The sequence below is a fragment of the Pipistrellus kuhlii genome, unplaced genomic scaffold, assembly GCF_014108245.1.
Source record: "Pipistrellus kuhlii isolate mPipKuh1 unplaced genomic scaffold, mPipKuh1.p scaffold_m20_p_28, whole genome shotgun sequence".
NCBI lineage: Eukaryota > Metazoa > Chordata > Mammalia > Chiroptera > Vespertilionidae > Pipistrellus > Pipistrellus kuhlii.
In genome coordinates, this window is record NW_023425527.1 from 567,356 (window position 1) to 636,674 (window position 69,319).

Consider the following 69,319-nt stretch of genomic DNA (forward strand, 5'->3'; position numbering starts at 1 on the left):
CTTGGTTGGGTTAATTTGAATACTCGCTTCTGATTGGCTGGTGGGTGTGACTGGTGGATGTAGCAGTTGTATAGTCAATTTGCATATTACTCTTTTATTAGATAGGATAATATAATTAATATTGATGGGTGAGCCATATATTGTACTACAATTACATTTCAAGTTTTGTATTTTCTGGAGTTCATAATTGCCTCTTTTTTTGTTTACGTAGGTTTCTGTATATGAATTAATTCTGAAAATATCCACCAAAATTGAAAATTTTGTATAAGGTGTGAAATTTAAGGCAAAGTTCATTTTTCTGTATCTGGATGTCCAATGTTGCAACAGCATTTGTTGAAACAAATATTCTTTTTCCCCTTTGAATTGTCTTTGCATTTGTCAAGACTAAATTTTGTTGTTGAAGTTATCCTGTTTTTTGGTTGTTCTCAAGTTACTTTAATCCTGCCATTCCATGTGACCACTCAGAGGTCTTGTTTGTGCTTAAAATATAAAACAGTGAAACATCGTGCAAACTGCAAGGTGTATTTGGTTGGTAAATTCAAATTTTAGTTTATACAAGATGTTTGACTTAATTTGAATAATTCAAAATGTATTCTTTCTTTCTAATTATTATGTTTTTAAACCAAAGAATGAATCCAGAAAATCAAATGTGGCATTAGAGGAGTTAGTAGTCATTTCCTGAATGTACCTTTCATTTTTACAAAAACTTCACACTGAAACAAAAGAAAAACACTTGATGGCTTATTGTAGAATTACTTATCTAAAATATTTTATCAGACTTTAACAAAGGATAAACATTTATTAAGTACCCATAAAACTTGTTAGATAAATTGTTGTACTTTTTTGTCCCGTGTGAACTTGGAAGAATTTATCAACATTTGTGATATGGTTGTGAAACCAGCCACTGATTCAGCCCATAATTATTTTGAATTTCATAAAGAAACTTGAAGTGCAATACCCACATTAACATGAATCAATATTAACCCAGTAGAATTCAGTAAGGAAAATGTACAAAAGCAATATTTGGATCTATTATAAAACATATAATACTTTCAACATTACATAAAGGTAATGAAAAAAATCTTAAGAAATTCAAGTTGAGACACCCAAAGCACTATGCTTGAGACAATAAAATTGGGTGATTACTTTTTCCTTTTTTGGACTGTAATTTGAATTATTTTTGACTGGCATTATCTATAGAAAGTAAATAAAAGAACATTTTTACTCTGTATTTCTTCTCTGGCTGTTGTGATTATTTGTTTTATTTCATGATTATTACTGATGTAAAAAAAAAAAAAATGGTCACATGCTGCCATGCCCAAATGTCCTGGATATTGATTCAGGGGAAAGTGGTGATCACTATTTTTGGAGGATGAGACCAGGTTGAGTGTGTGCGTGTGCATTAGGGAAAGGGCCCAGAGCCTCCACTGCCACAGCGGGGAAGCCACTGCTTCGGGGTGTGGATGTGATGGCAAAGAGATGGCGGTAGATGGGGACTGCACCCCAGAGCAGTGAGGAATGGATGGTAAGGACATGGAGCAAAGACACGCTATCTTTCATTGAGAGTCAAATGGTAAAGCTTGACTTTTAAATCAAGTTTTTTATATTTTTTTATATATTGTTTTAAAAGGAAATAATTACAAAAGCAAAAGAACTTAAGAATGGAGATGCCAGCCCTAACTGGTTTGGCTCAGTGGATAGAGCATCAGTCTGCAAACTGAAAGGTCCCAGGTTCGATTCCAGTAAAGGGCATGAACTTTGGTTGTGGGCACATCCCCAGCGGGGTGTGTGCAGGAGGCAGCTGATTGATGTTTCTCTCTCATGGATGTTCTAACTCTCTATTCCTCTCTCTTCCTCCCTGTTAAAAAAAAATCAATAAAATATATATTTTTTAAAAGAATGAAAATGCCAGTATTAGCTGAAACCAGTTTGGCTCAATGGATAGAGTGTCGGCTTGGGGACTGAAGGGTCCCGGGTTCAATTCCGGTCAAGGGCATGTACCTTGGTTGCGGGCATATCCCCAGTGGGGGGTGTGCGAGAGGCGGCTGATCGATGACTCTCTCATCAATGTTTCTAACTATCTCTCTCCCTTCCTCTCTGTACAAAATCAATAAAATATTTTTTTAAATGCCAGTATTAAAAGACTGGGCAGTCAGCAACAGACATATTTAACTATATAATATGGAAATTATTATATAGGACAGAAAAAAAAATATATATATCCCTATGAAAGGAAAATCAACAGAAGTAACAAATTGGACAATCGATAACAGGAGGACATGTAACTGTGCTAACCACCTCACCTTTTGAAGCAGGGAATCAATCGATACTGTCTAAAATTGAACCATGAAACTTGAGAAATCAATGACTCTCACCTCTTTATGGTTTTTCATAATCATTTTTCCTTAACCCGGGGGGGCAGGATCTTTTAGTAATCAATATACCATATGATGGGAAAATATTTAAACTACATTTTCTGCTGTTGAATTTGATGATAATCTTGCATGTTGATAAAGTGTAGAATAGGGATCAATTTTTACCAAATTATTTCTGTCTAACCTTATCTAAAACTTTCTCTCACTTATCCATTCATTATTCTTTCGTATGTAAGCACAGAGAGATACTGGAAATAATGTTTAGCAGAGTTTTTGTTTTCATCCATTCTAAAGTGCAGATTCATTTTGAAATCTAGTGAGCTCATATAATGGCTGTGGGTTAGATGCCAAGAGTGAAGTAGTTGTCCCTGCTGGTAAGACAAAGTGCCAGCATCAAATTTACATCTGGGTATCAGTACTTTGGAAGAAAAGTCCAGAGCACTCTTGGGGGCAGTATTGTTAGGGTGCTGTTCTCAGAATGTCCGCAAGAGGGCATCATTGTAACTAATCCCTTTAGGGTGCTGTTCTCAGAATGTCCACAAGATAGCACCATTGTAACTAATCCCTTAAGGGTGCTGTTCTCAGAACAGAGCACTCTCACACTGCATTCCCCATACTCTTGAAGCATAAAAGATTATGTTGTACACACACACACACACACACACACACACACACACACCACTACTTGGGTTCAAAAAGTGACTAAGAAGAGTTGAACTGTAAATGTAAAGATGGTTTAGGAATATCAAGCAGGGGGGGATGTCCCTCAGCCACCTGCACCCTCTTGCAATCCATGACCCCTTGCGGGGATGTCTGACTGCTGGTTTAGAGCCTTCCTTCCCCGGCTGCCAGCAGGGACCTTCCTTCATTCCACAGCACCACCTGGTGGTCAGCACACGTCATAGTGACTGGTCATTCCATCGTTTGGACAATTTGCATATTAGCCTTTTATTATATAGGATGATAATATAAAATATATATTAACTAAGTCTAAGAGTTATTTCAATAAGAATTTTACTATCGATAGCAAGTGATAAAAAGTACTATGTTATGGTTTAAATGGCAGCATTTTGGGGGGATACAAGAAATGATTTGTCTTAGAGTCAAAATCTAGATTTTATGAAATATGCCATTTCCAAGTGACAAACCTGGATGGTTCAATGCTTTCTTCTTTAAAGTTTTCCATATGGCTTAATTTTACTAGTAGAGTGAATCTGTAGTAATAATTATTATAGACATTACATATAACATTATGTATTATAAGTAGACATTATGCATAAGTTATTATTCTATATAATAAAAGGATAATATGCAAATTATCCCCTCAGGAGTTCATCCAACCAGGAGTTCAACTGCTCACTATTGTTCAGGGGGCAGCACTGAACGAAGGAAAGCCCCTATCAACCTTGATCAGCAGCCAGGTTTGGGGACCCTACCTGTGCATGAATTTTGTGCACCGAGCTTCTACTATATTATAATTAGATATAATGTATAACATATTTTATAGTATAATATATTATGCAGATGTTATACAGATTTATTACACATAAAAAATGATAATATCATGTGTTACATTATAAATATACACTGAATGGCCAGATTATTATTATCTCTGAACACATAATAATCTGGCCACTCAGTGTGTGTGTGTTAGCCTTTTATTATAAAGGATATACATTGGTCACTCAGTGTATATATTATGTAACTAATACGTAAATTTTCATATGCTATAATTTTATTAAAAATATGTAATAAGAAATAATACTATGGGCTCTTTAGTATGACTGACATTTCACTTGAACTATCCTGATATTGCTTTCCCAATTTTATCTATACCCCCCACATTTACTTAGAATTCAGATTTCTACATATCCTTCAGTTTTTCAGTACTTGGGCCATAGTCTAGGTCTAGGGTAGTTTCTTTCATGGTAAAAACAAATATTTTAAAACCAAAGGGCTCTTTGGCCTTTCTAACAGCATCTCTTCTCTCTCTCTCTCTCTCTCTCTCTCTCTCTCTCTCTCTCTCTCTCTCCCCCCTATTTTTTCTCCTCACTCACCTTCTATTTTTCTTCACCTCTTCATTCCTTACCTCTTTCAGGATCTCTGAACGGCACTCCACAGGAGTCATTAATGTCCCTTTGGTTAGAAGAAACAATCCTATTTTAATGAGCAACAAGACCGTTCAGGACCAAGGACAGTAACCCTGAAAGCTGAACAAGCTCCCAGCCCTCACCTTGCAGGTTCCTCCAGGATCTGAGCCGAGAAGCATACCCTCTACTCCCCAAACAGTATCTTGTCCCCTTGGCTGTCTCTACTCCCTGAGGTTTCCACCATTATAGACCATTCTTAGGCTCCAGGCTTCCAAGAGTCCAAAACTGGCGAATACTGTTATCTGGGAAGGCTAAGACACCACACCTCATTCCTATCCTAACCAAGAGCCTCTTGATTCCCATTAACAGGAACTCGTCCAAGCGACCTTGGGCAGAAGAGGGAAAGTAGCTGTGAGGACACAGGTGCATCTCGCAGAACTCGACAGCAGGGCCTCCCGAGGAGAGGAAGGTGCCCTCAGCCTGTCCTTCTCTAGGGCACCTCACTGCATGCCAGTTGGGTGCCAGGCTCTGTGACTGGCCAAACACAAAGGATGTAAGGTTTGCTTCCTCGAGAAGTTACAGCCTGAATGGAATGATTAGACAATAATCCACAAACTGGAGCAAAGGTGGGAGGAGCTATGAGGGAGCAGGAGATTAAAAAAAAAGGGGGGGGGGAGTAATTTGGGGCCGGAGCCCAGAGCGGGCAAAGCCACAGTGTCCTTGGCTAAACTATGGAGACAGCGATCATGGGCATGGAGAAACAGAATGGGAAAGTAGGTTAGGATGATATCATGGAGGGCTTGGGTGCCAGGAAAATAAATTTAACTTGCATCTAGCAAAAAACAAAAATCAGAAGCCCTGAAGGACTGAGGCAGTAGATGCTGTGATCCAGCGTGGGCCAATCAGGGGCCCATCTGTCTTTGACCTCGAGGGAGAAATGGAGACAGGGAAGACTGGAGGCAGGGAGGAAGGGGCTGTTGGACCAAATGATAAATAAGCAGACAGAGGTCGTCAGCACCTGTGAACTCCTCTGTACACAGACCCTGACATACACAGGTCTCCAGCTAAGCATGTATCAGCCCCACAGGGCCTGAGAGGAGGGGCCTCAGGCCAGGGCCTCTGGGGGAGGGATGGTGGCAGAGTGTCAGAAAGGACCCAGAGAATGAACAATTCTAGGCGGGGTAGGGGTGGGGGCAGCAGGGGACAGGGTAGGGCAGTGGTCAGCAAACCGCAGCTCACGAGCCACATGCGGCTCTTTGGCCCCTTGAGTGTGGCTCTTCCACAAAATACCACGTGCGGGCGCACACGTGCAGTGTGATTGAAACTTCGTGGCCCATGCGCAGAAGTAGGTTTTCAGCGTGGGCAATTCTATTTTAAAGAAGTGGCATTAGAATCCTCAAGGGGCCAGAGAGCCGCATGTGGCTCTCGAGTCGCAGTTTGCTGACCACTGGGGTAGGGGATGAATAGTTGATGGTGTCGAATGCAGATGTACCTGATCAGAATCACACCAACATGTGTGCACATACAGGCCAACCCCACCATGCAATGACTACAGCAAGAGCTAGAGCAGGCAGACCCTGGGTCAAGTCCCGGCTCTGCCCTTTTCTAGCTGTGAGATCTTACGTAACCCTCTCAGCCTCAGCTTTTTTCATCTGGAAAAGGTTGATGGTAAGATCCACCACCTGGTTTGTTGTGGGGATTGAAGTGAAATAATAGCGACAATAGACCGGTCCTTTAAAATGACTACAATTCTTGCCCCCCTACATTCAGTGTGACCTTGTGCTTCCTCTCATCAACCCCCTGAATCTGAGTTCAGGACTTGCTTTGGCCAAAGGGACGATAGCAAAGTGATGCTAGAGGAGACTTGAATATTGTTCAACGTGGGGCCTATTCTCTCGTGTTCTTAGAACCCAGCCACCGCGGGCACAAGGCCAGGCTAGCCTGCTGGATGAGGAGAGACACGACCCAGCTGCACCCCTCACTCCAGTCAACAGCCAGCAAATGCCCAGGAAGCAGAGTCACGTGCCGACTGCAGGAATTAGCCCAGCCAAGATCAGCAGACCTACCTGGCCCAAAGTGCCAATCTGCCCAATTGTGAGGGGGAAAAAAAAAAAAATGGTTAGGCCACTACATTTGGGGTGCAGCTTTGTTATGCAGCAAAATCTAATTGATAGACATGTGCTCCTGTCAAATGATAAAGTAACAGGGATCAAATTTATTTTTCTGCCTGAAGCAACCAAAGTAACCAAAAGCAAGACTCTGGACACTGGGTGGGTAATGAAGGATAATGACCCCCAAGAAGCAGGAAAAGAAACGATGTGAGCCCTGAGGTCACCCCGCTTACTGCCAAGAAAAGGTTTCCAGGCTGCAGTGCACAGGGGGAGTCCCAGGTGGATCCCAGGCAACCCCTGAATTGAGACATAACTGAGTCTGGGCAAACCGAGGTGGGGAGACTTCTCAGGACAGAGTGCTGGAGAGGAGAGAGAAACCCAGAGAAGTGCAGAGGGTCCCCCACGAGTATTTAGCGAAGTACTGATCAGGGAGCATGTGTGAGGAAACTCTGAGGCCAGGGAGAGAGCAGAGCCAGAAATAGTGCCAGCTGCCACCAGCCAGACTGTGAAAATGTGTGACTCCCGGGCAGTGAGTCACATACTCAGGAAGGTCAGGTCTCGGTAGTAGGGAATACTTAGTCCTAGACGGAACACACCTCCAGACCTGCCTATTAAAAGCAAGCTAAGGCCGAAACTGGTTTGGCTCAGTGGTAGAGCGTCGGTCTGCGGACTGAAAGGTCCCAGGTTTGATTCTGGTCAAGGGCATGTGCATTGGTTGCGGGCACATCCCCGGTAGGGGGTGTGCAAGAGGCAGCTGGTCAATGTTTCTCTCTCATCAACGTTTCTAGCTCTCTATCCCTCTATTCTCCTCTCTGAAAAAATAAAATATATTAAAAAAAAAAAAAAAAAAACAAGCAAAGTAACTCACTGCGTCCCAGAAAATCTGACACAAAACCTAAAACTCATGGAGTGCTTACTAACTGTATCCCAGCAACTTCACAAATATGTCAGCATTTACACATATGACTACAGTAACATTACTTTATGTATAACTAATGTCCCGGTGCACAGATTTGTGCACATTAAAAGGAAATTAATTAGAAGAAATGTTTTTAATATCCCTATTCTCCCTTTCTCTGTAATAGGAGTGTCAACCGAATTCACAATCAACAATGACAGATTGGAACACACGTGTGGGAATGGCGCCAGTGAGAGCTTTACATGTATCTCGCATATGTGAGTCAACTTAGCCTTTTATGTATATATTGTAGAATAAACTTGCTTAATTAGACCTGCTTTCTGATTTAGCTAAGCTTTTCCCAGCCCAGTGAAGCACCCCAACTTCTCTTTCAGGTAATTGTTAGCAACACAGCAGTAAATATCAACACAAAGCAGATTATCATTGTAAATCGTGCAGGAAGAACAAAGGGTAAAATATTTAACTGCAGCCGTGTTTGACTATTCTGTGCAGTGAGAAAACCTGAAATCATTTTCAAGTCCCGCTATTCTCTTTTCAATCGGGTCAAGTTTCTAAACTTTCTAAATCTCCATTTTCCAGCTAATGAAAAGAAAACAGGATTCAACTGAGTCGCCTATCTGCCTACTCCAGGACTTCTGTGAGAATCAAATGAGATGAGGTATGGGGAAAAGCTTCACAGACATTTGGTTAAAGTGTGAAATGTTTGCACCTGGCTACAAAGCAAGTCATGTTCCTGGGCTGAAGAAACTCCAAGGAGGCTAGTCGCTAGGGGGAGGAAGCCAGGCATTGCTGCATGATGTCATTACATTGTGCCTACAGCAACCATTTCAGAGCAGGGCTGGGTTGGGCTGGGCTGTGGGCCACATTTTGCGCCATGTTGACAGCATTGGCTGCGATTTGGTGGGGTGTCACTCCAGGGTGGTGGTGGGGCCTGTGTCTCATTTTGGGGAGGCTGAGTGTTGGTTTGCCTGCTCCAAGTTCATAGTGGTATTTATTTTTAAATGGCCAGTGGGCGTCCTGGCAGCTCCTGGGTTGAGCATCTACCCTCTGATGGTCAGTGCATGTCATAGCTACCTGTGGGACAGACAGACACGTAGTCTTTTATATATAGAGATAATCATTTGAAATAGCTGCAGTTATTATCTTCATTGTATAGATGATAAAGTCTAAGATAATACATATCAAGTGCCCAGCACATAACGGTTCAATAAATGGATTTTCCCTTAACTCCCCACCCTAGCTCCCTGCATGTAACCATCAACAACCAGATGACTTTTCCCAAATTGTTCATTCATTTCAAAGAGATGACAGCTTTCAAAAGCCACAAACATCAGTCTTCAGAAGGAAAGTGTTCTCTGGCTGGAATCTTGGGGAGAGTCCTGAATGAGGAGTCAAGCATGCTAATTCCAGTCCTGGCACTGCCACTACCTTGCAAGGTGACCTTGAGCAAGTCTTCACCTCTCTGAGCCTGATTTATCCCTCTGCGCTGTGGGGAGGCAAAGGGGTGATTCCTATCAGATTTCCTCAAAGCAACCCTCTCCTTCCAGAGGCCAGAATGCCTCTACCGTCTGCAGGCTAAAATTCTGAGGGTGGAGGATGGCAAAGTTGGAAAAGCAAAGTGGTATCTACCACAGTATTTTCTCTCTCTCTCTCTCTCTCTCTCTCTCTCTCTCTCTCTCTCTCTCTCTCTCTCTCTCTCTGTCTCTGTCTCTCTCTCTGTCTCTCTCTCTCTCTCTGTCTCTCTCTCTCTCTCTCTCTCTCTCTCTCTCTCTCTCTCTCTCTCTCTCTCTCTCTCAGATCTCTGAGTCTCTTGTTGAGCTTTGGCCACAGGTTTCTTGCATTTCTATCCCGCTCCAGTGCAGCATTACCCACTTTGGCCAGAAGGTGGTGCTACTTCCCCGTGTGCTTGCAACTACATTTATTCTGTGCACAAATCGTTTGTACAAAATGAATTCAAAAGGGAATACAGTATAGCCCTTCCTTTGCAGGACCTCACAGTTGAGTCACAAGCAACCAAAGATAATAATTACAGTTCTCAACGGAGGAATGGAATTCCATTGAATTGAAAGTTAAGACTGCCACTTGGTCATTTTGGGCTCCTCACACCTCTGAATCAATCAGGCGTCTTCAAACTGCGGCCCGCAGAGGAGCGTGATCCGGCCCGCCAGGTTTTTTGGCAGTGAGCGCAGCCGAGGTGTTACAGTAGGAATTAGTAGTTCATATAGTCCGGCCCTCCAGCTCTCTGAGGGACCGTGATCTGGCCCCCACTTTAAAAAGTTTGAGGACCCCTGCTTGAATAGACAAAGAAGGGAGTTGTACTGGCTGGGGTGATTGATTCTGACTACAAAGGGGAGATTGGAATGCTACTATGGAGGTAAAAAGTATGCCTGAAATATAGATGATTCCTTAGGGCCCTGTGATTCAAGCCAATGGAAAACTCTAACACAATTCAGCAAAACTTCTAATGGCACAGACCCTTCAAGAATGAAGGTTTGGGAGCAGCCCATCAGGAAAAAGAACCACAACCAGTGCCAAGATGCTTCCTAAGGCAAAGGAAATAATGGAATGCATAGTGGCCATTCCACCTAATTGCAGAGATTAGGACTGTAATTATGATCATGAGTATTCATTTTATTTAATGGATAAATATTGTTTGTGTGTGTATATTTTTCTCCCCTATCTCCTTGTCATCTAATATACAATAAAATGTATTAATAATCACTAACTTCACAATATTGAAGTTACAGGACTGTCGGGAGAAGAGTGACCATCACCCAGACTTCACATCCTCTTCTGGGGAAAGGGTAAGCACATTTTCACTTGTAACACAGGATAATTGTATCGTGTTAAGTGGAAGTATGACTGTTATTGGTTTTATTTGGAGACTGAGTATGTTTAAGAAGGTGCACGTGGGTGCCAGGTTGACTAAACGTGAGCTGTGATCAGTTTGATGTTAATTTGACTAGCCTTGATTACCTACATATTCAATTAAACACTAATGTAGACGTTGCCACAAAGCTATTTTGTAGATATTATTAACATCTACAATCAGTTAACTTTATTTTCCTGGATAACGTGGGTGGACCTGATCCAACCAGCTGAAAGGCTAGAGGCTTCCCTGAGGAAGAAATTCCACCTGTGGACTGCAGTGTTGGCTCCCAGCCTTGCTTCCTCACCCTCTCCCCTCCACCCCCCAAGCCTCAATCACATAATCCAATTTCTCACCATAAATCTTGATAGATGAATGGATAGGTAGATGATAGATAAGAAAAATACCCTACTGGTTGTTTGTTTCCCTGGAACTCTGATAGTATAAAAACCACCTGAGGAAATCTTGCAGCCCTTGAGACTCAGAGCCTGTTTTTGATCCAAAAGCGATCAATGAATATATTCATCAGACATAGTCCCCAAAATTCCTGGAAATGTCCCATGAGTTCAAGATTATTCTAACAGTCGGAACCGGTTTGGCTCAGTGGGTAGAGCGTCAGTCTGCGGACTGGAAGGTCCCAGGTTCGATACCAGTCAAGGGCATGTACCTTGGTTTTGGGCACATCCCCAGTGGAGGCTGTGCAGGAGGCAGCTGGTCGATGTTTCTCTCTCATCGATGTTTCTAGCTCTCTATCCTTCTCCTTTCCTCTCTGTAAAAAATCAATGAAATATATATATTTTAAAATTATTCTGAGGAGTCAGCTGGGTAAATCAGGGCACACTCCTAGAATAGTGTTGTCTTTCAGGGCATGCCTGCAGCTATGTTAGTCCTTTCATGTTTATTAAACTACTAGAGGCCTGACACACAATTCATGCACTCAGGGGGTCCCTCAGCCCGGCCTGTACCCTCTCGCAATCGGGGGCCCCTTGGAGGATGTTGGAGAGCAGGTTTCTGCCCAAACCCTGCAAGCCAGGCCAAGGTGACCGCCCCCTCATCCTTTCCTCTAAGATTTATCAGTCTGTTCCATTTTGCCATGCCTGTGGTTTCTGCTGCATTGAGTGTCTGCCCCTGGTGGTCAGTGCACTTCATAGCTACCAGTCAGCTGGCTCCAGAATAAGCAAATTCATAGAGACAGAGAGATTAGTGACTTCCAGGAACTAGGGGGAAGGAGTAATGGAGAATGACTGCAAAAAAGAACAAGGTTTCTTTTGGGAGTGAAATGTTCTGCAATTAGTGGTGATGGCTGCATAACTTTGAATATACTAAAAATCACCAAACTATATACCACCACCAAGTATAGGGCATTCCACAGTCCAGTAGGGGATCAGTACCTAGTCATAAATTAGTCCTCTCCACTACATCAAACCAGGATCAGACCTGGCCCGAGAGTCTGGAGACCAAGTACTACATTCCAATTGTCCCAAACATCCATGAGACATTAAGTATGTTTCTTTTCCTGTCTGGTCCTTAATTTCTACATAAAATGGGGTAATTTAAGGAGCCTAACTCCCAGAATTCTTTATTCTTGCAGTGTCTTCATCATTGTTTTCCAATTTCAAAGCACTTTCATTTACATGTCATTTGATCCTAGTAACTACTCTAAGGTAGACCAGTATTATCCCCATTTTACAAATGAGTCTCAGAGAGGTTAAATGACTTGTCTAAATTCATACAGTAAGTGTTGGAGCTGAGTCTCAACCCCAGGACTTTGGGTTCTAGATCTTGTGTTCACACACACTACCACTCTTTTTGCATGATTGGCCTCTCTAGAAAGATCAAGACAGCAATTCCAGCAGCTTGCCACTTTTTTTGAGCCCTGACCAGTCGCTCAATGGTTAGTGTTGGCCTATGGACCAAAGGGTTGCTAGTTCGATTCCAGTTCAAGTGTACATAATTTGGTTGCATATTCAATCCAGTTGGGATGCATGTGGGAGGCAACTAGTCTTGTGTCTCATTGATGTTTCTCTCCCTTCTACCTCTAAAAACAAATGGGGAAAATATCCTAGGGTAAGGACAAAAATACTTTAAAAACAAAGTACAATGTATGTCTGCTCTAACCCATTAGAACATGCATGCCATGGAAGCACAGAATTTACCTATCGTGTTGTGTGTGAAGAGCATCCGAGGCTCAAGTACACAAGAACTCAGTAAAATGTTTTAGAGTAACAACAGAAATGAATACAGAGCACCTCTGCTCTCTAACACCTCCGCAAAGATGTAGCCATAAGCCCAGACTCCCAAAAAGTTTAGGGTCAGAGATGAGCAGACACTCTTAGAAGTGTCTCAGTACTACTGACTTGTCCGGGTATATTGGGTCAGGAGCCCCCAAGTGGGACAACCAGGTTAACCCAAGTCAAGATCCTCTCAGGTTCCATCAAGTGTTTCCATCTTTCTGAAGACCCCCAGCTTTCCATTTCTGAGTGGCTAGAGCAGGACTTAGCTAATAGACAATCCTGGTCTCAGGGACACCTAGAATGAGGCATACAGCAGCTGTGAGCTTTGGCCAAAGGTTCTAAGCTAAGCACAGCAGCTACAAACTGCCATCCTGGATCTGGAAACTGAACCTGAAGCTGGAAATGGAGAAGGCAACATGTATTATACTGAAGATCCAAAATGCAGCTCACCTGGCCATCTCTACCAAGGGAGCCAAGAAACCTGTGGGTGAGTGCTGCTGGTTAGTCTTCTGCCACTTAAAGGGCCAACACTGGGCCCTACAACTAAAACTTGATTCGGGCCAATATCTCTCTGCCTGGTCTTCTCTCTTGAGCCCCCATCCTACTCCATCCTAAGCACCCTCCACCCCACCCATGTATGGCACCACTACCATCTGACCAACTCCTTTAAGCCCAAAGAAACCCAAACAGCTCAGAAGTGCATCAATCAACCTTTAATGTCCAAAAGAGGCATGGATGCAGAGCATAGGAGATGTGGCAGGGTCTCAGCCCCAACTCCAGAAATGAGGGAGATGAACACAAACTAGACATTTCCAACTGGCCACACAAGTCTGGGAGGACAGGGGAAAACACAGAGTTGAACATTCATAAAAGGGTTTGGTACAGGGAACTCACTCATCATCCCAATTCCCACCCTCCCGTCAGCATCAGAAAGAAAGCTCGGCAAACACTAAATTCTTGGAGAGGGGATATTCTCCTGCCTTCCCACCAGCCCAAGGATGGAGTTGGGGGGAAAAAAAAAAAAGTGAGCTAGACCCAAACCCCACCAGTGTCAACCTTACACAAGAAGAGTTTTAAATGCAATTTACAAGAATCAGCAGCTGTCAGCAATGACTCCCCCCACTCATACCCCACCCCATCTCTATTTGATCAACAGATAAGGTTTCCCAGTACTCTCCTTGGAATCTCCTCCCACCAGCAGCTCTGCTCCATCTCCTGATACCAGGCTTCATCACTGTAAACTTCCTCCCAAGCACCTGACAGCTCTTATCACTTCCATCCCTACTGCCCACAAGAGGTGACAACCAACCACAAAGTCACTTTCCCTCTCCACCGAGAGCCACCTTCAGGACAGATGGCAATGTGGTCAACTCATTGTGGGCTATCCTCCTAAAACCTTCCTGGGAGCACACAGCCATAGCGCAGTATCTGGGCAAGGTGGCTGGGGGTAGGGGTGGGGATGGAGAGTGCAGGGGCTGTTCCATGTCTTCACCTCCCAAAAAATTTTAACATAAAGGCTCACTTAGAACTAACTGTGTACCCTAACTACCCATATACCCTAGAGATTCCATACCATCCTGCCCTTCCCTCCCCTCTACCCCAAACCAAGACACACACACACACATACACACTGACAAACACACACATATACACAGACATTGATTTGGTTTGACTGCTAAGACCTAACTAAGGAACTACAGTCACCAGAAATTCCCTTGCCAGCCAACTAACAGGGGCTGCTCTAAGAGAACTCTAGAGGAATGAGAAAACTGAGGGCTAAGCAGGGAGCAGAAAGAAGTAGAGAATAAAAAGAAAAAAAAAATCAAGCTAATCCTACCTCCAACATTCTTTTAGCATGGGCTCTGACAGGAAGGTAATCCACAAAGACACAGCCCTTACTGAGAAACTTTTCTGACAAAGACAGCAAGACAAATCTGCTCCCCACTCCACACATCACAGACACGTCTCGGGGCCCCTTAAAGAACCCACCTCCCTAACCCCACACTCTGCCCCAAGCCATGGAATCACAGTTCAGTGGAATAGTCTCCCTGGTACTAGATCAATCCCCCTACCCTCCTTCCTATTCCTCTCTCCTTGCTGATTCTAACACTGTCGCCCAGCAGCCTCCCTGGTCCTTCTAAAGCAGCATCCACCACCAGGAAGAGGCAGATGCAGTTTTAGTTCCACCTCCAGAAACTGACTTCTTTCCCCAGCCTTCTGAGTTTTACAGGCTTTACTGAGGGCTTAGTTTATAAAGAGAGAGAAAGAGAAAAGGAAAGGGTGGGAGAGATTTCCTAGTGCAATACAACAAAAAAATTTTTAAGTTTTGAAAATAAATGTAAAGCAGCCTTCTTCCCCAGGCAACTAAACAGAAAAAAGTTTGGTTTTGTTTACTGCGACATACACATGAAATCGAGTATACAGTCCATGCAGTAGCACAGCCATTGGAGAGGACATCCTGATGCTGGCCCCAGTGCAAAATAGTCCCAGCAACGCCGTCTGCTTGCCATCGCCGCCGCCACTGACACCTTCTCTGCAGCCGCCTAGCCGGACTTGAAGAGGAGGATTGCAACCTGACCCAAGTAAAAATAGATGAAGTGCTTTGTCTCGTGTGTGACGTAGCTGCCAAAATTTCGGCCCACAATACAATGCCAGGTAGGGTTGTATTTCTTGTCAAATTCCTAAAAGAAAAATAAAAGGTAGAGAAGAAAGGTGATTAGACAGCTGGAGGATGAGATCAGAATGGGAGTCTGGTCAGTTATCAGCCCCCATCCACTGCCCCCGCTCCCGGAACCTCAGAAGCTCAGGTTCTGAAGCTGGCTAGGACACTCCTTTCCTCATTAATAGTGAAACACCACAAAGGCTCCACTATTTCTCGCTAGCACTTTACACCCTGATCATCTCTCCTGCCCATAGCCACCCCTATTCAGTAGCCCACCCTGTGACTCTTCAGCAAGGGAATCAGAGAAGCCAGTGGCACCAAGGACCATTCCTGTGTTGCACAGCATGAATAGAGGGGCAAGCCTTGCTGAGTCGCCACCCTCATTACTAAACCAGTATTTCCAAATGCCAAAAACCAAGACACTGGAACAAAATGGGGGCCAAACATTAGGAGTACCAGGAAGCAGTTCTGTGTAAGTCAACATTGAAGGCATTCCCTGTATACCAGGCAATGTGCATAAAACCAGTACCTCAGCCATGAGATCAAGGCAATTCCCTCATTTCTCTCAGGGGCACAAGTTCGGCATCAAAGCCACTTAGGAAATCCTCGTGACCTAATCATAGACAGCTCCCTGCCACCCTGTGGGCACAGCAGGAAACCGAAGGTTCAGTTCTAAATGCATCCCCTTCCACAGCTATGAAAAGGCAATAGCCCTCCACCATCGGCCCAGCAATGCTGCCAACCCTGGACTCAACATCCACAACTCCCACACCACATGACTCCAAAGATATTAAGGAACAGTAGAAAGGGCATGCATCACCAAACTCAGGTTTAGTTACTTTCCTAGGTCTCATATACCTATAATCCCAGATATATCTAAGGATTCTTCTGGATCGGAGAGTCTGATTCTGGACTCTCTCCCTAGATAGGACAAGGACATCACTCAGCAAGGAGCTGGCATACCCAAGAGCCTTGCTGGATCTACATATAGAAAACCTTGCAGTTTCCTCTCCTTATCCCACCCCATCTGGGTAAAGAGTTCTATAAAACCCCAGGACATCCTACTACCTCTATAGACCAGAATGCCACTACTTTTAGGCATTCTCTTAGGACAGTGGTCAGCAAACTCAGTCAACAGCCAAATATTAACAGTACAACCATTGAAATTTCTTTTGAGCCGAAGCCGGTTTGGCTCAGTGGTAGAGCGTCGGCCTGCGGACTGAAAGGTCCCAGGTTCAATTCCGGTCAAGGGCATGTACCTTGGTTGCGGGCACATCCCCGATGGGGGGTGTGCAAGAGGCAGCTGGTCGATGTTTCTCTCTCATCGACGTTTCTAGCTCTCTCTCTCCCTTTCTGTTAAAAATCAATAAAATATATATTTTTAAAAATAAAAAATAAAAAATTTTTTGAGAGCTAAGTTTTTTTAAACTTAAACTTCTTCTAACATCACTTCTTCAAAATAGCCTTGTCCAGGCCGTGGTATTTTGTGGAAGAGCCACTCTCTCAAGGGGCCAAAGAGTCACATGTGGCTCATGAGCCACAGTTTGCCAACCATGGTCTTAGGATACCAGAGCTCGGAATATCAAAGACTAGGACTATGCCACCAATGGACATGGATCCTAACTAGGAATCGGGGGTCTGTGCATCATTTCTATATCTATTCACCCATTCATTCAGGAATTTTTCAGGGACTAACCCCATTGTCCCAATATTGCTCATTCATTAAAAAAAATTATATAGTAAGCCCACCCTTTTCTTAAGGTAGGCAAGAACAACAATCATTTTTAATGTTTGTGTGTGTGTTTCCACCCAAGTCCTTTTTAAGAGAAAGAAAAAGAATTTTCCTACATGATGAGGATTATTATAGGGATATACTACTTTAAATGAGGAAGTTCCCTGAAAACTTGTATCCAATCTTATATTATCCATTCATATATTATTGATGTTCATTATGAATAGTTCTGAATTGGGCTAGTTATATTTAATACTGAAGCTTTATTCCCCGATCCCTTGCAGTGACATAATTATATGTAAATATACACACCCAAACCCCAGCAGAGTTCCTATTAAAAATGCCCAAGATAAATTATTTGGTAATTAATAATCACTCTCTAATTTGTCTGCTTTGCAAGTTTCTAGGGTTTTGTTTGCATGGAATATAGCTGCTTTCCTACATGCCCAGCTCCAGCCCTCCATGGGGTACAGCTCAGTTGCCAGTCCCCACCCCCAGCCACCAGCCACAGCTCTCCCAATGCACCTTCTTGATATAGGCAGCAATGTCCTTCTCTATGTTGTACTTCTCCATAGCCTGAGTGGCGCAGTCGACGGCATCCTGTTGCATGTCCTCAGACATGTCTGCATTCTTGATCACGGCCTTCCGGTCAGACATCGTGACACTGCAGAAGAAGCAAAGATGTCAGACTAACCAACCCCATGACTCTGGACAGTAAGTATTAGCAACTGGGTATGGGGCCTCAGTGGGAGAGGGGAACACGGAGGGTAAGAACAACAGAAAGCACAAGGCAAGAGGTAATAGAAGCAGCTCCTAAGCTCTTAACTGAGATATGACCTCCAAGCCTGGGAAATACAAGATAAATAGTAACAAAGATATAATAAGCCATCAGTTTTTATAAAGTGAGGATTTTCCAACTCTAAATTTATCTCTTTCTGATATTTTGAATAGCACAAATAACCTAGACACTATAATATATCATCTGCTATCAATGTCCTTGTGGCAAATTATTTAACTTGTGTATTTTCATGCCATTACTTCGGGTTATCCTGAGGGTAAACCAGGTGGCATAATACCTGAAGACAATAAGCCCTCGATTTAATGACCATTATTACATCATTGGTATCACAGTAGAAAGCAGACAGACTAGGAATTTTAGCCATGAGGATAGGAACTACTAAGTATCAGGGGGTTGTTATAAGGCTTAATTAAAATTATATGAGAACATCTGTTAACAAAAAAAGTCTACATAGGGGTCTATCCCATTGGCTAGATTCAGCTGGTCACCTGTTTCTGTAAATTGTTTTAGAGGAATACACTACGATGGCAGAGTTGAGTAAAGTTGCAAGAGACTGTATGGCTTATAAAGCCTACAATGTTTACTATCTGGCCCTTCACAGAAAATGTTGCCCAACACCAAGGCTACCAAGGTGACATAACAAAAGGTGAAGAATTATTTTAACACCCCCTTTCCATAGCTCTGCTATCTAAACCAGGTATTCATCCTATAGCAACCTAGAGAGTTCTGGGGTAGGCCTAGGATGACAGGCATCGCAGGAGGGCTGGCTACAACCTGCCTAGCAGTCTGTAGCATGTGAGGATGCTTTGCAAGAATAAAGGAGATGAGCTGCAAAATCCTATCCTTTGTCCTTGACCACAGTTCTGTCACACAGAGCAGTAAAAAGCAACCCTCCCCTCATGTCCCACTCCCCAAAATACCATTCTGTGGGTCCAAAAAATGCTGTCATTCCAGCCCTGTCTGATACAAGGCTCCACAGGACACTGCATGCTCAGAGATCCCTGGTATTGTTCCCAGGTACCCTGATCTCTGAATGCGCACTAGCCTGTGGCCTAGGTAGGCTGAAAGGGAAACAGAATTCACAACTACTCCTTTACCTGTATCAGATGCAAAAAATTCATGCAAGGCAGCTGCCAGCTAGGCAACCCTTAACTGAATCCAAAGCACCTTTGCCTGACTCTATCAATCTAAGCAGGGCTGGTTCTACTTCAGCAGAGCCTGGCAGAGCTAAGAATTAGTGAGTGGATGAGCAACCCCTGTCCCCACATCCCGGGAGGAAAAGTCAGAGCCTCAAGAGGAGTCTGTGAGCACTACCTGAATGACCTTGGGCAATTCAAGGTATTCTTAAAAAAAAAAATCCAGTGATTTTTAAATAAGACAAATGAGGCGACTTCGTGAGTTTGAGCAAAGGTACTAGAGCAGCACTGGGAGAACGTGCTGATATGTCTCTGTGTTGTCAAGAAAACTAGTGTCATCTGGTATCCTATAAACTCAGGGTGGGGGTGGGGCCAGGTTACAAACGCACCGAGCTCAAGTACCAAATTAGCACCCTTTCCCCAGCAAGCTCACCTTGCCCCACTGCCTCATCCCCAAAGTGCAAAGGGACAACTTTATCAGAGTAATTAAAGCCACCTTACTCTCCAGGAGGGAGCCTGCCGTTACATAACGTTGGTCTTGTGACTACAATGCCACGATTCTTCACCCCGGGCCCCCCAGGCGTCTGAGAGGTGAGGCCTAGTAGCCCCAATCTCCCCTGCCCAAGGTGCCGGTGAGAAAAGGCTGCGGAGATGCCAGCCTAGCCCCTCTCCTTCCTGGGGGGGGGGGGGGGGGGGGGAAGGGCAAGGGCCTGGGGCCTCCAGACAGAAGGATAACCCGAGGGCCCCCGGCCAGCTGCCTCAGTCACGAGCCAGGAGCTCCTTGGAAAGCCCAAGAGGGCACTCCAGAGCAGCTCCCATCCTCTATCCTCGGTTTTGCGACAGGGGGGAAAAAAAAAAAAAAAAAGGCTAAAGCCTCGGAAAGACAGGAACCAGGCTCCCTAACACAGAGACTCTGGTTAATTTCCTCCGTTCCCACCTCCCAAGAGGCCCTATCCCTCCACCATCCCACCCCCCAGAAAGCCGGCCAGCACCAGGTGAGAGAGAAAGCATCCTCCCCCCCACCTCCCCCGCCGGCCCGGAGCGGCGTGGGGGTGACGGCGTCTTCGCCGCAGGAAGGGCGCCCCCGAGAGCGGCGGTGGCGGTTTCGGTGGCGGCGGCAGGAGGAGCCGCGTCACGCCCGAGTCCTCCCCACCCCATCCCCTCGGCCCCAACACCAGAAACCTCTCCACGTAGCGCGGGGGGACTCCCGGGGGACGGGAGCCGCCGCTCCGCAGCCCGGGGCCTCCCGCCGTGCCCCGAGGGGGTCGCGAAGGCAGAGGGTGGCGCAGCTCGGGGAAGGAGGGGCGCCGGGGGCGTCACGCCGAGGCCAGCCTGCTCCGGGCCCCTCGTGAGGAGAGGAGGCGGCGGCGGCCGAGGGGGGCGAGGCGTCGGAAGGCCACCGCCCGGGGGACGCCCCCAACCACCGCTCACCTTCACGCAGGCGGCTTCGCGCGAGGCCCCGGGGGAGCGGGCAGCGATGGCCTGAGGCAGGGCGCGGGCAGGGGCGGTGTCACACCCTCGGCTCCTACGGCAGCAGCCGCCGCCGCCGGTCGGTCTCCGGCTCCCGCAGCCCCGGGCCGAGAGCTGGCCGTTGCCGTCCGCCCTTCGAGCCTCCCCGGCCGCCCTCGCCGCTCACGCCCGCCGGCCACCTGCTCCGTCCGCACTGGCACCGCGCCGCTCGGCTCCGATCCGCTCCGCCGCTGAGAGCGACCGGTGCGCGGCCCCCGCTGAAATAGCGCCCCGCCCCGCCCCCCCGCCGCGCGCGCCGCCGTCCGCGCTCCCCATTGGCTGCGCCCGGCCGGCCCCGCACTGCGGGCTTCTCCCCGCGCCGCTCTCGCCCCACATCTTGTTTCCTCCCACAATGCCTCGGGGCGGAGGGAGGAGGGGCGCCGGGCGCGGGGCTGGGGGGCGGGGGAGCCGGAGAGAGTGGGGGAGGGAGTCGTGGCCTTAGAAGAAAAAGAAGAATGCGGACCCCCTTCACCCGGGACTGGAGAGGCTGGGCCTAAAAAAGGAATAAAGAGGCGAGGCTCCGAGAGTGAGGAGAGGAGGAGGGGCTAAAGACCCCAATCCTCCCCCAAAAAAAGAATAAAGAGAGGAGGATGGGGATTTCAGACCCAGGGAGGTGATGGGGGAAAGAGGTAGAGATCCTAACCTTAGGGAGAGGAGGGGGAATGGGGGAGGGGAGGAGGGGGGAGTCATCAGCCTCAGAGGAAAAGACAAAGACCCCCTTCCCTCCCCCAAATCTGTGGGAAGGAGAACAGGGAAAGTCTGGAACCAGCCCTAGGGCTCCCTTCCCCTCACATCCAAGGAAGGCCCCGTCTCCATCCAGCTCAGCCTTTGTTCTTGAGCCTCGAGGCCACCGCACTAAGTTGCCAGCCCGGGCCTGGGTCGCTGTTTGTCTTCAAGAGCAGTGGAGGCACACACGTAAGCACAATTGTGAGAAGGGAGCTGTGTCGTCGGTAAGCCTTTCTGGTCGGTCAGTCCCTGCCTGTCTGGTTAATCCGGGCTGGAGGGGGAGTGGACAGAACCCCCTGGAAGTGGGAAACGTAGCCCGTCAGAGCTACGAGGAGCTTTAAAATTCACCCTTCCATATTCTCTCCTTATAAAGGAGAGAACCAATGTTGGGTGGGGGGGGGTCCCTTGACAGGTCACAACAGGTCACGCCTGGACGTGAATTCTAGGCTGAGAAGTGGTGCTTCTAGGCAGGAGCCCCACGCGTAGCTGGAGAGGCTGTTTATGAGAGTGCGTGTAGTATGTACACATTGGGGGAGTGTTGCCCTCCCCCGCCTCACACGTCTAGAGGAGAATAGGAAAGATCTGTTTGGTTGTTTTTTTCTTCACCTGTTTACCTTAAAAAGTGGCGAGTCTTCTGGGAGCCAAGCATTTGGGCCGTACAGTGAGGATTAAGAAGCTCCCGTGGCCATCGCTTTCCCTTCACTGCCCCAAACCATAGTCAAGACTGGCTCTGGCCCTGTCTGCTTATGGTTGAGGACATCATGATGTAGTGTCCATTATGTGTCAGGGGAACATGGAAAATCATCCCTTCCCACTTCTGCTTGCCACAGCTCTGTCATCTGCCAAACTCAGCCAGGATTTCAGAGGAATAGGCAAAGCCTGAGGAACCCCCTCACAGGGAGAGTATTCTGATGTCAGCCTCTGTGTGAATGAATGGGGGATGGGGCATATGTGGGGAGGGAGGAGAAGTGGGAGGAGAAGGAGGCTTTATCCACTTAGGGTTTGTGGAGAATTAATCTCATGAACTACTGGGAGGAGAACTTAGTACCTTCTTTCTCCCGTGATCATTAGCTTCCAGCCTCATCTAGGGCCCTGAAGGTCAGAACCGCCATGTATGGTTGTGCAGGTTGTTCACTGTACAGTGGCATTCAGCCTCAGAAGTAAACGGAAGCTAAAATACAGCCTGCACTCCACTTGCTGTGGCCCTGGCACAGGCCAGCATCCACTGGAAAGGGGGCATACCTGTTTCAAGTGGGCATAAAGGGAATTAAACTAGTGGTGGCCCTTGAAAGGCAACGCAGCCAGGACACAAATCCTCCCTTTCTCTGGCCCGCTTCGCTGGATTAGAATAGGGCAAGAGTTTGGTCATTCCCAGGCCCTGACCGTGGTCTGGAGGGACACAGAGAACTTCATCTAACAGGGGTCAGACTTTGACTTTTAAGAAATAAGGTGTCAGCATATGTGTGTGTGTGTGTGTGTGTGTGTGTGTGTGTAGTGTGTGTCAAGGACTAAACTCCAGAATATCAGAAAGATTTGTTAATAATAGCATGGTTTAAAAATAAGAGCTAATATTTGTAGAGCCCTCACTCTGTGCTGGGTTCTCTTCTAAGTGTTTTAAGTGCATATATTATTGCATTTAATCTCTAGAACCATCATGGCGAGTATATTACTATTCCCCTGTCCAGAGAAAACTTGGAGAAGTTCTGTCAATTGTCCAAGATTTACCCAGCTTGTCAGCAGCAGGATTCAACCCCAGGCTGTGCTGAGTGCTCCCGGTATTCACACTCAGCCATCCACTCTCCTGCCTCCTAGCAGAGAAGTGTAAGCCAGGGGTTCCGCAGCTCTGTCTAAATCATTCCAGCATTTCCTAAACTTATCTGGCTCCAAAGCCCTTTTTTATCCAAACATTTATTAACATCTTCAGGAACTACTACTGTTCCACAGGACACAGCTTGGAAAACCTGTGCTATACTAATTACTGCCATTTGTGTAAAATGCTTACTTGTTTAGGGTAATTACTAGGCAGCACAGTGACTGTTATAATTAACTTCAGCTTAGCTTGGTGCCTGTTTTTATTTGATGCCACCACACATTCATGACTGCCCAGTTTTCTGTTGCCCAAATCCTTATCTTCGGATTTGAAAATCAGGGGATTTTTGTGTTTGTCTCATTTGCGGACCCATTACCCTCTGGCTACTTCTTTAAATGAGGGGTTTTCCAGGGCCCTGTGCTTCAGTCACTGTTCAATTTGAGTAGTTTCACCTATGTATATGGTTTTTACCATGATCTGGGCCCTGATAGCTGCCCTACATCCTGGACCTCTCCACTGTGGGTATCCCACAGGCTCTTCAGACTCCACATGCACACATATCAACCCCGGTCGTTAAGAGCATTGGCCCTGGAGCCAGAATGCCTGGTTTCTCACTGCTTTCTACCCCTCTTCTTCGAGCTGTGCAGATCTGGCCAAGCTATTTATAATGTCTCAAAGTTTTATTTCCTCATCTATAAATTGAGAATATAATAATATCTACCCCGTAGAGTTATGAGAAAATGCATGAAAAACTCCTGGCACAATGCCTGGTTCCTATAAATGATTAATAAATGTTAGCCATCATCAACATCTCTCTTCCACACTTGTATTTCTTACCTCAGTTCATGGCCCCATTATCCACCCAGGCACCAAGTCAGAAACCTGCAAGCACCCTAGATTTGAGACTCTCCCTTAACCATCACATCTCTGTCATCACTCTCCTCCTGAATATTTCTCCAGTTCAGGCCTCCTTTCATTATAAGTGCCTCATTTTCATTATGAATACCCTGCATCAGGTGCTCCTCCAGTTGGTTGCTTGCCCCCATTCTTGGTACCTTCCCAATCCACACTGCAGTGATCTATCTAAAATGCAAATCTCCAGGTCCCTCTCAACTAGAAGAAACCCCTGTGCTTTACCTAAACACACACACACACACACACACACACACACCCTCTCTGCCTTATCGCCCCACACTTCCCATCTCCCCCTTCAATCTCTGGTAACACTATCAACTGCCGATGGCTTCCCCCACACCCAGAGTCCACGTCTTTGTCCTTGTGGTTCTCTTGCCTACGAGGCTATGGCTTCCGTTTGTGGTTAATTCCTTTGCCTTCTCTGAATCCCAGGTGGATGCATATTTCTTTTCTTTGCTTTGGGCCATCCAGAGCTTATCACTGATCACATTCAATTAAACTTGTTAGTCATATGTTTGTCTATAGTTCCTTGCAGACAGGGATCATGTGTGGGCTGCAGAACTTAGCACAGTGCCTGGAACATGAGTAGTTCTCTGTGAGTAATGGTTAAACTGATGGTGCTCATTAATGGCTGAAAAGTATAGCTTAGAAAGACATTCTGTCTCTTCCTCCACTCAATGAACCATGACCATGCTTTCTTCTCTTTTTTTAATTTTTTTATTAAATTATTATCTGTGTACATATAGCATTGCCCCACCCCATACATGCCCTCCCTCCCCAGAGTTTTGTGTCCACTGGTTGTACTTATATGCATGTATACAAGTCCTTCAGTTGATCTCTTATCTTCCCTAGATCTCCCTACCCTCCCGGCTGTAATTTGACAGTCTGGTTGTTGCTTTACTGTCTCTATATCTATCTTTTGGTTCGTCAGTTTATAATGTTCTTTATTATCCATAGGCTCTCTGTCTTTGGAGGACCGGCAATGAATGCTATTTACACTGGGTCTTCCGGCCTAGAACCAGATTGCTAGCTAAGGTAAATCCCTGTTAGCTCTGGGGAAATTTTAGGTCTGATTTCTGAATTGATTTCCTCCTTAGAGTCTCTGTCCGGTAATTTGGCTGATTTCCTGACACCTTACAGATAAAGACAATCAAGGACTCTCCCACCCCAACTGACTGAGTCACCCAGAAGAAAAAGACCATCCAGTGATAGAGGTCACTTCAAGCCCTTGAGCTGTTGGCTTGCTTCAAGGGCTCCAGGAGGATGGAGAAAGGTGGGAGCGCACACACTGATATTCCCATTGCACTGCAGATCCTGGTATCAGGCCCCAGGGGGAAACCTAAGAAAGAAAGCAACATGACTAGCACTCCTGGAATCTGTCCCATTTCCTTGCTGATTTCTTGAGTGGCCTTAACAGACAAACTTCCCTAGGCAACCATTTTCCAAACCCCAAGCATTGCCCTTTTTCCCCAAGTTCCCTGAAATCTGGAGGAGCCAGCCAAGGGTAATCATGTGACTGGGAGCTAGTGAGATGAGCACTGGACTGGGAGTCAGAGGAGAAGTCCTAAGCCCAGTATGGTTCTAGTCAAGTTATTTCACCTTTCAGAATCTGGATTTCTTCATCTATTGATAAGAAATATAGGACTAGACAACCCGTAAGGTCCCTGTCAGCCCCAAAGTCTGTGATTCTCTGATTACAAACCCTCTCACAAAGGGTGCCTTCCCTGTGGATCAGAAATTTCTCTACCTCTAGCCTAGCTTAAATTTCCTTTTTTCTTTTTTCTTTTTTTTTCTGATTCTTCTCTCTGATACACTCAGAAGTCAGAGAGCATTTTTCTACACTTCCACCCCACCCTCCAAAACTGGGATATCATTTTATTCATCTTTGAATTCTCTCAATTAACAAAGTACCTTGACATAGCTAAGATTCAATGACTGATTAGAGTAGGGGTGTCAAACTCAATCAGAGAAGGGGCCAAAATCTAAAATCCAGCCTAAATCGCTGGCCGAATGGTTTACTGAACAGTCATAAACTGTCATTGTGATGGAAACGCAGCGGAGTGCAGTGATGACAGCGCCGTGCAGGCCATATTGCAAGGCCTGGCGGGACGGATTTGGCCCGCGGGCCTTGTGTTTGACACATGTGGATTAGAGCTTTAGTGAAATATTAAAGCAAATGGTCACCAAGAAGGAACCAGAGAGAAGATGTTCCAGTGGAAGTATATAATGGTTTCTAAGTCATGGCTTTCATAATTTAGGAGTCTTCCTCCTTCATTGTCTGGACATGTCGGAGGAACCCAGTCCCTGCCTTGAGAGAACCATAACAATGATATTGAGTTGTCAACCTCTGAATAACCAAAAGATTAAGGTAGGCTTATTGGGTTCGAGTAATGCATGAAGGAAAAAATAGAATCAGAATAGTGTCCCCTGACTCTATACGACATTTTACTCGGGGCATTTCACTGAGGCAAATCATTGTCATTTTTCTGGATTCACCCCACTCTTGAGCTAAATGCCCAAAGAATAAATAGCTGATTGAAGGGAAATGCACAGGCAGTTACAAAAAGCAGGAGTATGGGCATTGGGCAGTCAGAAACCATCAATTGCTCTTGGAGAGCTTCAACAGTGGGAGACAAGATTATATATGTGGGAGATCCTTGTCTCCACGGTCATAAAAACATACACTACGTTCTCTCACTGTCAGTCTCTTAGAGTGAGGTGGGGAATGGTGAGGGGAGCCCTAAAAAATGAGGTCTGCACAACTTGGCCTTCCTTTTAAGGACAATTTTTAGAGGGAAGATTTTGAAAATCTTCCCACTAGGAAATGGAGGCCCGACTTACATTTAACATAATAAGGTAATTCTATTTATGTAGCAGCTTTATTGAGATATAGTTCACATACCATAAAACTCACCTTTTTAAATTGCACAAATCAGTGGTTTTTAGTATATTCACGGAGCTGCATAACCAGCATCACCATCTAATTTTAGAACATTTTCACCCCCCAAAAAAGAAACCATACTCACAGTCAGTCACTCCCTTATTTCCCCCTAATCTCCACCAATTTACTTCCTGTCTCCATGGATTTGTCTGTGCTGGACATTTTGTGTAAATGGAATCATAAAATATATGGTCTGTTGTGCCTGTCTTATTTCACTTAGTATAATGTTTTCAAGGTTCATCTATGTTATCCATGAATCTGTGCTTCATTCCTTTTTATGGCCAGTTAATATTCTATTGTGTGAGCATATCAGATTTTATTTATCTATTAATCATTTGGGTTGCTTCCACTTTTTAGCTGTTATGAATAATGTCTCTATAAACATTCATGTGCAAGTTTTTGTGTGGCTATATGCTTTCAATCCTCTTGATATACAGTATATACAATACCTATGTATGTGTGGGATTGATGGGTTTTATGGTAACTCTGTGCTTAACCTTCTGAGGAAGGGTCAGACTGTTTCCCAAAGCAGCAACATTCCTATCAGCAACATGCTGTTATTACTTGTCTTTTTGGTTAAAACCAACCTAGGGTGTATGAAATGATATCTCATTGTAGTTTTGATTTGCATTTTCTTGGTGGCTAATGATGTTGAGCAGCTTCTCACGTGTTTATTGGCAACTTGTATATGTTCTTCAGAGAAATATTTATTCAGATCCTTTGTTCATTTTTAAATTAGGTTATTTGTCTTTTTATTATTATGGAGTTGTAAGAGTTCTTTATATGTCCTGGATGCTATCCCTTCATATAGTTTACAAATACGTTCTCTCATTCTGGGATTGTATTTTCACTTTCTTGATGGTGAAACTTGGAAGTATGAAAGTTTTTCTCTTTTCTTTTAAGGGGAGAATGTGAGTGCAGTTCCCCACTACCACAAATTACGCAGTTGAATTTCTTACAGTTGGAGAAATTGCGTCAGCGCAGCAGGAGTGCAATGGGTTAGCCTCACCCTAAAGAGACCACCTTTGTGATCATGATAACTACCCTACAAGGTAAGTAAAAAAAAATTTTTTTTAATTTTGATGAAGACCAATTTGTCTATTTTTCTTTTTGTCCTGTGGGTTTTTTTTTATTTTTTAAATCCTCCCCTGAGGATATTTTTTTCCATTGATTTTTAGAGAGAGTGGAGGAGAAAGGAAAAGATGGAGAAATTTTTAGATAGAGTGGCAGAGAGAGGGAAAGACAGAAATATCAATGTGAAAGAAACACACCGATTGGTTGCCTCCTGCATGAGCCCAACCAGGGCTGGGCCCAGGGAGGATCCTGAAACTGAAGTACATTCTCTTGACCAGCATTGAGCCTGGGACCATTAGGTTCGCAGGCCGCAGGCCGATGCTCTATCCACTGAGCCAGACTGGCTAGGGCTGATTTGCATTTCCTTGGTGGCTAATGATTTTGTGCTTTTGATGTCATATCCAAGAAATTACTGTCTAAACCAAGATCACAAAAATTTATTCTTATGTTTTCTTCTAAGAGTTTTAGCTCTTGCTAAATGATCCATTTTGAATTTTTATGTAAGATGTGAGGTGGAATCTAACTTCTTTGTTTTGCATGTGTATATTCAATTGCCCCATATCATTAGTTGAAAAGACTATTCTTTTACCACTAAATTGTCTTGGCATCCTTATTAAAGATCAATTGACCATAAATATAGGAATTTATTTCTGGACTCCTAACTCTGTTGTATTGATCTGTATATTCTCATGCCAGTACCACACTCTCTTCATAGCTTAGTAACAAATTGTAAATCTGGAAGTGTGAATCCTCCAACTTTGCTCTTCTTTTTCAGGATTCTTTGTCTATTCTCAGTCCCTTGCATTTCCATATGACCTTTTCTATATAAAAGCCAGCTAGTATTTTGATGGAGATTATGTTGAATCATAGATCAATTTGATGAGTATTACTATCCTAACAATATTAAATTTTCTGATCTATGAACATGGGATTTATTCTCTTTTAGTTAGGTCTTCTTTAATTCCTTTGAATAATGTATTACAATTTTCAGTATACATGCCTTAAGTTTCTTTTGATAAATACATTCCTAAATATTTCATTCTTTTGTTAGTATAGATAGAATTATTTTCTTAATTTTATATTCAGATTGTTCATTGCTAGTATATAGAAATATAATTGATTTTTGTGTATTGTCCTTTTGTATTCTGCAACCTTGTTGATCTCATTAATAAGTCCCTCATAGTTTTTGTACGTCTGTGTTCTTTAGAATTTTCTATACATGAGGCCATATCATATATGAATAGAAATTGTTTTACTCCTTCCTGTCTGATCTGGGTGCCTTTTATTCCTTTTTCTTGCTTAATTGTTCTGGCTAGAACCTTCAGTACAGTGTTGAATAGAATTGGTGAGAGTAAATTTCCTTATCTTGTTCCTGATCTTAGGAGGAAAGCTTTTCAGTCTTTCACCACTAAGTCTACTGTTAGATGTGGGTGTTTTTTATATGCTCTTTATCAAGCTTAGGAAGTTTACTTCTATTTATAATTTGTTGAGTGTTTTTTTAGTAAAAAGGTATTGAATTTTTTCAAATATTTGTTTTACATATATTGAGATGATCATGTGGCTTGGGTCCATTATTTTATTAATATGGTATATTATGTATATTGGTTTTCAAATATTAAACCAATCTTGCATTCGTGAGATAAATCCCAGTTGGTCATGATGTATAATTCTTTTTATTGTTGCTGGGTTCATTTTGCTAGTATTTTGTTGAGGATTTTTGCATCTACATTGATATGTTGGTACATATTTTTCTTGTGATGTCTTTGTTTGGCTTTGGTATCTGGGTAATACTGGAGTCATGAAATAAGTTGGAAATGTTTCCTCCTATTGTATTTGTTAGAAGAGTGTGGAATATTGATATTAATTCTGTAAAGATTTGGTAGAATTCAGCAGAGAAGCCATCTAGGCCTAGAATTTTCTTTGTGGAAAGTTTTACAAACACTAACACAGTCTCTTTTGTCTATTCAGATTACCTATTTCTTGAAGTAATTTCAGTAGCTCGTTTCTAACAATTTGTCCATGTTATCTAGGTTATCTAATTTAATAGCATTAAATAGTATACTTGTTCACAGTATTCCTTTGTAATCCTTTTCCTTTCTCTAAGATCTGTAACAATGTCCCTTCTTTCATTACTCCTTGTAGTAACCTGAGTCTTCTCTTTTTTCTTGGTCAGTCTAGCTGAAGATTTGTCAATTTTGTTCATTTCTTCAAAGAACCAACTTTTAATTTTACTATTTTTTTTTATTGCTTTTCTATTAACGGGATGGTTTGGAGCACCCAAATGATGTAAGCTGTTTGGGTCAGAGGAAACTCAGACAGGGACTATTTGTTAGAGCAGCTGGATTCAAACTCAACTTCTTGTTTAGTTCACTCTAAAAATGTATTTTTATTGATTTTTTTACAGAGAGGAAAGGAGAGGGATAGAGAGTTAGAAACATCAATGAGAGAGAATCATCGATCAGCTGCCTCTTGCACACCCCCTACTGGGGATGTGCCCGCAACCCAGGTACATGCCCTTGACCGGAATCGAACCTGAGACCCTTCAGTCTGCAGGCTGACGCTCTACCCACTGAGCCAAACTGGTTTCGGCTGTTTAGTTCACTCTAAACAGGGTTTTATTTTAGTGTCTCCCTCATCCCCATGACTCCTGGAGAGATATGACAAAGAAGATAGAGACCATACCATTACTTGGGGCCTGTGAGGAACAACTATTCCATTAAATCCATAAACACTTCTCAAACATTAACAGGCTGGGAGGAGGACACCAAGGGGGGCAGGGATGAGTAGCCAGAATCAGCCTCAGAATTTTCCAAGTTCACAGTCTAGTTGGGGAGACACACAACCAACCTTAACACAGGTCAGACTACAATGAGGGCTGTGATTGTGAGCAAAATACTCATGGGAGCATTGGGCTAGGGAGGCAGTTAGTTAATCTGTCTGGAAGAATTAGGGAACATTGTCTGAAAGAATTAGGAAACAGGAGAGTTAGCATTTGAGGTAAGTCTTAAAGCATAGTAGGATTCAGGGGAAAAGAGAAAATGGAGGGAGGGAAGGTTCTTCAGTCAGAAAGAAGCATACAGCCGAAACCGGGTTGGCTCAGTGGATAGAGCATCAGTCTGCAGACTGAAAGGTCCCAGGTTCGATTCCAATTAGGGCATGTACATTGGTTGTGGGCACATCCCCGTAGGGGGTGTGCAAGAGGCAGCTGATTGATGTTTCTCTCTCATCGATATTTCTAGCTCTCTATCCCTCTCTCTTCCTCTCTGTAAAAAAATCAATAAAATATATTTGAAGAAAAAAAGAAAGAAGCATATAAGCCAAGGCAGGGAATGGTAGGAAGCCAGGCCTGGCAGGGACAGAGTGTGCTGGGAAGGGAACAGGCTGGACAGAAAAGCTAGGGCCAGACTTTGGATGGGCCTAACGGATGTGCTTAGGAGCTAGAATGTTATCCTTAAGGAACTTGGGGCCCAATGAAGGGCACTGAGCAGGAGGATGCATGACTAGCTTCTGTAGGAATGTGGGGCTACAACAAAAACCTAAGTCAGTTTATTCAGGTTTTATGGTACCATCTAAACCCCTAGAAACAGTAAAGATAGCTGCCTTTGCCATTGTTGATCATTCCTCCTTGGTACTGTCTCCTCCCTAAGCTTCCATGGCACAATGCTTTCCTGATTTCCTTCCTAACTCTCTAGCTGCCTTAGCAGGCTCCTTTTCATCTGCCTGTCCCAAGAGTTGGTGTTCCTCAGAGTTCTCTTCTAGATCCTTTTCTCTTCCACTAGACAGTTCTCCCTTGGAGATCTCACATGTTGCCATGGCTTCAGTGACTGGCTATGGATTGGGAACTCCCAAATTTATAGGTAGCTTTCTCAGACCTTTCTCCTTGTGTGGACCACCAGACCTAACTGTTCATTAGACATCTCCATTTAGGTGCTATCTTCATTAAAATTAGGTCCAGCTGTGAGTAGAAGGCAACCCCCCACCCAACCCCCCAAGGAAAATGACCCAAATAAGATAGGAGTTTATTTCTCTTTTAGATAAAAGGAATTCAGAGGTATTAAGACCAGGCCTGGGATGACAACCTAGAAGTCATATCTCTGAAATCTGTCCCTTTGCCCTTTCCCCCAAGCCACTATCCTCCTCCAGATCAACTGCAACAGCTTTGCCATTCTTGCTCCTCTCAAATAAATGATCTCTACACTGTCCAATAGGTGAGCCACTAGACATGTGTGGCTACTGAACACTCAAAACGTGGCTCATTCAAATTGTGATGTGCTGTAAATATAAAACACACATTGGATTTTGAAGGTTTAATACGAAAAAGTAAAACATCATTAAGATTTCTCTATTGATTATATGTTAAATAATATTTTTGATATATTGAATTTAATAAAACATTGTTCAAAATTAACTTCACCTATTTGTTTTTACATTTTTAATGTGGCCACTGGAAATTTTCAAATTTCTTGTGGCTCACATGTATGGCTCTCATATTTCTGTTGAACAGCACTGCTCCCTACAAAAGCAAAACAATCTTTCTTAAACACAAATATGAGCTTGTCACACGTCTTAAAACCTTTCAGTGGTTTGTCATTGCCTTTAGGATAAAGTTCATTCTACTCCATATAGTTTTCAAGCCCAGACCCAGCCTCGCCCTCCAGCCTTATCTTTCACAACCTCCTCTCTCCACCTGCCCCTTGCACAAACACACACCCTTTGTTGTTGATACCCACACAACCAGGTCCTTGCCTCCTATTGCCCTTTCCCAGCATGGAAGGACATCCAGTGGATTGACTGCCCTAGACCCCTCCAGAGACCCCTCTGCCATGGGCTGTTCCATGTGGAGTTTCTGATCCCAAAAGAGTCCAGCACAGAAAGGGTGGCTAGATTACCCTTTGCCCTACCCAAGTGGGTCCTGAAGGTGGGACTCACGCTGGGGCCCTCCCTCTTGGGGCAGACCCTGCACCTGGCAAAGCCATTGCTCACAGCTTTTATTACCCTCGTCTCTCTTTTCCTTTCACAGCCAGGTCAGATCTCACAAAGCAATAGGCATTACCTGCAGTTCCCAACCTGGAGAACTGAAAACACAGGCCCAGCATGCTGCCAACAGCAGCCACCTGGAAGAGGCTCTGTAATTACACACAGACAGGGGTCTGCCTTCCTGCTCTCACTCATCTATGAAACACTTCCATTCCCTCATGTCCCAGGGTGCCTTAAAAAATGAAATATGAACCTGGGCGCTTCAGAAGAGTGAGTCCCGACTCCCCACTCCACATGGCAGACAGTAGAGCTCCCCACGATTCAAATCCTCTCAGTCATCTATTCGTTCCTTCATCCAGGACACGCTTAATGGCCCCCTGCCATGTAGTAGCACTGGCCCTGGGGTTGGAAACACATTAAATACGACCCATGTCCTACTTTTGAAAAGCTCACAGTCTAGTAAGGAAGTTAAGGTACCTAAGTAGTTTCAGGAAAAAAATAAAATAAAAAACTGACGTAGAGAGGGTTTCTTGGGCAACTGCAGTCATGACGGGGGCTGCCCCCAATGCCTCAGCTCCGTGCCCCAGGCGGCGGGCTCCCCCAAAGCGCCGCTGCAGTACAGCCTTCTTCTGCACTACCTGGTGGGTGACAAGGGTCAGCCCAGGCTCCTGGAGCCCGAGTCCAACCAAGAGTGAGGAGAACATGACCGAGAGGGCGATGGAAAGCTGCGTGCGCCTTCAGAGCCGCGCTGGCCTGCATGGGAGGATTTAGCTGGGGAGGTGCATTTGGGGTGTTCACCACCAGCATGGATACCAGTGTGGGCTTTGACCCTAAGGATCCTTATCGACAGCAAAAGAAGTTGTTAAAGACATGGGCAGAGAGGAATGTCCCACGTCAAAAAATGTTGCCATTGTGGGAGTCATGTTTTCTTGCACTGAGTGTTTGGTCGAATCTGACAGGGGAATCAGATTGGAAGAACAGTGTCATTTGTGGCTGCATCACTGCAGGAGCCATTGGTTTCAGAGCTGGCTTAAATGCCGGGGTCATTGCTTTCTCTGCTGCAATCGATGATTTTCTACGGCGAGAGTGACTGCCTCTGGGGAAGACACCACCAGCCCAGAGCTGTCCTGTGGAGGGCATTTTTGCACCACTCCAGGGCCCTCGCTTCAGACACGGAAGACATTTGTTTCCTCTCATATAGTCCATGTTATGAGGAGCCACCTGGCCACTGGATGCCTCAGCCTCTGAGCAGCCACACACTCTTCTCCTGGACGCCCGCCAGCCACTCTCTTCCCGGCAGGTTAGGAGTCAGCATGTTGACTTGTAGAAATTAAACTCCACAGAGATTGGGTGCTGACCACACTTGGCCCTCTGGTTGGTTGGTGCTGTGGGAACAGAGGTGACTTACAGACCCAGGAAGCTGCTCCATGCAGTCATCCCTCTCAAGTATTTGCCCTGAGGGCAGGGCACAGTACATTTATGTCTTCTGACCAATTAAGTCACTTTGTTTAGCATCCTGCTATCCTTGTTTAAAAAATGTATTTATATTACAGTTTTTTAAAAAAGTGATGTGTTATAAAAAAAAGTGAAGATAAAATCCTAGATAAGAAAAAGATAATTTTGGAAAGGGTGGCTGTTCCTTGAGAGGTAATATAGTATAATGGTTAAGCATATAGACTCTGGGGACACGGGCCTGGGTTCAAATCCTGACTTTGCCACTTAATAACTGGGTAACCCAGTGGAGAAATGGGGAGAATTTTGAGGTTATGAAGAAGAGAGTTAGTGTCCAGAAAATTTAGTGTAGTAGAATACAGTGGGTGTCAGCTGGTATAAACAGGGAACGTAGTATAGAACATGGGTTTTTCTGCAAATGGGGAGCAGGAAGGTAGGGCGTTCTATTGAGGTAGATGGACAGGGGCACAGAACAAAATGTGCTGTTTTCATGGAATTCCTGTTGGATACCATAGAGCCTGTTAGTAAGGAAGAGGTGAGGCTAGTAAATTGGGTTGGGGTTAAACTTTGGAACACTGAATGCCAAAATGGACTTAAGGAGAAGTACAATGACACAGACAGCCTTGAGAGGGCAGCTTGCCCACCTAGCCGCAAGCAGTGGTCCTCATCTTCAGAGCCACATTCTGTTAAGCTAAACTTCTGGTCTTCAAAGATGAGGAGCCAGCCCCTGGGGCATGGTGCAGCGGCCTGTCTCCTGGATTCTACACCTGGAAAAGCTTATCCCTGCCTCCCCAGCAGCTCAAGAGCTGGATTCAGGGTTGAGGGAGAACAGCTGTTTGCTTTCACAAAGACGAGTGGATGTGGGCATCTCTGCCCACCTGAAGGCTGGTGTTGGGACATCAAGGCAGGAAGAGGCCTCAGGAAAGGTGGCTGCTGGGAAGCAGACAAGGCCAGGTGAGGCTGATCGGCCTCATAGTTTGCCACTAGCCTGTTTTCCTCTGGGGTTCTGAAGAACATCCTCAATCCTATTTTCAAGTGGGGCCAACTGAGAGCAACGATTTCACTGAGTGAAAAACAATCTAAGGAGAGGCCCTGCTGGGAGACTGCACAAGGGGGCAAGAGTCCCAGAGAGTGATTCCTAGCTCAGGGACGCCCCAACTCAGGGCTGAGGGGTCAGATTGGAAGGCAAGGTGGTATAGTGCATAGGGTCCTGCCTAGAGGAATCAGGAGGCCTCCATTCTTGTGCATTCTTGTCTCTCCTTGTGGACTTGGGAAAATCTCTTCTCCTCGGCCTCTGTTCCTTCTCAGTAGAACAAAAGGGTTTTGCCAGCAGGGTCTCAGATGCTTTTACAGCTCTGTACTCCAGTTAAACAATGCCCTGCTGTTAGGATTTGGGGTTCTGGAGTGTGTCCTAAATATTGGGAGGAACCCAGAACAGCCAGACCTGAGAAAAGAGGAAACTAGAGGGCTGTCCTGAGCCCCCAATAGTCAGGGTACACAGGAATGAGGACTGTAGAAGGGGTGCGGAGGGAGAGGAACAGCGCCTGACATCTCCAGGACAAGGGAAGGCACCTGGTAAAAGGTATCTTCTCCCAACCCCAACTACACCAGGATCCTGTGGAAAAGCTGCATTATAATCGATAGCCTCATAAATAAATAAAGGAGTCAACGCATCCCGTCTCCAGCTCAAGCCTTCTTTAGGAAAATTGAACCTTGACCCACTTCTGCTCACGCATTCTGCATTTCTGCAGAGGCCTCAGAGGGAAGGAACTCCTACGGGTCATCTTAGGCACCTCCCTGCCTCTGGGCTGGCCTGCCATGCACCCCATCCAAGAAAGTCAAGGGCTGGGGATTGTGCCCTCTACCTGTCCCCTCTCCCCCAGAAAGGCCCTCTCTCTCCTGCAGTCACCCTTCCCCAGTCCCTGTGGCTCTCTCACTGTGAACCCGCGCTCTTCCTCTCATCCTTTTACCCCTGGTAAGTTCTCCCTGTCCTTTCAGCTCTGGCTCCTTGCTTCTCACCTCTCCTGATTGCATGCTTTTCTTCTGACCATTGGTTGGTGCCAAACAGAATCGGCAGCAGGAGGAAGGGAGCTGCTCCCCAGTCTCTGTGGTCTCCCTCCATACCCACCCCTAGGACTCCTTGTCATCCATGGTCAATGAGCCCCTCAGGGTCTGACAGAGTAAATGCATTTCTTTTTTCTTTTTTTTTAATAAGAAAAGGATAGTCTTTTTTTTTTTTTTTTTAATACATCTTTATTGATTTGTGAGAGGGGAAGGGAGAGGGATAGAGAAACACTGATGAGAGAGAAACAGATTGGCTGCTTCCTGCATGCCCTCCACCTGGGATGGAGCCCCAAACCAGGGCATGTGCCCTGATTGGGAATCAAATCTGTAACTTCTTGGTTCATGGGTCGATGCTCAACCACTAAGCCACACCAGTCAGACAGTAAATGAATTTCTGTAAGCAATGGACAAAGACCCTTGTTATTTCACAGGGAGTTGTCTTCCTCCCTCTGACTTCTATTACAACACCAAAGATGTTTTCCTCATAGGAAAAAGCAAATCTCAGATAAAGCGAGTTCAATATTTCGGACCCCAAAGACCAAGATGGTGGTCAGCCCTGTGTGGTATTGGGCAGCTGTCTTCTGGGTGTGCCTTGAAACACATCAGGATCTTTCCTCTGCTGGGGCAACTGGTCTCCCTCTCCAGCTCCTGGCCCAGACAGAGAGCTCTCCTGTGCCTAAGGACTCAGGGCTGCTTGGGCTGTGACAGCCCCCTTTGTTCATAATTACTGACCACTGTGCTCCAGCTGATTGCTGGAGACTGAACATTCCTTAAATTACAGGTTTTTAACTAGAAGGTACCCCATCTCTGCTTTCTTTCATCTTCAAGTATAAAATTTAGAATATTCCATTTGCTTCCGAGTTACCCATGGCAGAGTTTCCGCCTCAGCTTCCCAACCCCACCTGGTCTCCTCCTGTCATCGGTCGTTACCTAAAGGCACACCTGGGAGGGTGAGTCTGTAGCTAACATACCCACAGTGCTTCCCAGTGTACACGAACAGAAAGTGTTGTTCTGAGACGTCTATACCAGCGGTCGCCAACCTTTCAGACCTCATGGACCACCAGTGGTCCGTGGACAAGGAGTTGGCGACCGCTGGTCCATACAGTGTGCCTTTCCCTGGGCACTGATAATCTGCTTTCCTCATCCCAGGGAGGAACTCAGGCCTAGGAAGCAGTCAGTAATCCGGGCTCCTGGCTCTGGTTTGGCTGTCTCCCAGCCGACAGGAAGTAGCTCTGGCTGGCTGCCCAGCAAGTGGCAAAGGTATCTCCTAAGAGGCAGGGGTGGCCAATAGCACAGTTCAATGGACTTATAAGCTGCTTACTAATTTCCAAGGCTGCATTCATGAACTCCCCCAGCGTATGGGGAACATGTCTGTCTACTGGGCTTCCCACCCTAGGTTTGTGAATGCAGTGCAGCTATAGCTCCTAGAGCTGAAAAGGTCTTCAAGAAATTATTTGGCCCGGGCCTCTCCCTGTGAGTGGCCACCAGGGCCCAGCCTTGATGTGACTGGCCCACGGTCTCAGGCAGGACTCCGGGGCCCCAGCGCTGCCTGTAGCACCGGCTGGGGATGGCGCTGAGCAAATGGGTTGTGGCTGCCACTAGAGGAACTGGCAGCAGGCACAGCAGACTATGTTTTCTTTTCAGGCTGAGGATAACTAGAGGAAGCTGAGAATTCCTCTGTTCTGCCTCAGTCAGGAGGAGGGGGAGGAAGGGAGGAGAGGAGCAGGGAGGCCAGGGGCTCTCAGTGGAGAAATTGTTCCAGCTCCTAGGATAGTGAGGTAGTAGGGATCAGAAGTGGCAGGGAAGACAACCCTAGGGCCCCATGGAGTCCCTGAGTAGGATGTCAGGAGCCCGGGTCTCCTGTTTGGAACTGTTCCGGGGAGTCATGGTGAGAACTCTGCGGCGTTGGATAAATTATTTTATTCTCTGTGCCTTAGTTACGTTATTAGTAAAATGGGAATAATAAAACCCACCTGATGAAGTCATTTGAAGATTAAGTGCCTTTGAGTAGGTGAAGTGCTTAGAACAGTGTCTGCCATGTAGTAACAGTAGGTAAGTTTTTGCTGTCACTATTTTGTTGAGTCCTCACACAAAGCTCTGAAGTAGATTACTAATCTCTGAGGCTCAATGAGGCCAACTGATTTGATAGCATGGGTGTCCTCTCTTAAGGTCCTCTGTGGGTGGAAGCAACTTCAGACTCTCCAGCTCGCACCCCAGGCCCATTTCTGTGTGGAAATTGCACAGTTACTTCATCAACAGCAGGGACAAAGGTGGATCTCTGTCCTGCCTAGGAGGCCTGGCACAAGCCTCTAGGGGCCAGGCTGGCTGGCCTCCTAAACGATACACCCTGCACCCCTCCCCTCTCCCCCACCCCCCTCCCCTCTGCCTCCCCTGGAGACATCACCTGCCCACATTGTCTCCCCTCTTTGTGCAACATGCTGACTGCCCAGACTGGAGGGACACTTTGGATCTCAGATCTCAGGATAAACAAACTGCTGCTCAGGCCCAGCCCTCTGCTGGCTTGCAGCTCCCGCCCCCCCTCCATCCGCAGTGCACAGTCGCTCTGTTGTTCTCTGTTCTCCTGCCAACTTGGCAGCTCGTCTCTGCTGTTACTATCAACACCTCCGAGGGAGAAGCGAGAGGAGTCAGCTCTGATCGCCTGTGCACTGAGCACAAATTCATGTCAGAGCCAGCCCTGGGATGCCTCTCAAGCTCCCTAGAGGGAAGGTGGGCCTGATCATAGCGGCCTGATTGCAAACCAGCCTCCCAGCAGAGCCCAGGCCTGGCCAACAGCTCTAATAGGCTGCAGGAGGCAGGCGCATAGGAGGGGGCTGCTGGGGCTGTCTCAGCCCAGCTCTCCTATGGTCTGGGCAGGGTTGGTGGCTTCAATTCCTGAGATGGTTGGTGAGGGGTGGGGCAGCCTGTGGCCAGGGTTGAAGAAACAAGTCTTTCTCTCTCCAGACTGTGAGCCTTGGAATGCCAGGACTGTGCCTTCTGCCTCCCATCTTTCTTGGACTCGTGTGCAGAACTCTTGCCTCCTTTATCAGATTAGATTGGCAGCCCCTAGGTGACACATTTTCCCACTGAATAGAAACTTCCCACAGACAGAAACCACCTTTTTCTCTTTTCAAACCTCTCAGGCCCTGCCCATTTGACCCATCATGCAGCTAATGCTCCTCTCTGGCTCCTGCCAGGGCTCCTGCGGTCTAGTTTGGAAGAAGGGAGAATCTATATCTTCAGGGACCCAATGCCCTTCCACTCCCTTCCTCCCTTCCTTCTTTCCTCCCTCCCTCCCTCCCTTCTTCCCTCCCTTCTTCTCTTCCTTCCTCCTTCCCTCCTTCCCTCCTTCCTTCCTTCCTTCCTTCCTTCCTTCCTTCCTTCCTTCCTTCCTTCCTTCCTTCCTTCCTTCCTTTCTTCCTTCCCTCCTTCCCTCCTTCCCTCCTTCCTTCCTTCCTTCCCTCCTTCCCTCTTTCTTTTCTCTATACTCACCAGGCCCTCTTCCCAGATGTAAAACTATCCTAAGACTTCCCTCTATTTCCTGCTTCAGAAGTCTGAAGACCACCATCAGGAGAGACACAGCCACCTTCCTGGAAGGCCAGCTGACTTTCCATGGCCAGAAAACGGGAAAAGAGAATTCATTCAATGGGCCAGGATGTAAATAAGCCACAGGAGGCTGCCCCATTCCGGGCTGCACCTGGGAGCTTCTCTCAACTGACGCCCTGTCAGCGTTTCCATGACAAACTGGTATTTCTGGAGGCCTCACTTCAAGAGCATGCCTTGTGGTAAGACTTGACACTAAAATGCTGTCATAATTTTTTTTTTTTTTTTACTTAGAAAAGACTTGATGCTCTAAAAACCAACCTGCTCATTATATGTGTTTACTTTCCATCCTGAGAGTTTTGTGGGTATTATATTTGTACAAGCATTCATGCAAGCATGTAATATACATGTGGGAGTTCTGTGGTAGAGAGCTGTCATGGCAAATATACAACCATTATACTGTGTTCTGAGACATTTCCCATCCCTAAAACATCTCCCCATTGTGACAATGTACCACCACCTAAGAGGGACTAAGCCACCATGATGAGGGTTAGGAAAAGAACCATGAGGCACCAGGAATGATGGCCAAAGGTTAAAAGAGGAATGAAAGGAATCCAAGATGTTTTACAGGTTTGGTAGGCCTGCCTGTGGGAGGACACATGCCCACTGTATACACACACACACACACACACACACACACACACACGGCTCTTTATACAGGGTAGTCGTTTCCAAGTCTAAGGTATTCAGATTCACCTGGGATGCTTCCAACAGTGCAGTTATCCAAGCCCCGCTGTAAACATACTGAATCAGAGTTTCTAGGGCTGGAGCTGAGCCCAAGACTACAGGGAGGGAAGCATCCAGGTGATGCTGATTTACAAACCCTGATCTAAAGGATAGAGCACCAAAAGAAGAAACAGAATATGTGAAACTTGATTTGTAGGATTGCCATTTAGTAGTGAGGGGCCCTGCACACTACACTCTCTGAACCTGAGGGAAGTGTAAGTGGCCATGACCTCTGGCCATTCTGTGTTATAGAAATGCCCAATGAAAACCATCAGACAGTGCAAGTGTTGTTATCCCACACACATTCAGATCACATGGGTACATGTGCATCCAGGTACCTGCATTTTCTACAGAGAGGCCAGGTCTGATCTTCATCATTCTCCTTCACCTAAGCCTGTGGCTATTTTCACTTTCAGATGGACTTTCTTCACTCCAGGACATGCCCTCTGTTCTCTTCCAATAGCTTGGCCCAGTAAAATAAACAAATACATACATACATAATTCTACCTAATGATTTTTATCCACCATGTATGATTCCTCAGATGTTTGTCCTTTTTGGGGAGTTGTTCCTGTTTTATGACAAGGGAAGGGGGAAACCAAGCAGGTGGGTTCAGAGGACTTTATGCCATTGAAACAAAAGCACACACACAAAATTCCTCATACAGTGTCTGGGTTTCATGAACTTTCTGACACCTTTCCATGCCTCCCCACCAAGAGTCCAGGAACCCCAGGCAAAGAACACATCCCCCACCTGACTCTAGCAGCCCAAGCCCTCTGAGCTCCAGGGGGTTATGGGCAAGCACAGGAGGGATCCTTTCAGCCCCTCTGTTTAGTGAATGACTCACTCATCACTCCCTCCCCTCAAGCTTTGAGATAGACTTGCCTGACCTTTCATCCCTCCCCAGGAAGTTTAAAATCCAGTTTCACAATGACACATAACCTATGTTAGGACAGAACCTTCCTGTTTCTCACTTTCAGGGAATTATTTTTTCCCCTACTGAGAAAATAGATATCAGAAGAAAAAAATCCTATCCTCCCACCACTAAAAATATTATCCTCCAATATTCAGGCTCTCACACTCTTGCCTTCATTCCTCTATATCACATGTGTCAAACACAAGGCCCGCGGGCCAAATCCGTCCCGCCAGGCCTTGCAATGTGGCCCGCACCGCGCTGTCATTACTGCACTCCGCTGCGTTTCCATCACAATGACAGTTTATGACTGTTCAGTAAACCATTCGGCCCGCGATTTAGGCTGGATTTTAGATTTTGGCCCCTTCTCTGATTGAGTTCGACACCCCTACTCTATATGATGAATGGACTCTATATGATGTCTGTCTGAAGCCCTTATACACTAGATTCCTTTTTTTGCTTATTAGGCATGACTCCAGCAATTATCTGCTTACTCATCCATATGGTCAAATTTTCTCTTTCTATTGGATCATTTCCAACAGTACACTAATGGAATATAACTCTCAATTAAAAAAAAAAAAATCTTGATCCTCCAGTGACTTCATCAAATATATGTATGCTAACCATTCATAGCAGAACTTGAAAAAATTGCCTATACTGTTTCTATTTCCTCACCTCCTATTCCTTGTCATACACACTAAAGTCAGGCTTGTGGCCCTTCCAGATCAATGAAACCACATTTATCAAGGTTCACAGTGATTTTTATGCTGACAAATTCAATGGTCAGTTCTCTGTTCTTATCAGACCCATCAGCAGCAAGTAAAGTCACTTGATCACTCTCTTTTTGAAATACTTTCTTCAGTTGCTCCCAGATATCAGAGTCTACCAATCTTCCTCATACTATACCAGCTGTTCTTTTTCCATTTTTCTTTTCACTAACTGAATACCTTAGGGCTTAGTTCTTTTTAAAAAAATATATGTTTATTGATTTCAGAGGGGAAGTGAGAGGGAAAGATGGAAACATCGATGATGAGAGAGAATGATTTATTGACTGCCTCCTGCATGCCCCACACTGGGGATGGAGCTCGCAACCCAATCATGTGCCCCGACTACCCAAGGGATTGAATTGTGACTTCCTGGTTCATAGGTCAACGCTCAACACCCTGAGGTTCTGTAATTTGCTAGAATGACTTCCAGAACTCAGGATAACACTTACATTTATGGGTTCATTATAAAGACAATGAATGAACAGCCGGATGTAGAGGTATGTGGGCTGGGTCCAGACACAGGAGCCTCTGTCCCCATGGAGTTCAGGTGCACCCCCCTTCCTGCACGCAGACACATTCACCAACCAAGAAGCTCTTCTGGGTCTTGCTGTTCAAGAGTTTTTATCTTGAACAATCTCCAGCACTCCCCGAACCCCCATTCTCTGGAACCTGAGGGATGGCTGGGGCTGATCTAATTTTACCACTAATCTTACCTGTTTGATCTTTTTGGTGGCCAGCCAGCATCTTGAGCTGTTTAGGGTCCCCATGCTGAGTCATCTCATTAGCATAAACTTAGATGTGGTCCAAGGGGCTCATTATGAATAACAAGACACTACTACAGTATTACTCAGGAAATTTTGTGGATTTTAGGAGCTTTGTGCCAGAACCAGGGACAAAATATATATCTATCTATATCTACTGTATATCTATATCTATATCTATATCTATATTTATTTTTCAATTATAGTTTACTAGTATATTCAATTTTATTTTGTATTAATTTCAGGTCTATAGCATAGTTGTTAAACAGTCATATACTTTACAAGGTATATGCTACATAAGTTATTTACAATCTCTTATTCTTGAAGATGAAGTTGCTGAGGTACAGAAAGGTTAAGTAACTTATTTATGGGCACACAGTTAGTAAGGACCAAAGTTAGGGACTCAAAACTCAGAATTGTATTAAATGAAAGAGCCCCTCTAGTCCTGGTTGGATAGCTCAGTTGGTTATACCAAGATTTCAGGTTCAATCCCCAGTCAGGGCATATACAAGAAACAACCAGTGAATGCATAAATAAGTGGAGTAACAGATTGATGTTTCTCTCTCTCCCTGATCCCCCTTGCCTCTCTCTCTTTAGGCAAACTCTCTCTGCTGCCATTCTTTTCTTTCCTTCTTTTTTTATTGTTTTATTTTTTAAAAATATATTTTATTGATTTTTTACAGAGAGTAAGAGAGAGAGATAAATAGTTAGAAACATCGATGAGAGAGAATCATCGATCACCTGCCTCTTGTGCACCCCCTATTGGGAATGTGCCCCCAACCAAGGTACATGCCGTTGACCGGAATCGAACCTGGGACCTTTCAGCCCACAGGCTGATGCTCTGTCCACTGAGCCAAACCTGTTTCAGCTCCTTCTTCTTGAGAGAGTTGCTTTCTTTTATGTACAACCAAAAATGCTTTGACCAGAGTAACAACACCTGAGAACTGAACAGCCAATGTGCGTGGTACAAGTTATAAGCAGCTGGAAAAAAATATTTTTAAGGGCAATGGTAAACTCCTCTTTGAGAAAAAACAGAGTGTAAAATATAGGCTTTCAGGCATAAGTTGGAAGTTGAGGGCTGAACAAAAGAAGAGTTGAATTTCTTTGCTTAAAATCAAGAGGAATTTGTTTTTTTATTTGGCCTTCTAAGAGGAAATATAGGTTGCCTCCAACTTGACTTTATTGTGAAGCCATCATGAACAAATAAGCATTCTTGTAGCCAAAACTGTGATAATATTTCTATTTCTTTAAGACTAGATTATAAGAAATGAAATTATTTTATCAAAGGATATGGTTATCTTTTTCTTTTATTGATTGCTTTGAGAGAGAGGGAAACATCAATTTTTTGTTGCACTTATTTATGCATTCATTGGTTGATTCTTTTATATGTATATATGCTCTGATGGGAGACCAAACCAAACCTTGGCATATTGGGATGATGTTGTAACCAGCCTGAGCTGCCCAGCCAGGGCAGGGTATGAATGTGTTAAAGACATTTTTTAAAACCTGGTATCACCTTGCCCTCCAGAAAGATTGAAAAAGTTTACATTTCTACCGACAGTGAGTGAAAGAGCTGGTTTCCCAGGCTGCTCATATATGTTCAAATCTTTGACAAACAGTTGAAAATTTTGTCAGTGTGTATTTTGATATTACCAGTAAGCTTGGACTTTTAATATATATTTTTATTGATTCAGAGAAGGAGGGAGGGAGAGAAACATCAATGATGGGAAAGAATCATTAATCAGCTGCCTCCTGCCTAGTCCCACTGGTGACTGAGCCCGAAACCCAGGCATCTGTCCTTGGCCGGAATCAAACCTAGGAACCTTCAGTCCACAGGCCGCTGCTCTATCCACTGAGCCAAACCAGCCAGGGCAAGTTTGGACTTTTAAAATGTTTATTGGCCCTATCTATTTTGTCTGGTGCTTCCCATCTTTCTGGTGAACAAAATCCAACCAACTCCTCTTGCCTGCTTACTCAGCCCACATCTGTTTACTCATCACAACCCTTCGTAGGGTGACCAACTAGTCTGGTTTTAAAACTAGAAATCTGTGCCCTGGAAATCGCCTCAGTCTTGGGTAAACTGAGACAATGGATCCCCCTACAAGCCTTAGGTCTTCCCCAGGAAATGAGATCTTCCCAGAAGCCCTCTCATGTCCCTCCCAGCTCTTTCTTTGTTCCTCCCTCAGAGGGGCACCACACCTACTGCTCTGAGCAGGCATCCTGCCTGGAAGGCTTCAGAGATTCCTCCACGAACAGGACCCAGAGATTCCTAACATCCATGATGGTCCCCTAGAGCAGTGGTCGGCAAACTGCGGCTCGCGAGCCAAGTGTGGCTCTTCCATAAAATATCATGGCCTGGGCCAGAGTATTTTGAAGAAGTGGGGTAGAAGAAGTTTAAGTTTAAAAAATTTGGGTCTCAAAAGAAATTTCAATTGTTGTACTGTTGATATTTGGCTGTTGACTAATGAGTTTGCGGACCACTGCCCTAGAGGGATAGTATATTGGTACATTTTCAACTAAGAACTTAATGTGATTGATAGATAAAGAAGAGATAATATGGGAGCAGGAAGAATGGTCCCCAGAGTACATCTGAGGGGAATTAGGTGCCAGGAAAGGTGAGTGAGGGGTGAAGGGGTAAATGACAGAGTGGAGGTACTTTGAAGTTTGGCCAAGGATCAGCCTGTCCACAGTTCAGCCCAGGAACAGTAATAGTGTCCTCTTCCCAAGAACCAGGCAGATGTCCCACCTATTTCCTCACCCCCTTGCCAACGTCCTGAGCCATTAAACCAAGCACTTGAGAAACTTCTCCAGGTTCCAAGGCCTATAATGAACTTATAGTCTCTTTTATTGGCCCACATTTACATTTCCCAGGATTTTGAAAGAGTTTCTGTCCCTGGGACATCCTGTAGAAATGAGCACCGCTAGCGATTGTCTATACAGAGCAAGCACTTTTGTGCCCACATTATTGAACGGCAGAAATAAATGTTCACAGCGCCCAAGAAAGGACCTCAGAGAGAAGCAGCCAAGGACACTTGGCTGTCCAAAACCTCTCTCCTCTCCACCAGGCTCAAAGGGACCTGGTTTTTTTATTCTACTCAGGAGATTGCTGGGAGGACTAGGAGCTCACTGAAGGCAAGAATAAAATTCTTCCTCCACACCCCCCTGCTGTATTGAACACAGAGCCTGCATCTTAGGAGCTAAGGAAGCAGTGGCAGAACTGGATGGACCAGGCTTGGAGGAGAAGGAGCAGGAAGGGGAGGGGGGAGCTGGGGCCCAGAGCTCCCCATGCCTTCAGGCGGCAGGGAAGTTGGAATGAAAAGCCTGCCAGACCTCTAACCAGAGCTAAACCGCCAGTGCGGCTGTGATTGCTCATTGTTTGGTTATAATTAGCAGCATGTTCTGTGGCAAAGCCGCAGCCTGCAGCAAGCAGGAGCGGGGTTAGGGGAGGGCTGCCACCCTCGTAGCCCCCAGTCCGCAGCCTGAGCTCCAAACCCTAGGCTCCTTTGCTTCCTGACCCTGCCTGCCCTGTGCTCCCAGGCAAGGTCCTTGGCTAGCCAACCTTTATCATTGATACTGAGCCAACTCCAAACCCTGTTCTTAGGTTCTTAGGCCGAAGAAGAGCTGCTTGCTGTGTTTGCATCAGAGCATGCACTGAAAAATAGGGCACACCTGGGTGTGAGACCAAATTCTGTCTGCCATGTACAAGCTGTGTGACCTCAGGCAAGTTATTTATCCTTCTGAGCCTCAGGTTCCCCATCTATAAAATAGAGACAGTAATAATAATAATAATAATAATAATAATAATATTCATCTTCCTTATGGACGTGATGAGACTTGAAAGGGATAGCTCAGAGTCCCTGGTGAGCTGCTGGCAGAGTGCCTGGTGAGCTGCTGGCACTCAGGGCGGCCTGGCTGCTGCTGTGGAGACGATGGGAAGTAGACTTCTGCTTAAGCCCTTTCCTCTCTCCTTCTGCACTGTTTGTCCTCACCCTCACAGGTGCTCGGGTGCCTGCTGTTCTTTTCTCCTCCCTGTGCAACCAGCTCAGGGGAGAGTCTGCCTTAGCAGTTTCAGTCACATGTGCAACTGTGTGGCCTCTCCTAAGACAGCAGTCTTGGACTTTTATTTATACTGTGACCTGCAGGCAAAAAATACATTTGACATAGTGACCCAAGGCACACATACATATAGGTAGATAAAACAGAAACAAGAGTTCCACAAGTCAGTACTTATCCAAATCAAGTGTGATATATTCTGATATGTTCTATCCCCATCTCTTCTCTCTTCTATATTTATATCTATATCTATCTACATACTTTTGAAAAATTTTAAAAATATAATGATTGCCCTGGCTGGTTTGGCTCGGTGGATAAAGCATCGGCCTGTGGACTGAAAGGTCCCAGGTTCGATTCTGGTTGGGGGCATGTACCTTAGTTGCGGACACTTTCCCAGTGGGGGGTGTACAGGAGGCAGCTGATTGATGTTTCTCTCTCATCGATATTTCTATCTATCCCTCTCCCTTACTCTCTGTAAAAAATCAATAAAATATATTTCATAAATAAATAAATAAATAAAATATATAATGATTGATTGATCTTAGAGAGGAAGAGAAAGAGAGAGAGACATCAACTTGTTGTTCCACTTATCTATGCATTCGTTGGTTGACTCTTGTATGTGCCCTGACCGGGGAACTAGCTTGCACCCTTGGCATATCAGGATGATGCTCAAACCAACTGAGCTGCTGGGCCAGGGCTATAGTTTTGGTTTTGCCAGAGGTCAGAACCCACTCAATTGATTTCATGACTCAACAGTAGGTTGAGACCTTCAGTGTGAAAAACAGTGTTCCAAGAGGAAGAGGCCAGTTAACTCTCCTCTCTCATTATAGAGGAAAAGGCTCCATACCTATTGAAGGGATTTTTATCAAAGAACTGGTGGGAGAAAGACAGCTTAAAGGATGAAACCATGTACCCTTGTCTGAGGCTTAAAGACGAAAACAGGTCTGAATCTCTATCATGAGGGTGGATTTTTGTCTGCGGGGGCTTTAGAATCAAGCTTAAAAAAAATAGGTCAGTCCTAGCTAGCATGGCTCAGTGGATAGAGCATCAGCCTGTTGACTGAAGGGTCCTGGGTTGGATTTTAGTCAAGGGCACATGCCCAGGTTGTGGGCTTAATCCCCAGTAAGGAGCCTGCACGAGGCAGCCAATCAATGATTCTCTCTCATCATTGATGTTTCTCACTCTCACTCCCTCTCCCTTCCTCTCTGAAATTAATAAAAATATATTTAAAAAACAAAAAAGGTCACCTATCTTTTGCTCCTACACCAACCCGCAAGCTAATTTTTCCTTAGCTGGAATTCCAGCAAATCTTCCAAATACCACTATGCCTAGGTGCCAGGGAAGGGCAAGATTTATGTAGACTCAGCTGGACAGGAAATACTCTGAGCTAGAATTGTACTTATGGCTCTTTCCACAATAGAATCAGGACATGTGGCCTCACAAGTACTTATGAGGACAATAGGGTAAGATTTGAAACTGGAATTGTCCTGGAAAGTCCCCAATTAGGATCACAAGGTTACCATGAGAAGTGGAGAGTTTGATGCCAAGAAAGTCAGAAGGAGGGAAAAATCCTCTTTCCCATGCCCCCAGGTCTTGCCTTCTGATTTGAGGAAAGAAGCCTTGGTTTCCAGAATCTTCTGGAATATGGAAGAAACTTCTTCTAATATCCATTAGGGTGTCCAATTATTAAATACACTAGAGGCCCAGTGCACAAATTCATGCAAGGTTTGGGTCCGGCCGGCCCGCCCTGATTGGGGTTCAGGGGGCTGATTGGGGATGAGGTCGGCTGTACGTAGGTCCTAAGATCCCGGTCAAGGGGACAATTTGTTTATTAGCCTTTTATTATACAGGATTCGTGGACTGATAGGAGTACTGAATCCTTATTGTTAAGAGCAGTAGAGAGAATAAAGAGTCATGGATGCTTCCAAAGTATTTAATAATTTTGCCTATAGTTGCTCAGTCTCCCAAATTCTTCCTTACCCTGCCTTGTTCCAGACTCCTCCACCCCCCACTCCTCACCACATCCCCACAATACTCTTGGCCAAAGGTGGCTGTTATTGAACTAGAGGCCTATTGCACAAAATTCTCACAGTCTGGGAACCCTCAAGGGATATCTGACTGACGGCTTAGGCCCACTCTGGGGCCTAAGTCAACAGTCGGACATCCTCAGCGCTGCTGTGGAGGCAGGAGAGGCTCCCACCACTGCCGCTACGCTGCGCTCGCCAGCCGCAAGCCCGGCTTCTGGCTGAGCAGCGCCCCCCCTGTGGGAGTGCACTGACCACCAGGGGCCAGCTCCTGCATTGAGCATCTGCTCCCTGGTTGTCAGTGTGCGCCATAGTGACCTGGTCATTCTGCCAATCAGTCTATTTGCATATTACTCTTATATAGGATAAAGAAGGACTGGACTAGGCTGAATTTTCACACTTGGCTCTTTTTGTGTGTGGATCAGTTCCATGCAGGAGTGGGATATATAATAGTTTCCTTGTCATTTGAGGGCTCAGGTGATGGGGTTCCTCTCTTTACACTACAACCTAGGTTTCTGAAGCTTGAGTAGGACAACAGTCCTGTGGAAGGGTCTAAGGACCTCCTCCTCAAATGTCCTCTATCACACAATGTCTTCTACTTCCAGCCCTAGTTATACACACTGCCTGCATCTACATTTCTCAGTAGGACACATAGCCAGTGGAAATGGTCATCTTCTGTGAGGCCGCAGAAAGGAGGCTGATCCCAGCATATGTACAGTCATGGGCTTGCTTTGGACCCTAAGGGAGAAAGCCAAGGGAGACAAAGAAAAACCTCCTCTAGGACCTTCCTTCTGCAGATTCTGAGGAGAGGGGTGAAGGGACATGGGATCACCTCTCAAGACCTCCTTCCATCCCTATTGCTATTAAACAAGCCAGCTCAGCTCAGCCCCTGATGTCAGTGTTCAGCTGACCCCAACCTCAATGCCAGAAAGTAAAACTCAAAGTACCTTTAATCACTTCCCCAATGACCTCATTCTAAGCTCTTACCTCGCCCTCCCTTGGCTGTATACCTTCCGAAAACAGTGCCTTTGATTAAAAACTCCCAGCTGCTGTTGCTTTGTGCCATCTGCCTCCTTTGCTTACTTGTTTCCTCTTTCTATGTTTCTGGGAGTCTAATTGTGATTAAATTATAGAGTATACTAATAGGAGGGTAAGAACCCAGCTAATGGCTCACTGTTCCACTAGGCAACAATTGTAGTAATCAACAAGCTAAAGGCTCCCATGCATTAGCTAGAGCTTGCTGGGTTTCCTGGCCTATGCTTCCTCCACACCCCTGTCTGAGCGAGTGAATATAATTCACAGGGCACATTAAGAAACCAGAGGCAAGAGAAGATGAAAACAACATTATCGAAAGAATAAGGGGCACAGCAAGAAAACTCAGAAATAAGAATCTGAGTCACAGTAAAAGTAGAAGCAAAGAGAGATGGGTTCACTATTTCAAAAAATATATTGGAAAATGAAACCTAGTAATTACATAACGTATTAAAGGGGCTTTAACTTGGGTTTTCTGGGATGTGATGAAGTTGGGATAGCACTGGTCCTTCACTCACTGTCTCCAGATTGGGCCTGAGAAGTAACTTGCTCAAGGTCACGTATGGCTCAAGTTCCTGAATTCCTTTGGCTCTTGTCTCTTCCTGCAGGGAGTCCCCACAATGTCTCAGTCTGTCCTTGAAGAAGTCTGCCCCCTGCCACTGTCCCACCACTTCACACTGCATCCTGAAGTGTGAGGGAGGAACAGCAACTCCTCTCTGGAGTTAGAGTGCCACACAGGGTTGCCTCAAGGCCTTACAGAATTTGATTGAACTACTGTCTCCCTCTTCCCACCCCCCTTTAATTAGAGCCCCTCTCTCACAGATTTAGATCTAGAAGATGTGGGGCATGGGAAATAAATCCGGTATCTTATGCTTGAAAAATAGAAGTAAATGTCATATTAATGCTCAGGATTCAAATAGGAGCTGGAGGGAAATGTGTGGAACCAATATTTTGGTTCACAAGGTGTCTTAAGTAAAATGAAATTAAATGTTGACATTAGAAGTTCCAGCTGAATCACAATAAATATCAAATGTCAAAGTGAAGCTGCTAGATCAGGATTTGCAAAGTAAGTGGCAAAGAATATTTAAGGTTCAGAAGAGATGAAGGTAAGATTTGAGATGAGAAATCTTTGGAGAATGCTGTGCTAGAAGTTCCATTCCTCCCCTACCTCAGGTTGTCAAGCCTGAGAAATCAAAATGGCAAGAGGCACGGGAGAGGAGAGGTTTACACTTGGGAAGTAACTATACTCAGAGTTGTTGAGGCTAAGTTGAGAGCCATGAGGTTTGGTCTGGAATAGCCAAGAATGGCAAAAAGATATCTCAGCCATGAGAAACTGGAGGGCCGAAACCGGTTTGGCTCAGTGGATAGAGCGTTGGCCTGCAAACTGAAAGGTCCCGGGTTCAATTCCCCAGTGGTGGGGAGAGGTTGCAGGAGGCAGCTGATCGATGTTTCTCTCTCATCGATGTTTCTAAGTCTCTATCCCTCTCTCTTCCTCTCTGTAAAAAATCAAATATATATATACATACACATACATATATATATATATATATATATATATATATATATATTAAAAAGAGAGAGAGAGAGAGAGAGAGAGAGAGAGAGAGAAACTGGAGGTATAGCGTATGAGGTATGGAGGTATGGAGGAAGAAGTAGTCGATGAGCCAGAATAATGCAGGTGAAAGATCCCCAGTAACAGAGGTGTTCTGGACCAAGTGTTTATGTCTCTCTCCTCCACACTCTCCCCGCCCCCCCCCCCCCCCCGCCCAAATTCATATGTTGAAATCTTACCCCCCAATGTGATGGTATTAGCAAGTGGGACCTTTGGAAGGTGATTAGGTCAAAAGAGTGGAGCCCTCATGAATGGGGTCAGTGTCCTCATAAGAGACCAAAGAGCTTGTTGGCTGGCTTTCTGCCCTGTGAAGATACAATGAGACTGGTCAGTAGTCTGCAACCCAGAAGAGAGTTCTCACTAAAATCTGTCTGTGCTGGCACCCTGACCTTAGAAATGTGATAAATTCCTGCTGACTATCAACCACCCATGCTGTGATACTTTGTTATAATTGTCTGAACTGATTATGATGGGGTGGTATATAAAGTACCCATGAAATTGTCAGCTTTAAAAACCTGCCCAGTTCTGAGAACATCAATGTCAAATCCCCATGTCAGGACCAATTAAGTGGGCATGTTCCTGCTTCTTCCCACTCTCAAACCAGAAGCAACAGAAACCACCATTAAAAAGATGGAGAGGAGGGACAGAAATGTTGCCTACTAAGTGTTCAGCCTGAATGGAGGCAGGGGGAAAAGCACTAATTTTACATCACATTTGGAATTTAATGGAAGCAAACATTTTAATTGCTGTGTTGTGTCCGATTCAGCATTAGGAGGTAAAATATAAAATCCTAGGACTTCTAGCACACACCTTCCCCAATAGTGTCCTCACTGGCCTCCCTGCCTTGCCCCTTCCTCAAGTATGAATCTCCTGGACTCCCTGTTGTTACCTTTGGGCTGGCTCTATCCAATCTTGGGCAGTGCCTTTCTTTCAACAACCTTTTCTTGTTCTGTAGCTAAGCTGCTCTGTTTACTGGCATTCCTGAAGATGCTTTGCACTTTCCTCCTTACCTGTTTACACCCTCCCCCCGGCTTAGCCAGGTGGGGCAGGGCTGTGAGCAGTGGCCTGAAATTCTTCAGATCAGTGACCTTCAGGAAGCTGCCTCCCTCTCTGGGCCTCTTTCCTTCTGTCATAAAATTATTAGACTGGGTGATTTTGAAATTTTTTTTCCAGTTCAAAGTTCAGTGATTTTCACTTTAACCCTGCTTTTAAGCAAACCTCTGTTTCTCAGGTAATTCCTAGGGCCAAGTGATCTAAATTTGATGACATATTATGGCATCTCTTCTGTTACCCTTTACATACATTTTCTCTCCTTTGGCCCTACACAGAGATAGGATTGCTGGGCTTCTATGAGCATCTCTACCAGCAAAAGAAACTTTATCCTTTTTTTTTCTTTGTATCTCTGAGTCCCAGAATCTGTGTTTTTATGGCAACAATTTGACTTGAGGCCCTGCTTCAAATGATTCAAGTATTATATTTTAAAGGTGCTGCTGCCCAAGCTTTCACTGAATACAAAAGGCTCTGGGTTCATCTGGGGCCACGGAACAAGTTTCTAAAGGAGAGCCAGGGCAAAGGGCTAGTTGCAATGATATTTTCAAAACCCAAACCAAACTGAAATTTCATCACTTAGGAGAGACTGCTGACTCCTGCATTCCAAGAACTTGGCCAAGAGATGTTAGGATTACTTGCTACTGGGTGACTGTTTTGGCCTCACTCTGGTATCGAGGGCCACAATGTCTATCCTCCTTCCCAGTCAGAAGCCTATCTGAGAACCCCATTCAGATCAACCTAGGATCATTAGAGTAGACATCAGTGCTCAGTTTGCATTAAAGACTGGGCATCTATGGGTACCAACCCTACACAGCTGTTTGGCTAATTGGTTGACCTTGAGCTAGACTCTTAACCTCTCTGTGCCTCTGTTTATTATTTATAAAATGGGAGGTAACAATAGGCTTGTCATGAGGATTAAATAAAATGCACAGGAAGCTTTGAGCACTATACTTGGCTCTAGTGATTCACTTTATGAATAACCATACACAAAGGTTCATGGTCACCTAGCTTTAGCCTCTGGAGAGTGGGGCTGGGTACTGAGAGGACACAGAGAAAGAACATGGAGACACAGGTTCTAATCCTTGCTCTCATCTCCTTGCTTTCAATACGTGTTCCAAATATCTCCCTCCAGCACCATTGGAAGATTACGATAATCAATCAAAACCAATGCATCAAAATTACTGACTACAAAAAAAAAAATACCATTAGAAAGATTTCATCATTACAGTTTTGATGATATGGAAAGTGAAAGCTTACCACTAGGATACTTCTGATCTCTAAAGTTGGATGTATGCACTAGGTGGTATGTGATACTATCTATATCTATATATACCTATATCTGATTCATATCTACTTCTACACATTCCTCACCCAAGAATATGTTTTTAGAGAGGAGGAGAGAGAAAAACATCAATGTGAGAGAGCAACACCCATAGATAAGTGCCCTGACCAGGAACCAAACCCAAAACCTTGTGGTATATGGGGTGAGGCTCCAATCAACTTAGCCACCTGACCAGGATGCTATATATTTTTAAATCAAATATCTTATTATGTACACAATGTAACAGTCTAGAAGTCAGGTACCTTTTAAAAATGTACATATGTGAGGGGTTTGTGCTCCAATGTTTTCTTAATAATATGAATGGTTGGGAAAGTTTGCAGGCTATGGTTATAGACCAAGGGCAAATTGTCCTGGCAGGTGTCATGTTTCTTTAACTCTGTACCCCTGATGTCCAGCCTAGGGCCTGGCATAGTGGGAGTACTCAATAGATGTTCTGAATGAGAATGAGTGCACTAACAGATGAATTGATGAGTAAAAGGACATTAGTTTAGATGTCCACCATAATATAACTAATAAGTGGAATGGTCAGGATTCAAATTCAGATCTGTTTGACTCCAAAGTCTGTACTTTTCCAATAGGCTGCTGCTTGGCACACCAAACAGATTAGCAAGGGGAACCTGAGATGTTTTCCCAACTACTTGATGGTTAAAAAACACACACACAGATAAGCCCCAAGCAACAGAGAAAAGCATTACATTCATTAGGAGATTTATGGCATCCTGTCAGCTTTTCCACACGGGAAACATTCTTCAGAAACATAGAAAAGACAGCCGAAACTGGTTTGGCTCAGTGGATAGAACGTTGGCCTGTGGACTGGAAGGTCCCAGGTTCGATTCAGGTCAAGGGCATGTACTTTGGTTTCGGGCATATCCCCGGTAGGGGGTGTGCAGGAGGCAGTTTCTCTCTTATCGATGTTAGCTCTCTGTCCCTCTCCCTTTCTCTCTGTAAAAAATCAATAAAATATATTTAAAAAAAAAAAAAAAAAGGAAACATAGAAAGACAAAAGGGCTAACCCGTCTCCTCCAGCTATATGTTTGGGTCGCACTAAAGGCCAAATGGCAGGGACACTTTTGTTTCCCAACTCTTTTTCAGCATCAGCCATATCTTCCCCCTCAAAAGAATCCCAAAACAACTTAATTTTGGCAAGAACTCTACCATTCTTTTCCATTAAGTTATTTATCCACAAGACAGACTAACTTGAGTTTCACTTTTTATCCTTTCTTCCAAAGAAGAATATAACAGAACAACATCTGAACCTTAAATGTTGAAAATCCAAGGACATTAGGTGATCAGAGCCTAAATAGGAACCGCTGTTAAGAACCTCCATGTGCAGACTTCTCTACCACCAGTTGATTTCCACATGTTACTTCATTTAATTTCCACAACTCCAAAAGTAATTTTAAAAAAAAATATGGGAAAATTATTTTTTATTTTTAAAAAATAGATTTTTTTTTTTTACTTTTTTTACAGAGAGGAAGGGAGAGGGAGAGATAGAAAGAAACATTGATGAGAGAGAAACATCCATCAGCTGCCTCCTGCACGCCCCCTACTGGGGATGTGCCCTTATCCAAGGTACATGCCCTTGACCAGAATCAAACCTGGGATCCCTCAGTCTGCAGGCCAACACTCTATCCACTGAGCCAAAACAATCCGGGCTCCAAAAGTACTCTTATCCACATTTTAAGGGTGAAGAAACAGAAGCTTATGCAGGTTAGGAAAGTTGTGCAAGATCAGACAGCTAGTAAAAGGGATTTAAACCCAAACCCATTTTGTTCAAAGCCCATCTTTCCTCTGTACCAGACTCCCGGGTTCCATAATAATACGTATAGTGCCTCTGCTGATGCATGGTTGCTAACGTAATATAAACAAATAAACCTGTTTCTTTATTAAACCACTGAGATTTGGGAGGCTGTTTATTATTACAGCCTTGCCTAAGAAAAGTTGGTTAGTATAGTGTTTTTTTAAAATTCTTATTGATTTCAGAGAGGAAGGGAGGGAGATAGAGTTGGAAAAATCAATGATGACAGAGAATCATTGATGGGCTGCCTCCAGCACACCTCACACTGGGGATCAAGCCCACAACCCTGACTGGGAATCGAACCGTGACCACTTGCCTGGTTCATAAGTCAATGCTTAACCACTGAACCCTGCCTGCTGGGCAGTTATAGGTATTTTTAACTATACTGTTTTATATTTGCTGTTTATCGTAGTGTAAACTTTGGAAATGACTTTAAGTATTTGGTATGGTGCAAAATATAGTTAGAGCCTCTACTACTTTATGCCATCTCAAAACAAGTACTTATTTTTATTTAAGGCAAAGCCTCAAAAATTATTGAAACATGCCCTAGCCAGTTTGGCTCAGTGGATAGACCACTGGCATGTGAATGGTCCTGGGTTTGATTCTGGTCAAGGGCACATGCCTGGGTTGCGGGTTCGAGCCTAGTAGGGGGCACACAGGTGGCCGCTGATCAATGATTCTCATCATTGATGTTTCTATCTCTCCTTCCTTCCTCTCTGAAATCAATAAAAACATATTTTAAAAAATTATTGAAACACTGTAGGGAATATTGAATCTCTTGGGGCATGGCCTTGGCATTCAAATAGTTGAATACAAATTGTTGCATAAACACCTAGAAAAATGTATTTTTTCTAAGTGCAGTTAGAGAATTTTAAAAGCACATTGTCAGGTGGGAAATTAACTAAAGCCCCAATATTCTAATGCATATTTGTAAACTAAGAACTTATAAGAAACTCCAGAATTGTGACTTGATAAAGCATTATTAACAGAAATGTCCATATTTTTAAAAAACCCTGGATTTATCTGGATGATGTGGCTCAGTGGTTAAGCATGGATCTAGGAACCAGGAGGTCACTGTTTGATTCCCTTGTCAAGGCACATGTCTGGGTTTCGGGCTCCATCCCCAATCGGGGGCATGCAGGAGGCAGCAGAACCATGATTCTCTCTCATCATGGATGTTTCTAGCTCTCTCTCTCCCTCGCAGTTCCTATCTGAAATCAATTTAAAAATCTGTTAAAACAAACTAACAAAAAAACATGGATTCAGGGGAAGCTAGGAAAACACATTTTAGGTTGGTAAGCAGTCACTGCATCTATTAAGGTGGGAGATCTGATAATCCTTTAGATTACTTTGAGGTTAGGGGCTCTCTAGTTGCACAAATTTAAAGCAACACTCGTTGGGGACTCCTTCCCCCTCCCCATGTGGGAGTTTGTGCTGTGAGATTATTCCCTCCTCCCCACATGGGAGTCTGTACTTGTTTTTCAATAAATTTCCACCTTTACTATATAAATAAATAAACAAACAAACCAATACTCATTTTGGAAAAAATTATTTTAATAGTACTTTTTTTTTTTTTTTTTTTAAGAAAAAGAAAGATAAGAGAGAAACATGCCATATTTGGGGACTGAACCCACAACCTGAGTATGTGCCCTGACCTGGAATCAAACCTGCAACCCTTCAATGTACAGGACACTTCAACCAATTGAGCCACACCTGCCTCCTGCATGCCCCCTTTTGAGGAATGAACCCCTTAGTGGGAATTTTAAGCCTGATAACAAACCCAGATTGGAGATTTGAGTGTCATTAGTAAAAACCAGAAAAATGTGTCCTTGGGTGAGAAGGGCAGGGATGAATATGAAGCATTTTTCTAAATGCAGAAATTTTAGGCTAAGAAGCTGAATATACTACTTAGGCATATAAATTATTGTTTTTGGTGAAGACCACCTACCACCACAAAATTATGGGGGCTTTGTATAGATAGAAATATTTCTTATCTCTGTACAGATGTAGATGCTTTGCAGGAATGTGTATGTTCTTATTAATATTTAAGCTGTGGCTTGCACTGTATCGGAAACGAAGATCCAAAAGACCACATGAAGGATATTCAGACTTGGTTTTTATCACTTACTAGAGGAACTGAGATTGGAAAAGGAAAAATGTCCTGGACCATGTTTGGCTGGCAAGATTCAACCTTATATATGTACTGAGAATGCCCTACATGTGGTGTTAATAGTGAACAATCCAAACTTTGGAAAATATATTGATGTTGGCCCATGTTGACCTGAGGCAGAGGGAGAGGTTGTATTCCTGCATAAAAGAGAGGAAATTCCTATAAAGGCAAACATTCTCATTCTCAGTCAACTTATATGAACATAGATCCCAACGAGCCAAGGGAAATAGTTTTCTCTCCCCTGGAGTCTGCATTCTACAAAGAGCAGACATTAACTTAGAAGAAACTGCAGTCAGACAAGGAAATATCCCACAGGCATGGGTCTATAGATTGTTGACTATACTGCTCACCACATCTAGTAGCCCTCATGGGGCCTGCATGGTGGAACCAGCACCAGTCTGAAAACTGGTGGGACTCCAAAACGGTAGAACACAATCTGCAAATTTTGGAAATGTCATCTGGAAATTCCAGTGAGTAGACATTAGTAGATATTTACTTAGAACAAAACCTGTATGGATTCTTTGCATGCAACATCATTTCAATGCCAGAATGATTACAGAAACTCGCACCCTTGCCCTGAGCATTTTGAGGCAACAACAAAAAAAAACCACAAACCAACCAAAAAAATCAACCAATTACAGCAGAGCAAAAACTTCTGTTCTAGGCTTGTTAGACCAGCAAAGAAGTTTGTTTCCACCAGGTCTTTGAACCTTATCACTAAACTGTAGCAATGTCCGATGAAGCATGTAGCAGCAGCATAGCACTTAAAAATGTGTATTATTTATGTTTACAACTTCCTAACAATGTAAGCTCTTACCCATGACAAAAACACATATGAGAGAGAGAGAACATGACAAAACTGAATTTTTTACTTAGGTTTAAGCAAAAAATTACAAAAGCAGGCTATTTTCTTCTCAGACTGGCAAATTTTTTCTGTAAGGGCCAGATAAATCAATACAAGGTGGGGCAAACAGGTTTAGTTGTGAGTTCACATAATACCAGGGTTTAGCCGAAAACCAGTTTGGCTCAGTGGTAGAGCGTTGGTCTGCGGACTGAAAGGTCCCAGGTTCGATTCCGGTCAGGGGCATGTACGTTGATTGCGGGCACATCCCCGGTGGAGGGTGTGTAGGAGGCGGCTGATCAGTGTTTCTCTCTCATCGTTTCTGCCTCTCTATCCCTCTCTCCTCCTCTCTGTAAAAAATCAATAAAATATATATTTTTAAAAAATACCAGGGTTTATTCTTGTACTGTTAGTTATTGTATTACTTTCCATACAAACAACTGTACTAGTAAACCTTCTTTTGCCCCACCCTGTATTTTAGGCTTATGGGCATGTAGTCTATTTTGCAAGCAAATTTAGAAAAGTAATTCTGAGAGTTTTCAGCTAATCTGGGGTATCTTCTAAAATAATAAAGAGAAAAAACAATCACACTCTCAAAATTTCAAATTAAAAAAATTTATTGAAATTATTTCTAACCCAATTGGCAGCAGTGTTAACATATAACTACTACTAATAATAAAATAGCTAACATTTATATAGGACTCAGGCCTTAAGATTAAATTGCCAAAATAGATAGCATTTTTAGCAAATAAAGCATATCTGCCATATTTTAAAAATATAATTCCTTAAAGAGCCATTACTCAACCAAATTAGGAAATGTACAATATGCAGCTGAGTTTCAATTTCTAAGAGAGAGAACTGAGCAGCAAGAAGGAGAGAGGTAGTAACAATTAGGAAGAGAAAGACATGGTGAAAATATATCTCTTCCTTATAGATGATTTTAAGAGCTGATTTCTGGCAAAATCATACCCTTTTGTCATCAATAATGGAACAATAAGGATGGAAAGCATTAGCTAAAAACAAAACAAGGGGAATCAAAGAGTGAGGGAGGCCAGTCCTAAAATAAGATTACCAAAAATACATTATTAGATGACATCTTTGAGTTTGAAAAGGGGCCATCCTGATTATACCGTGAAATGAAAAATAATTATTGTACCATTCCGTCTATCCACTGACAATATGATGATGTTCCAAAGAAACAACATCCGGTTCATCTACCATCCCACCTTTTTAAAAGAGCAGTAAAAAAAATAATAATAATAAAAATAAAAGAGCAGTCAGTAAACTGTCAATAATATTTATTTGAAGAGAGAATTTACTGGTAATAAAGGAAATAAAACAGAAATCTGCCTTCAACATAGTTTACTAGGGAAGATGAGACAAATATAGATTAAACGATATATATTATTTCTTCCTTTTTCAGAGAGTATCTACAAAACAAATGGAACAATGAAGAGAGCAGTGATTTTCAACCTTTTCATATCATGGCACACAAAAACGAATTACTAAATTTGTGTCACACAAAAAAATGTATTATATTTTTTGCCTATCTGACAAAAAATAGGTATAATTGATTCATTCACACTTGATGATATTGTAGTACTGGCTGTTGTGATTTCTTTATTTGACAAAGGGAAAAGAGGTCAAATGATGAAAATTGTTTTTCATTTCATAGTATAATCAGGATGGCCCCTTTTCAAACTCAAAGATGTCATCTAATAATGTATTTTGGTAATCTTATTTTAGGACTGGCCTCCCTCACTCTTTGATTCCCCTTGTTTTGTTTTTAGCTAATGCTTTCCATCCTTATTGTTCCATTATTGATGACAATAGGGTATGATTTTGCCAGAAAACAGCTCTTAAAATCATCTGCATGTTTCAAAACACTGGTTGAAAATCTCTCGAATTGAAAATTTCTGGAATAGAGATATGCAAGTGAACTGTTCCTGGAGATAATTCCTAATCACAGTACAATAAAATATTCCTAATCTTTGTGTCTCTTTACCTAGTAAATGTAAGTTATTTCCAGGGAAGACAGTGAAGATGCACGAATATTATAAACAGTATTTCCAGATTAGGGGAGCTGTATTTCAGTGCAAATTACTCTAGAACACCCCAAACCCCAATAATGCATTTAGAGGAATGGTACTAGAGAGTGACTTTGCTGATTGTGAAGATATTTTTCCCCCAGACATTTAAAATAAGTTCTGAGTTATAATTTGCATACTATATAATTCACTTACTGTAGGTCTACACAATTCAATGATTTTTAGTATTATTTGCAGAGCTATCATCACAGTTATAGATTTTTAAATGTTCTGCAAATCACTGAAAAACTGTCTTCTCATTTCAACCCTAACAGTAATTAAATTTTTTAATTTCTTTCCCCCCCAAGAAATTATTTCCAGGGGAAAATATAGTGCTGACAGGATATATACTCACCAAATTGACTCAAAATTATTTTGAAAGTTTCTTTTTGAAAAAGTAACTTTTCATAACCGTTGACAGTGTTGAAAATAAATCAGCTTCTGAGAATGGGTAAAATCCATATTTAATAAATCCGATCAACAATTCTCTCTCATCATTGATGTTTCTTTTCCTCTCCCTTCCTCTCTGAAATCAGTAACAAAAAAATATATGTGCATGTATATATTATTTTAAAGAAAGAGAATTGCCAATCTTACCCAGCTCTGTCCAGGAACAGACACAAAATCCAGGGGGTATGAATTTTCCTGTCATTGAGGAGTCTATATACTCTGTTGTTTAACAGGTCTCACCATGATCTGAATGAAGTATCTCTCAAAATGCCTCAACTCATTTTGTTTTAATTTCTCATTTACCAAGCAAATGCCTGTTATGCTTTCCAGTCTTGCCAAGAACAATTTGAGTATCCTGGTTATTAAAAATGAATCTGCCCTACCACCAACAAATGAACAAATAGTTTGGTTTATTTTCGTTCTTGTGGACTAAAATCTATTAATCAACTCTGGTACATGGATAGTATTAATTGTAATAATCACTAAGCTAATGCCATCCTGGGAGATCTTGATAAAGAGCCAACCAGACTTTTCCTGCTAAATCCTGACCTGAAGATGGACCCCAAAACACAGGTTCTATTCAAATACAAAAGAAGCTGATAGAAAAACAAGAATGTCCTATTCACTCTGCATTAACGTCTACCTTGTATTCCTCTGAGCTGAACAAAATCAGAAATTACTGCATTAATTCAAACAGACAAGTATAAATCAAAGCAAATTCGATTTTCTTATTTTTCTGGAATGAAAATGTCCTGAAGTTAAAAGCACTCCTGTTTAAATCACTTCAGTTATCATTGACTTAACATTAATCAACAGAAGATAAACCTAAATAAATTAAATTGATGGATGAATGTTTGAACAGAAAGAAAATATGCTCAGTAAATAACTATTGAATAAAATACCTGCAATGTAAAAATAAATTCTCATTTCTTCTGCTACTAACCGAATAGGACAGCGCTAGAAACTGAATAAATTCGTTAAAAATCATGTCCTTTTTGGTCAGCTTCTCTCTCTCTCTTTTTTTTTTTTTTCAGCTTCTCATTTTAAAAATGATCAGGTTCTTGTCTTTTTAATTAAAAGCTCAGTTTCAAAAAGTACCACTGAAGGATAATCAATCTGTCCTTCCCAATAAAATTTTCAGAGGTTATTTCCCCTTTTGGGATCTACAGGCCCTTTTCAGAATCTTATTAAAATTTCAAATCCTCTTTACAGAAGAAAGTACTCGCACATATACGCATAATTTTGGAAACCATCACAGAGAGTACATGTACATTTGTAAAATGCAATCAACTTTTAAAACTAAGAAATAATGCCCTTCTAAGCCATTTTTTTTTTTTTTTAATCTCAAAGGCACTTTGGATTTTGAATAAAATCGTGTTCCCTTCTTTACTGTGACTTCTGGGATGATCAGAATCAAATTTGCAATCCATCTCTAGGAACTTTCCGGGCTATTACTGCGGATATGTGTACTAACTTTATCCGTGACTCTTAGCGCTCCTTCCTTATTTTCCCATTCCCCTGGATTTCTTCAGTTTCAATAATGTTTTATGGTATCTCTGCAAAATGCCTCATATCCCTGGGGCAGGAAGACAGTCACCCCTTGATTCTAGATTGAATCAAACGTAGCGCAATTCCTGAGCTGGGCGCACTCTCCGAGGAAGCCCGGGTTTTCGGAACTGCCTACGCGTCCCTTTGACTCCGCCCCCAGGAGTCTTTCCCGCCAAAGGCCGTTACCGCCGCAGTGCATGGTGGGACAGGCTCTAGGGTAGGTTTTACCAAATCCTAGTTGCTCTAATAGGCTTTTTTCCTGAGGAAACTACCTCCTAAGGCTCGACAGGGGTTAATGATCCTTTCACGAGGGCTCTGTATCTTTCTATCAAAAGCTAGTCACTCCCTCACCAAACTACTGGCAAATCGGGAACACAGGGAACTTTTTTCCCCTTCGCGCGGAGGGTGACGTCGCGCGTACGTGAGCGTACTTTCGCAGTCCCGTTACGCTCTTGCGCGTGCGCACTGAAATCAAATACAGCTTCCTCCCGCTCCTCTACTTCCCTCCCCCATATCCGTGCGCCGAGTAGATAAAGGCGCCATTTTGGACGGGCCGCGGGACCCGTGGTGTCGCTGCAGGTTCGCTCTCCCGTGCGCTAGGCTTGGTGGGAAGGTCTGTTCTCGAGTCCGCGCTTTTTCGTCGTCGTCGTCGCCATGTCCGGAGGTGGTGTGATCCGTGGCCCGGCAGGGAACAATGATTGTCGCATCTACGTGGGTAACTTACCTCCAGACATTCGAACCAAGGACATTGAGGACGTGTTCTACAAATACGGCGCTATCCGCGACATCGACCTCAAGAATCGCCGCGGAGGACCACCCTTCGCCTTCGTTGAGTTCGAGGACCCGCGGTGAGGCGACCTGGGGCTCGCGGCCTTGAGGAAATCGGTTGGAGTAGTTGGGGAGAGCGCCAAGGCCTTAATGTTAGAGAATGGGAGACCGGGCTCCGAGGTAGGGGGCAAGAGACGCTATCGCCCATGCAGGAGTCGATTAAGGAGCTGGGTCGGTTCGGCCTTTCGGGTGGCTGGGCCCCCCGTGGAAGTTCCCGGAGCCGGCTCCGGCTCGGGGCGGGAAACTGAGGCGTTGAGGGCTGGTGTGGTGTAGTGGTCGGGAGCTCGGCGTGTTTCTGGGTGGGGGAGGGGCCCTTCCCATTATGCAGCGCATGTGAGCGCCTCCACCCCCGGCGCGCATGTGCGGGGGCCCGCCAGGTCCCGGGCGAGTCAGCCGCCCCCGCGGGTCCCCGCGTCTTAGCCTTCTCGCGCTCTGTGATCACGCAGGGACGCGGAAGATGCGGTGTACGGTCGCGACGGCTACGATTACGATGGATACCGTCTGCGGGTCGAGTTTCCTCGAAGCGGCCGCGGTACAGGCCGAGGCGGCGGCGGGGGCGGAGGTGGCGGAGCACCCAGAGGCCGCTACGGCCCCCCATCCAGGCGATCTGAAAACAGAGTGGTTGTCTCTGGTGAGTTTACCTGCTAATATGGATTGATGAGAAGAAGGAACAGAAAAGCTACTTTAAATCCCCCCCCCCCCCCCCGCATGGCTAGTTTAACAAATGTAAGTTCCGCTGAGACCGGTTTGGCTCAGCGGTATAGCGTCGGTCTGCGGACTGACAGGTCCCAGGTTCGATTCCGGTCAGGGGCATGTACGTTGGTTGCGGGCACATCCCCAGTGGGGTGTGCAGGAGGCAGCTGGTCGATGTTTCTCTCTCATCGACGTTTCTGGCTCTCTATCTTTTTCCCTTCCTCTCTGTAAAAAATCAATAAAATATATATTTTTTAAAAAACATGTAAGTTTCTTAGGCTAGATCTTAAATTACATTAGTTTCTTGTTTAGGAAAATAAACAAGGGTTATTTTAATGGAGGTTTATCGGGTTAGGTTTCGGTACCTGGACTATGAAGATCCTTTACTTTACAAATAACTTTGGACTCCAGTCTCCAGAATCTTAGCTCTTTACCCATGACCTTAAATGTAATCATTAGTTACATGGTTCTAATGTAAATTTTAAATTTGAAATTCAGGGTGATTGGTGTTAAAAAAAAGTCAATTTTTCAGGACTGCCTCCAAGTGGAAGCTGGCAGGATTTAAAGGATCACATGCGTGAAGCAGGTGATGTATGTTATGCTGATGTTTACCGAGATGGCACTGGTGTCGTGGAGTTTGTACGGAAAGAAGATATGACCTATGCAGTTCGAAAACTGGATAACACTAAGTTTAGATCTCATGAGGTAGGTTATACACTTATTTTTTTCTTTGGCCAGAATTGGATACAGTGGTCTTAACAGTGGATTTTGCAGGTAAGATTCAGGCAAGGGTGCCCAAGTAAAGTGCCAGATTTCTGGTTTTAGCTACATTGTACTCATGCAGCATGCCTGAACACAGGTAAAAGCTTAGATCTTTCAATCGAAAGTTCTGTCTATTCAATAGGGAGAAACTGCCTACATCCGGGTTAAAGTTGATGGGCCCAGAAGTCCAAGTTATGGAAGATCTCGATCTCGAAGCCGTAGTCGTAGCAGAAGCCGTAGCAGAAGCAACAGCAGGAGTCGCAGTTACTCCCCAAGGAGAAGCAGAGGATCACCACGCTATTCTCCCCGTCATAGCAGATCTCGCTCTCGTACATAAGATAATTGGTGACACTTTTTGTAGAACCCATGTTGTATACAGTTTTCCTTTACTCAGTACAATCTTTTCATTTTTTTAATTCAAACTGTTTTGTTCAGAATGGGCTAAAGTGTTGAATTGCATTCTTGTGTAATATCCCCTTGCTCCTAACATCTACATTCCCCTCATGTCTGGTAAATTGTATTTTAAGTGATGTCATAGACAGGATTGTTTGAATTTAGTTTATTCTCCATTCTCTTCAGACTGTGATATTGTGCAAATGTCTATTCTGCTCTGGTTTGTGTGAACGGGGATGTTGGGGATATTTGTGGTTATCTTACCTGGGGAAGTTCTTATGTTTATCTTGCTTTTCATGTGTCTTTCTGTAGACATATCTGAAGAGATGGATTAAGAATGCTTTGGATTAAGGATTGTGGAGCACATTTCAATCATTTTAGGATTGTCAAAAGGAGGATTGAGGAGGATCAGATCAATAATGGAGGCAATGGTATGACTCCAAGTGCTATTGTCACAGATGAAATTGGCAGTATTGACCTTATACTAAAAGGCAAGCGTTAAAAATGATATATATGCATCTACCTTAAAACACTTGCAAACATCTTATGCAGTTATCTTTACCTACAATTGCTCTGCTCTTTAAACCTTGGCAATTGTGGAAAAATTATATTGCCCATTTGTAACAGTTTATCTTGCTCCCTTCCCCCCTTTTTTTGTTTTAATAGGGACTAATGTGGGAAGAACTGGCTAATTTGTCACAGTGCTTAGTTACAACTGTTAATGTGTGACCTGCTGTTGGTGTACATGTGGGTACAGGGAGTCTTTAATTCCAACCAGATAGAGTATAATATCAATACTGCTAAATCTGCATGTCCTCTGTGTGACTGATATAGCGTTGCTATTTCATTTTTTTTAAGACAAAATGAAAGCAAATTATAGAATTCCGACATATTGGTGTAGATAATCTAGTTGGGAATATACTTTTTAAGTATCATCTTCCCCTTTAAACTAATATTCATAAATGACTCATGTTTGAAACACTTTAATTTACAAATTAAATTGCAGATGGGAGCATTAGGTTTAGTTTAGACTTAGATGGGTAACAATACCAGTAAACTTCTCAAATACGTAATTTCTTGCAACCACAAAACCTGAAATAACGCTGTACAGTAACAAGTATTGGCATTATCAGTTGAATTGTAAATATAAAATGCTTCTTCCAATTAGTCTCTATGATGATTAAGTTTCTAAAGTTTATCTGAACACCATTCAGAAACTTGTTTTGGGGAATTTGATAGTTATTGATGTACATCTGTTAAACTGATGACAGACATAACTCATCATTCCCCAGAAACCTTTTTTGATTACAGTATCTAACATTTTGCCTCCTCTTTTTTGGTTTTGCTGGTTATAAAGGTTTGGATTGGAGAGGGCTCACTGGATCCCAATCCTTGGAGCTGGATCATTGGATTCAAATCATAATGTGGATAGGATAGGGAGGATGAATTACAAGGATTCATGGAGCGGGATCAGATTACCAGGAACATAGGAGTGGATTCCTGCCCCAACCAAACCGCATTCGTGTGGATTTTTTTTTTTTTTTTTTTATTCAACTTAATTGGCTATTCCAAAGATTTTTTTTTTTCCTATTTTTGACGATTGGAGCCCTTAAGATGCACGATGGAATTGTGTTTTGCATTTTTTGGTAAAAGGAGCAAAGCGAGGACCTGGAGATAAACGCTGGAGCAATCTCCTTGGAAGGATTCAGCACGAGTAGATGGTAAACATTTAAAGGGGGAAGTGGGAGGGGGTTTGTTTAAAATAGTAAATCAGTAAGTCATTTCTAAATTTAAAGAAAACAAAATTGGAGTTGAAGAATAAGTAGGTTTCCAATTGGCTGTTGCCGTTTTCTTTGAAAAATAAACGTTTTTTAAAAAACTATGCATGGTTGTCCTTTTTCCTCTTCTAAGTTTACCTGGGAGACTATCAGTTAATGCTTTAAATGATAAGATCTGACTTGCATTTATGTGTTAGTAAATTAAAGGTTCTTGAAAGGTAATTTAATGATATTAAACAATTTTTGTTAATTGTAAAAATATTCAGGGGAAGAGAAGAAAGGGTGAAAAAGGTAATTGTGTATGTAACATGGTGATGGCAGGTAATCTAGTCTCTGAAAGATAAATTTCCGATACTTTGATAATAGTTATTAAAATTTATAGATGCTGCTTATTTTTGGTGATCATCTAGATAAGATAGGCTTTTATACAAAATTTGAGTGATCTGGTAAATGTTAACTTGGCAGTAGTAGTTTTTGAGATTCTCAATGAAACATCTCAAAAATTGGTAAGTATTGTTTAAATTCAGCACAGATTAAGAGTTCTCAACACAATTTCTTTTTTGAAATGTAAATAGTACACCAGAAGAATAACTGCTTATTCCAGGGAATTGTTGCTGATGAAAAGCTGATCATTTTTAGAATTTTGTCTTGTAAACACCGTTCAACCATAAGGTTATTATACTATATCCAAAAACATGTCAAAGCAGTGATTATATCTTGTAGTCTACCAGTTTTTGTGTCTTTTTTACTTGATAATAGTCCCTTGTTTTAAATTTTCAATTTGCTTAAATTAGGATTTTAACCTAAAATTCCTAGTCTCGTTTACTGATAGCTAGTCACAGCCATCAAGCCATTCTTTTTCTGCATCCATTAACATTTCCCTTGGGTGCTGGTGATATTTGGAAGCTGAACTTAAGACAGCTATTCAGGTAACATGGTTTAAAACAAGAGTAGTAAGAGAAGGAAATGAGCCCCAAGATTTGCATAAGGTCACCTAACATACATATAAATGAGCCCTGTGGAATGTTAGGAGGAAGAGGGATATTCAAAAATAGAATCCCACTTAAAATACTTAAAGCAATTGGTATAGATTTATTTTATGTAAATTAAAAATAGGTTCAAGAAGCAGAAAGAGTGGTTAAAACAAAAGTTTTGTTTCTCATTCGGGTATTAACTAGGCCTGACACTTTATGAGATTAGGCGTTTTTTTAGGGTGTGACATTTAATTTTGGAATGGTAAATGGATAAATTTAAGCCTGATTTCGTTTGTTTACTGAACATTTTGATAACAGGATTAAAATGAAAATTGCCTTCACTCAAGGTTGAGTACATTTAAACTAAGTTGAAAGATGTGCGCTACTAAAACTTTTAGTAGTTTGAATCCCAGGGTGAAAACGAGATAGGCTCTGTGAAGATTAGGAAGGACAATGTGTATTAGCGAATGAGGGGCACAGTATTTGTAGTTAAAAGCAAGACGGCTAAAAACGGGAGATGCCCATTTTTTTTCAGTCTTAGAACGGCCCTTAATCCTCACCCGTTTCGACAGCTATTAGGAGGAAGCCACCCTTTTGAAAACAAAAAAGTTGGCTTGAATTTTCTACTTTTTCTCCCTATTTGTCTCCTCTTAGAATATTACAGGGAGCCTATAATTAGTTTGTTATTTTCTAACCAAGGAAAAACTTAAGTCTAAGAAGCACC

At 43.8% G+C, this 69,319-nt stretch overlaps 2 protein-coding genes, 1 non-coding gene and 1 pseudogene across 6 annotated transcripts; 2 read left to right on the forward strand and 2 right to left on the reverse strand.

Moving 5' to 3' along the window:
- Positions 1-13,296: 13,296 nt before the first annotated feature.
- Positions 13,297-20,569, reverse strand: DYNLL2 (dynein light chain LC8-type 2). The gene is made up of 3 exons (XM_036454287.2): positions 20,359-20,569; positions 17,518-17,656; positions 13,297-15,279 (listed from the first exon to the last, which is right to left on the reverse strand). The coding sequence occupies exons 2-3, from the start codon at positions 17,647-17,649 to the stop codon at positions 15,142-15,144; spliced, it is 270 nt and encodes an 89-aa protein (XP_036310180.1). The 5' UTR covers positions 17,650-17,656; positions 20,359-20,569; the 3' UTR covers positions 13,297-15,141.
- A 7,160-nt stretch (positions 20,570-27,729) lies between these two features.
- LOC118728130 lies at positions 27,730-27,888 on the reverse strand. Its single transcript, XR_004990798.1, has one exon. It is a non-coding gene; the product is annotated as a U1 spliceosomal RNA (small nuclear RNA).
- A 3,320-nt stretch (positions 27,889-31,208) lies between these two features.
- Positions 31,209-34,435, forward strand: LOC118728108 (annotated as a pseudogene).
- Positions 34,436-63,674: 29,239 nt separating this feature from the next.
- On the forward strand, positions 63,675-67,725 carry SRSF1 (serine and arginine rich splicing factor 1). 4 transcript variants are annotated; one of them, XR_004990788.2, is made up of 5 exons: positions 63,677-64,015; positions 64,442-64,626; positions 65,221-65,393; positions 66,156-66,274; positions 67,201-67,725. XR_004990788.2 is itself a non-coding variant. In XM_036454380.2 (4 exons), the coding sequence occupies exons 1-4, from the start codon at positions 63,822-63,824 to the stop codon at positions 66,192-66,194; spliced, it is 591 nt and encodes a 196-aa protein (XP_036310273.1). In that variant the 5' UTR covers positions 63,676-63,821; the 3' UTR covers positions 66,195-67,725. The 4 variants fall into 4 exon arrangements, 2 of the variants coding, with proteins under 2 accessions (XP_036310273.1, XP_036310271.1); XR_004990787.2 differs by having other exon boundaries at positions 63,675-64,015; positions 65,221-66,274; XM_036454380.2 differs by having other exon boundaries at positions 63,676-64,015; positions 66,156-67,725.
- Positions 67,726-69,319: the final 1,594 nt, after the last annotated feature.

Bases quoted from the DNA above. Each gene is read 5' to 3' on its own strand.
- DYNLL2 (XM_036454287.2), bottom strand. From the start codon at position 17,649: ATGTCTGACCGGAAGGCCGTGATCAAGAATGCAGACATGTCTGAGGAC. The intron at 15,280-17,517 runs GTGCATTGGGAG...TTTTTCTTTTAG, and splicing joins TTGCTGCCTATATCAAGAAG to GAATTTGACAAGAAATACAA.
- SRSF1 (XM_036454378.2), top strand. From the start codon at position 63,822: ATGTCCGGAGGTGGTGTGATCCGTGGCCCGGCAGGGAACAATGATTGT. The intron at 64,627-65,220 runs GTGAGTTTACCT...TCAATTTTTCAG, and splicing joins AAACAGAGTGGTTGTCTCTG to GACTGCCTCCAAGTGGAAGC. The intron at 65,394-65,592 runs GTAGGTTATACA...TCTATTCAATAG, and splicing joins CTAAGTTTAGATCTCATGAG to GGAGAAACTGCCTACATCCG.